Raw genomic sequence first — 72,089 nt, 5'->3', positions numbered from 1 at the left:
GAGTATCTCATGAGGGTAATTTACAATTCCTCAGAGAAAACTGAGGTGAAATAGCCCCTGCCTGTGTTTCCTCTCAGAAAGCGTATAATGCAACGTCCCAAGAATATTAGCAGCTGTAATATTTTCCTTCTACCAATTGCAGCCAGCTGGAATAAACATGAACATTCACGCTCACACAGCTGAGGGTTTTACCTCGTCTGCAGTGTCAGCAGGGCATGTGTCTGACTAACAGAAGTACCACACAGTGAAGTCTCCTGGCTGTTAAATCCAGGTCTGTGGGACAATTTGTAGTACGTGGGGTGATAACCATGCAGTCCATATCAATTGATCTGTGTTATTCTGTCTTGACCTAAATCCATCTATGAATTTAACAGAACCAAAGTGTTTCTGTTAAAGTATGTCATGCTGACGTTTGTACTTCATCTTGCATCATACCAGTGCATGTTTAATGTTACTAATCTTACACAACATACCATACATATTTTCTTGAGAGGCAACTCCTGATTTTTTAAATTATTCTGTATTATCTGCCTGACCATTTATACCAGAATATATCATGCTTTTCTGTCTTAACTTTAATGTCTTACCTGTAATACATATTTTGTAACAATCTCAGAAGCTTTCGTGGTCTCCTGGATGTTTCTTATTGTGTTTCTGGAACTTAATACTATACCATTTGTGTAGCAGAAAACAAACTTTAGAAGCAAAGGTAGAAAACCTAATACACTGTTTTGGATAATGTCAAGGCTATTAACTGTACTGTGCCACTGTTTTCAACACCCAAATCCTTGCCTGCATTCAGTGGACCAGATACAATGCATCACTAATTCCATTTCATATGTCTGAGGTGAATTCACTAATTATACTTTATTTTATATTCTATGTGAGAAAGAGATTTGTTGACACCCAGTCAAACTTACATTTTTCCTTTCACTTCCTTACATTTAGGGTATAAAAAAGAACCCTATCCTTACACGTGACTAAATGGAAAATCCCATTCACTAAGCCAATACAGGCGGTATTTTCAATTTCTGTCATTCCCTCTGCAAATGTTCAGAAGTCACCAGAAATAAGGATGAACCCCAGATTCAGATACACCCCCTACAGTCCTTTAAATTTAGATACATCCCTTTTAATCACTTTGAGTTTTGACCTCATGATTTGAAATGAGTAACATCTGTATTGCCATCATATATACATTTTCTCTTAATTTCTCTGATTACCTAACGTGTGCTGTTTAGTGTTCCAGGCCAGCTTTGTTTTGTTAAGCCAGTATTTGCCAATTAGTACAGGACCGTTTCCTTCTCCAACTGTTAATGAGAACAACAGTTAACCCCTGTATTGCCTAGCAGAGTAACTGTGGTCCTGATAGATACAAAACAGCTCATACTCTGCTTTGTATTCCAGTTCAATAAAGGTTTTTATTAATAATAGAGGATTTTTATGAATTAAAGATGAAAAATCATACTCTGACATGATTTATTTATTGATCCCTTAGCACAGTGGTTTTTTCTGAACCATCTACTCATGTTAAAGAACATTTGCAGTGATATATACATAAACCCTGATTAAGCTATTTGAGTTCTAACTGCTAATGATGCAATTAGTTATTAAGCACTCCTTGTACTGCAGTAGGTTGTTTCTTTTCCAGAAGCAGGTTGTTCACCCTGCCTCCTTTCAGAGAGACCATTTTTTCCCTCTGAAAGAAGCCATTTTCAGTTACTTATATAAAAAATTTCCCAAAATGTAACTACTTGAGCTCCTATTCTCTATGGTGGATGTCTGGCTCAAGCTTTTGAGGAAAATACAGTCAGAATGGATATTAAGAAATTAGGCTGGGGAAACTACATTTTTATAATGTTAAATCTCAGACTTGACATTTTGACAAAGCATACTTTCAATGTATCTCTATTTAACCATTTATAAGCAGGGTTGTGAATTTTTGCCCGAGAGCAGCTGTTAAGTAGTCCAGCCTGGTTTCCCTCTGAAAAATCAGTCTGCTTTTTTGACCGAGTTGCAAATTGTTAAAAAGAGAGAGTTTGCACATATTCAGATTTAGGAATCTAATTCTCTGTGTGCACTAAGTATCCTTACACTCCATATCAGTTTGCAGTGCACATACTGTCCTCACTGAAAGCCCAGCCAGGAACAGAAGTGACTCTCAGTGTTAATCTTACAGATTGAACATGCTTGCTGTAGATAAAGACTTGTTCAGAGAAACTACGTCTGAAATTGGAAGCAGGCAGTGGAACTGACAGGGAAAGAGAAGGACAGATATTGAGATACCTGCTGAGATAACTGAGCTACAGGTAAGTTTTGTCAAACGTAAAAAGTATGTTAAACCCTCTGAAAATGAAGACTTTTACTACCAGTGCATTTTCACATAAATACAGGGAAATACATCTTGCAAAAACTATTCCATAGTATAGAATTAAACGGTGCAGAATATAATTTATGCTATCAATAATCTTCCTCAGATACTATTAATTACTGCATAGACATTGTGCAACACGTGTAGCTCCATTTAAGAACTTAATTTGATTTAAGGTGGAAAATAGTTCCTGTAGGAAAGACTTCCTTCCCCAGCAGAGTAACTGAACCGGACCAGCTCCCTCCATCAAATGTTTCCTACGGGGTCCATAGCATTCAAATACGAAGATTGTGTCTTAGAAAAGTGAAAGAGTCTGATAAAAAACTGAAAAGTTACTGAAATAATGGCATAAAGGCTGGCATAAAGCAGAAACTACCAGCTTTGTGCCAAACAGACAAACAGGAGATCTTCACAGGCTTGTAGGTATTTACAGATTTTAGACACTATAACAAACCTCCAGAAAAAAGAAATTGATTTTAAAAGTTGGGAATCCTACTGATTTCTCACTGAAAATGGGTTCTTTCCTGCCAATTTTCAATATACAACTGGTATTGCTCTGCTGTCTCAGAGCTGATTTTCCCAATGTTAAGCTATTCAGATTCATTCAAATCATGAATATTCTCATTTCTAAGCAGCACTCAGTCAGAGTCAGTCCTTTAGTACTATCTTACTTGGGGTTGCACTTTGTTTTCTGAAATGCTGGCTGGATTGGTCCCTACTGGAACTGGTTCCTTTTTTCTGGGTACCATCTAGACGTAGAAATAGTTCAGTTTTAAGAACTCCTAAAATTAAATTATCACAGATAAAGTTGAACAATATTTCATAGCCTTTGCCAACGACAGAAATCAAGTCCCTTTGTTACTCATATAATGGTCTGGTTCATGTTACTGTGCAATGGTCTTAATCAGTAAAATCCAAACTAGGGCCAGAAGATTTATGAATTTTTTATTCTAAAATGGTGAAGTCCCTGCTCATGCCAGTTTCATGTTTGGGTTTTTTTTTTTTTTAATATCTTATGACTTCCAAATATTTTATGCCAATTAAATTTTATGGTTTTTTACTCTAAAGGAATGAAGAGACTGATCTGTGCTGAAAAAGACAACCCAAGCTCTGAAAGTATCTCTAATCTAGGCACACCTGTATGTCTTTATAGTATCAAGCCCCTAGATATGTCCTATTTTATCACAGTCCTATTTTACAGGAACCATACTAACAAAAATAATTTCCAAGGACTGATGAACTGTGTGTGATTCTTATGGAAATGTACACACTTGGGAGGTAACTTGGGCAAATTTTTCTGTTGCAAAACACTTAGGATAAGTTACAAATAAATTTTAATCAACTCTTTAGCCTGAAAAATCTATTAAAACAAACCAACCACAAGAAAAACCAGAGCAAACAAACAAACAAAAACTCCATACAGACAAACACAGAAACAAAACCCAAATAAATTCTTACAGGTTGAGATAATGGATCAATGACAGCAAGAATAATTTCTGTCATATTTTTTTAGGATGATATAGATGCATTTGAAAGTCAACAAATCCAAACAGTTCCACATATAGTTGGAGAAGCCATTATCTCCACTTAATAATATACTTCACTGAGCTTCTAAATGGTTAGAAAATTGTTGAAAATTTGTACACCAGAAAACCTGATGCCATGAAGGAAACTCCTGCTGTCTTATTCCCCACTGAGACCAGAGGCTGAAAGCAAGAGTTCACATGGGAAAGTTTTCATTTGTTTTCTTTCCACTAGATCTCAGATGTCTCCAACTTGTTCTTTGCCAAGAATATGAAACAAACCCAAACTAAGGACAGTTTGTGGTTTGCCCACCACACTCTGAGTATATGAAAAGGGCAGCATTTGCTGAATGGCCTTACAGTGAAAGAGCCTTACAGATTTATTTAGAATTTTGAAACACATCTGTCTCCTTCAGATGCAAAGATTTAAAACAAGAAGCAAGACTTACATATGCAAACATAATTTATGAATCAGTCATAAAGCTTAAAACAATAGCTGTGCTAAATTAATTCCCACTTGATCCCAGTGATGTTCACCCAGGCATCAATAAGGATACTTTAAATATAAGCTTTGTTAAATATTTTGGTATCCATCAAAACACATGATGGAAACCTATGCAGCAAGGGATGAAAGAAAGGGAAAGGCAAAACTCTCAAGTTTATAAAACTTCCGGCAAACAGCCACAGAATCATATCACCCACACAAGAGGAGAGAGCACTTCCAGTAGTGGTTCACAGGTCAGAAAGGTTCTCCACAGACTCCATGGTTTTCAGGGCTGACTTGAGCAGTTCTTTGTGTATTCAGGTGATTTCTTCCTGCCATTATTTTGGATTACCAGAATAGATTTGATTACCATGGCACGGCTGTGGACTACATAGTACATCTCCAGCACAAGGACTCTGCTTGAGTGAGACTCTGCTTTTAAGAGTCAACCAAAACCTTCCTATGCAACACCTGAGAGAATTACCGAGATCTCAATAGAAAAAAGAGTCATAGTCAGTGATGAATTTTTCTACTGTGAACTTTAAAAGCAATTTTTATACATTTCCATAAATTTCCCAAATTCTTGCAAATTTAAAATGTCAATGTGATATAAAAAGTCAAAAAACTTTTTAATCACTTAACATTAAAAAAACCCCCAAACAAAAGCCAAACCCCAAACAAAACCTGTCAGGACAACTTTTCACGTCATTATTAGCCTCTACAGCTTTTCAGTGCATCCTCTCTGGGAAAAAACTTTCTAGATTTAAACCCCTCTAAAGGTTAAGAGCACACATGATCTCAGGGCTACAGTATGAACTGTAATAATATAGCACACAGCATAATGAATTAAAGAATCTCCTGGACAGTGATCTCATAACTAAGACTGCAGAAAAAACCTACAGAAGAGCTGCATTCTGCTAGATGACTCCATGTACTTTTACAAGGGGCAATAATTAGATCAAAATATTTCATGTTTTTCTTAAATTGCCTATGTACTCCTCTAACAGTAGGACAAAATCTGTCCTCAGTTATACCACTGGAAAATCACTCATTTCATGGACTTTGATGTATTGGAAATTCCACTGGCAGAGTTGAGGGCAGCACTTGGCCAGTATATCTTAATTCAGAGGCAGCATCTAAGACCTATAATAGCTTTTCCTAGAGAATGGCTGGGAACCTCTGTTGATACTATATAGTGGCACAAGTGTTTTCCCAAGTTGTTTCATAAGAAAAGTGATTTGAAAAAAAAACATTCAAATCAAATCATCTTTTCAACTTCAACTCTTCCCTTTGAACAGATGCTAGGAAAGAAGTAAACTGGGATTTTTTGAAGGGGTTAAAATTAAATTTTCTTTCCTCTTCACTCAGTCTTCCCATTCCTAGATTTTCTGTAAAGCACTTGAGCTCTAACGCTACCTAACAAGCTAAATGTTACTGTTTTATTAATAGTAATATCATACCACTGCGCTGTGACAGTATATTTGAACCAGTTTCCTAAGCCCAAAGCACAGAATAATGGTAATTAAAAAACAAGTTTATGCACTATTATTAGCTCTCAGTCTGAAGATTTATTACAGTACTGCACCATTAAAATGCCTGCTATCATCCTGAAACACATCATCAAAGTAGGTCAGGCATGTCTAGTTCTGAGATGGACATATTTCAGAATGTAAGTTTCCCTCAGTTAATACAGTTAAGGAACTTGTGGGCCAGGCAAAAAGAAAAGCTTATATACAACAGTGATACTTTGTTCCACCAAAAAAAAAAAAAAAAGAAGTGGAAATAAACCTTTTTTGGGGTTTTTTTCCATAAAAGCAGGGAGAAAATGTTGACATCCATCAAAATCCTTTGAATTTATTCTAGGATTTTAAAATGAACCTGATCTTCTTAAATGCTCATATCCTACTTAGACAGTTTCAAAATCCTTCCCTCATGCACACAGAAGCTGACAGATTGACAATGTAATGACTTGAATCTTTTATTCCCCAAACAAGAACACCACAGGCAAGGGATGAGGCCAAGACTTTTCACTCTTTCTTTTGTGTGCCTCAACCCTCACCTGGAGGGAGCACTCAGTAGTCAAAAGGACATTTTATCTTTCAAACCAGTGTGATTTTCAATCTTTTTATTAGCAAGGGAGTGAACATACAGAATTTTCTACATTTTCTAAAAATATTGGTTTGTAGCAGAAGACCATTGTATATAAAAGAGTTAGGGAGCCACAAAACACTTAACCTGGGTAGGATGAGACCTGTGCTGTGCAGTGTTGCGCTGTGCCACATGTAGATTTTAGCCTCCGGGTCAGTGTGTGCTGGAAAAATCTCTTGCCTGCAGTGTAACCTCAGCCTGCTCATTATAGAGGAGGATTCTGCAGGCAACTCCCCTCTGGTTCCAGCAATTTCACCTCCTGCATCACCTTCCCTTTATCGAAAAGTGCAGCAAAAACTTGTCATGCAAACAACCTCTCATTTGACTTTAAAAATGATGGATAGAACTATTGTCCAGTAAGAAAATCGAATAATAGCTCAAATAATAACTCAAAATAATAGAATCAAATAATAGCTCAAAATAGAGTAACTCTACAGACAGGCCTGCATGATGTGCTGCAGGCTGGTGGGAGGCACGTTTGGTGCTGCACAGCTCAGGGTTCCCAGCATCTGAAGGGACATAAGTTTATAAGAAAGGCAGTAAAGCTGGTGAAAGGACAAGATTTATGAGAAGTGTCTAAAAGGACAGCTACCTGAAAGGAGGTTGTAGTGAGGTGGGGGCTGGACTTCTCTCCCAAGTAACAACTGACAGGATGAGAAATGACCTCAAGTTGCACCAGGGGAGGCTTAGATTGGATATTAGGAAAAAATTCTTCACTGAAAGGGTGGTCAAGCATTAGAACAGGCAGTCCAGGGAAGTGGTGGAATTACCATCCCTGGAAGTGTTCAAAAAAAGTCCAGATGTGCTCCTTAGGAATGTGGTTTAGTGATGAAGTGTTAGGTTAACAGTTGGAATCAATGGTCTCTGAAGTCTTTTCCAACCTGAAGGATACTGTGATTCTATTATTATCTATACTATTCTCTCTTTCATCGTGTTGTCTCTAACAAATAGTATTTTAAATGATACTTGAATGATACAGATTTTATAGAGTCTGATTTCCTTTCTTATTTGACATCATAACTGACTAGCACCTCCTGGTGCAAAACACTATTCTTTTGAGGTGTGAGATTTAAAGACACTTCTCAGCATTTATTTACAATTTCAGGCAGGAGTACTACTTTTCTCACTTAACATATATTGCTGTAGAACAAGTATGAAATTAGTGTGTCGGGGAAAAGATAAATCTTAATAATTAATGGATCTTTAATTAATTAAGCTAATCTAATTAATCTGCAGTTTTGCTTTGATTTTTCTGCAACACCAGATCTTCTAATCTTGTCTTAGATATATAATTCTTACAAGGCAGTGGTGCAAGAAATACAAGAATACAGTGGTGCAAGAAGACAGGTTGATAGAATGAAAATGGAAGAAATAGATAAGAAATGTGCAGCACCAAAATTGGCTACAGGTGAAGTTCTGCCCCGAGGATTTTCACTGGAACCTGTATCTAAATAGACAAAAATGATACATTATCACCTGAGGCAGAATCAAAAGAATATTGCAAGTATTTTTAAGCCACTAGTTTAAAATAGGTGTTCTGAAAGAATACAAGGACAGCTCAATCACCCCTCACTATAAAAAGTCCAAAGAAACTTCTCTTTTTTATTTCAAGAACATTGCACAGAGACAGATGAAAGTTTATAGTATAACACCTAAAAGAGAAACGGGCTATGTATCAACACTTCCAATAGAATCCAAACAAGAAAAATAAAAGATCTCTGCTGAGAAAAACAGAAAACAAACAGGCAAATATATCTGCCAAGGTCTTCTGGGACTATACTAATATTACTCATCTGAGGAGTAATGACTCCTCCTGCCCCAAAGTAGAACTATTCACATAAAAAAAATACTAGGAAAAGGGAATCTTAAAAAGATACCTAAACAGAGTACTTGACCACAAAGCTGTAACTAAGGATAAGACCAGGTCCACAAAAACATCCTGTCCTGAGACACAGACTTAATGGCCAAGTCTCTCTCTTTACTATTTTCCTCAATACTTTGGTTTGGCCAGTTAAATTGTCAGATACATTTAGGGAGAAAAAACACACCCAAAACACTCTGCCATTTCCAAGATTTCCTCCATATTTTACAACTTTATTTTTAGCCAGCTACTATTGTGTTCTTACAGGAATAGTCTCAGCATAAAAAATGAGAAATGTAAAAACAGAAGCAAGTACCAATGACTTTATGAAAAACCAGCATTTTTGAGGAACTTCAAGAAAGGGTGATAGAACACCATTTCAGGGTCTAGGCTGCAATGGGACAATGGTTATTCCCAGATCCTGAGGAACAGAAAGCTCACAGTTTGTGCTTAACAATGCAGTAAAAAAGGCCAAATGTGGGAGAACATGCAACTCAAAATGAAACCGATGTGAATAGGTCAGTTTTGCTGACTCTTAACCAAGACAGACAAGAAGAAACATGACAAAGAATCCAAAATGATATCTGAAAATTTTCTCAAAGTCAGAGCAGAAAGAAAACAGTCTCTGCACTGCAAGAAAGGTAAGAGAAGAAAGAGTATTTGGGGAAAAAGATAAGATTGACAGTGTATATTATTACTTTGTAGTGTTCAGAAACACCCTTCAAGTTTGAAAAATCTGGAAGGAAAATTACTATAGTGGGAAAAATTCTTCATGGGGAATGATGGGCATTATTACCTTGGAGGCAGTATCAGTCTTAAAGAAAAGCAAATATTGAATTGAAGCTGGAAACAAGGATACAAGGCCATAAGTTGCCAGAATAGTGCTACCTAAACTGAAAGAGAAAACTGAACTAAGGTAAAAGAACTATCTTCTCCAACATGAACTGAGCATATGCACATGTGAAAGATGAAAATAGACATCTGTTAAAATTTTACCTAGGAAAAGTGCCTGTCTGAAGGGTATTCAGCACAACCACCAGCTTTCTTTCATTGGAACTGTGCAAAAATTTTATAATCGAGAGAGTCAAAGAAAAATCTTACATGGGAAAGGGAGTACTTAGTTGAGTGGATAATGTCCAGAATGTGTATAGCTACTACATTAGTCACACCTCAGGAAATATCTCACTTGCCCTAGGAATATGGCTAGACAAGCTCAAAACAAGAAATGAAAACTAACAGAAGGTAAACACTCATGATACAGAAATAAAAGGAAAAAAAAAAGACCAGAAATTCTCATGTCTGTATTGACTTAAAGAAGTAGAGTTCTTATCTATGAAGTGAATATTTTCCACTACCTACAAGAGGGGAAAATTCTAGAAGAATTGCTTGACACTAAATATTTTCCTATACCTCTTACATCTGCAGTAGTCTGGCATGTGTCTCTAAAAACACATAGCACACATATACATGGTGCATATTCAACATTCCCTTTCCAGTATGCTCTTTCTCAAACTGCCATTTGGTTTACATCCATCAATAAATCTGTTTTAGCAGAAAGCACACATATTTTTCGAGGGCTAGGGTATATGAACATCTGTATAGGTGACATTTTGACATGAAGTTGGAGTAAAGGGGGAAAAGTATATGACCAGAGGCTTCAGTTTTAGAAAGAACTCAAACTGTCAGGTTACACCTATGTTAAACAAAATACGTCTTTATTCTATGTAAGTAACAGTTCCAAGAACAATTACCACAGCAAGAGGACTGGTAAACAATAAATAAGATTAAGGCTATTACAAGTATCACTTGCTCAAAAGACAATAAGATGAACAAAGATTTCCCAAGTATTGTGAATCATGTACGGAAAACTACATTTCATCTACAAATGTCTATCCACGGAAAGAGCTACTACTATGTCACAATGACATAAAATAAAATTTTTAAATTAACTTTTCGAGAAACTTAGGTAATTAAATTTAAAATTTCCAGTCTTGAAGGACTAAAAGTATTCTGCAAATCAACTTGTTCCCAGTTGCTTCCAAAATCACTGACATAGTTCCCCTACTGTAGTAGGATCCTAGCACTTCACATACACTAACAGAGCTGAACATCAGTGTGCCCAAATCGACAAGAGAGGAGGCCACCAACTTTTATCTGTGCATGTAAGAAATCTAAACTGTATGTAGGAAGAACTTCTAGACATATAAATACTAGTCCTTCTCACTCCCATGCAGGGAAATGATAAAATGAGGATGATAATGATAAAATAAGAGCCTACTAAAAATTTTGAACTCTTGTCTGCAGTTACTAATGTTAAATGATGGAAGGTGCCACCAAGGCATGGGGCGTTACCTGCTGACATTCTGCTCAGGATAAAGCAGGAAATGAGAACAGGAGATGTTTATCAATAACTTATTGATAAAGCTATATTTAAAATTATATATTGCAAAAATGTGGGTCATTAAATGTTCAAATCATTACACTTACATGGAAAAAAAGTAGGTCACACCCAATTTTAGGAGCAAAAACTCAAAAAAGCTCTGTTTTGCTGAGGTTCCCATTACATGACAATGAGATAATTGAGTACATAGCTGATGCAAAAAACCACCACCTCTTGTTTCTTGCCATGGTTTAATGACACTTCTAATCCTAAACATTTGCTGTTAACAACAAAGCATTGAGCTTATATCTAAAATCTGCCATTTTCTTTAATAAATGGCAGTCCGATTGGCAGTCAGGAAAAAAATGAAGACTGCTAAAAAAACTTCTTTTACAATTTTACTTCTCCAATTAATTCAGCTATCAGAAGCTCTCTCTACTTTATAAATATAGTACAAATTGTATTACAAATCAAGTTAAGATTTGCTGTTGCCCTCTAAAATACACTGCATGTGTTCAGTGAAGATGTTATCTTTCTGCGTCTCTTATCAAGAGTTTCAGTGGGAAGTTCCAGGCATAAAAAAATCTGTTTATGATCCAGCCTATGTTAGAACCCGAGCAACAATGAATTCCATTTTAGGAGATTTTAGTTTGAATTCTAGATCCACTCACATTCTTCTTTAAAGCTGATGAAACTAAAGAACCTCCTAAATATTTCATTAATATGACCTTATATCATTTTATTTTACATAACACGTTTTTATATTTGTTTAAGATTCCAGAGGGGCTTTTTTTTTTTCCTTACACAGATACATCATGGCCTTCTTTCTGAGTCTGACTTTTAAAACAAAGCTCTACACAAAGATAAAGGAATATATAGAGTTTCCTATAATTAAGCCACTAAGACTGTTTCCACAGAGGCCTTTCCTTCCCATGGAAATACTCTGATCCAAATAGACAAACATCAGTTTTCCAGACAGAGTAAACTGGATCACCCAGCATTTCATTAAACCACTGAAGGAAAGAGATTATGGGTAGGAACAGCTGGGGACATAGCCACATGTTCGAAGGAGGAGCACAGATGCTTCCAGTAGCAGTCAAAGAAATTCCAAAGTGAGAGGAAAATAGAGAGTTTAAATTTATATATCTTAAATTCACAATGGATCATTATGGTCATAGCATAACCTTGTCTATACTGCAGGTTGCAGAAACTGCTGCAATAACCTTATCTCTGAATTTACAATGTCTGTATTCATGGCAACATCTTATCTACCCTCTCCCTCACACACACACTTAAAAAAAGCACACAACCCCCTTCACAGTTGTCCTCTGCTAAGTTCTTAATTTGGCAGTATAAACTGCAGTTATCCAAACCAAGAGATTTTTTGTGGAATTGCGGCAGTTAAACAATTTTAAAAGCATTTCCTGACTTCCTTTCCTCTCCCTGACTTTCATCTAATTAACTGCTAGAGCTAGTTTTCTATTTAACTTCAGAGGATCTTAACAGATATGAGCAATCAAAAGATGATTAATAGCCATTAGTGTGACTCTTCCAGAGCTATTATAAACATTTATGTCTGGATTTGTAATGATCATTCACTACTAAGACCTGGGGGAAAAAAAGAGTCAATTTTTCTGTTACACTTAAATACTCAGAATCCAGAAATAATTATTTCCAGATTTCTCCAGAAACAATAGTAATGAAGAGCCTACTGTGTTCGATATTGAAGATGTTTATATTTTCCCAGTATACTGAGGGGTAAGGGGTACCATGCAACTAAAGAAAAAAAATAAAAAGCCAGCAAGAACGAGTGAGAGAGAGAGAATGAGACAAAGACCTTCTATCTTAACATTTTAGAAGTGTACATGCTCTTTGGCATGCAAATAACTTCTCTGAGGAGATTAGGTGAGTCACTGGGTTTTTCCCTAGAATACATTCTTTGTAGCAAAGACAAAACACTTCACCATTAACAAAAATGACCCAGAATATCCATGAAAATTTAATGTACTGTTGGCATAAATCTCAAGTAAGCACCCTGCTAGGAACTACTGGTTAGATATAATGTAGGAAAACAAGTATTTTGAGCAGTTTCTGCCAATGCATTTCTTACACAACTTAATGTGCAAACATTGCTGGCCCATTACTGCTAAGAAATGAGGAATTTTAAGGACTATTAAACACTCTGCAAATAGATCAGCTGAAAGTTTTTCAGCACAGGTGTTCTTATAATTAGGTAACACTGGAAAAATGCAATGTTCAATGGTCCTTGTACTTTGCCCTTTTTCCTGTGTAGGGATGAATATTACCATTCATAATTAACCAAAATCTCTGTTCCAATAGAAATAAACATTGAGTGTAAAAGAGTTAAACTTTATTTTTATACAATTTAAAACTAATATTTTTTTATAATCAGCTGTATATTATTTAATTCATACTTAAATTTACCAGCTTTTACTGGAAACAAAAGTGCTAAGATACTGGGAAAAACCTGCTGCGGTTTTTCCCCATTTCATCTAACCAGAATGAGTCCCAGAAGCACAGAAAATGTTACTGTTTCATATTTGCTACTATAACCTTGTTATTACAAAGGACACAAGTTAGTCCCTGTAATATTAAAAGGGTTATTAGAGATCCTTTTAAAAAAAAGAAAATTAATCACATAGTGATTCCTTGCAGAAAAACATAGAATTTGTACTTTTTATGAGCCTTGACAGTAGTCATGAGGTCTAACAAAAATTTCAGGCCTGAAATGTTGGTGAATATTCAGTGAACCTGTTTCCAGCCAGCTAAAGTTTCAGTGGATTTACAAACATATATTTTTTTGTTCAAGTAAAATTATTCATTAGAGTTATTTATTTATTAAACAGCTACAAAACAGAGACAGAACAATTTCTTTCTCAAACAGTTCGTAATGCATGTGTTTACATTCTGGTAGTGGGATCACTAGTACTTTTATTTAATCAAGGGAGTAGCTATGTTTTGGAAATTATTACAGAACTGTGAGGTTAAAGTAGTTAGCCCTGCAAAGGTACAACTATCCTGAAAAAATATACATGCAGAAGATAACATGTTCAAATGAATTCCACGTTTCATGCTTTGTTTTGAAACTTGGTAGGAGAGATTGAGGAGAGGAATTTCAGGGGTGGGGGTGGTGTGTGAATACATATTACACACCTTTGATAGCTGTTAAAGGAGGATATTACCTGTAGCTGATACATGTTAGTAAGGAAAAGCTTTTTTCTCTGCATGTGTTTGATATTCTGCAATTCAAAACTACATTTAAAGATATTGGAAATGGTCAAATAAAATAAGAAAAAGTGAACTTAAGCAGAAAGAAGCCTATTTAGCAATTATAAACTTGTATGTTTCTACATTTAAGATTAAATCAGAAGTCTGGAGATCTTACTTGAACTCCAGTGCACAGGTATTGGACTGTCTCTTCACTTACAACACCTGTTAGTTTAAAGTCACTGAGGACTGGCTTCAGAGTGAGGCTATAAGAATGCATCCTTGGAGGAATATGAGTAAGATATAAACATGTATGCAAGTTAATGTGGAATATAATGTTCATGTATACTGCAGCATATTTAATCACATCTATTCTATTGGGAAAACAGTGTAATGAAAAGGGGTTTTTCAGAGACCTGGTACACAAGAAACACTGCAATACTTTGAGATATGCTTCAAGATATGCTACTTTATACTTCCTCACAAAGTTCTATGCTGCAGGAAATATGATGAATTGTCCTGCTATTCAAGGACATATGAAAGGAGGTGCAACAGTCTCTCCTGCCTTTGAGCTCAGCACTGTGTTGCCAAGGAATCTTTGAGGATATCCCTATCCCAATGTAGACATTTGAGAGAATAAAAAAAAAGAGGAATAAAACCTTGATGTTATAATAATATATATAAATTATATATATATATATATATATATATATAGTTTTACCTACATTTATAATTTAAACACTTAACTTTCCTGAGTGGTTATCCTGTTTGGGGATTATATTTAGGGCTTTTTGTTGGTTTGATTTCGTTTGGTTTGGTTTGGTTTAGTTTGTTTGTTTGTTTGTGGTTTTTTCAGGTTTTTTTGTTGCTTGTTTGTGGCTTTGTTTGGGTTCTTTTTATATATAAAAAAGACCCCAAAGGAACTGGCAGGATGTCTCACACCAATGTGAGATCACTTCAGAACTTTGTATATAGAAAATTAAACTGATTCACACATGTCATTGATTTGGGTTGTGCTTTCATGAAGTGCAATGGATTTCAAGAAAGTAAGTATGCCTGCAGTTATAGTATAAATAATAAACAATCCCCCAGAAACCAGTGCAGTTTCTTCTGTGTGAAGACAGGACGTGAAAGAGGATGCAGACATTAAATTCGCAAATAGATTAATATCCCCACTTGTGAAATTAATGAAATTCTTATTAGAAATCTAAAAACAATATGTAGAAAAAGTAAATATCAAGGGGAGAAAATTATAAAGGATAATATTCTTTTTGGTTAAACACCAAGAGATAAATCATCTTTCTGAAGGATAAACATGATTACAGAACCCATATGTAGTGGGTTTTGTAAATTTCATGGGGTAAAACCATTTGACTTACTGCAATATATTTGTGAAATTTAACTAAGCAGTTAGCTTTCAAGATCAAAACAGCTTGCAAGAAATTGAAGACTTGCATTATTTGCTATTCTCAAGTACTTACCTTCATAAAAGTCTCACAGAGGTACACAAGGAGGTACACTTTTTTTTTTCTTGCACAGAATCTATTCTTAGAGAGTGAAACAATCTATCCTCTTCAAATACAGACATATTGCAAACTTTAGGATGGGGAGGTGTAAAAGGAAAACCCTTAGTAAAATTTTTAAAATAGCAGAAAGTGCTACACCTTAAAAAAATTTTGTATTTATTCATAGTTTTGTACACTTAATGACAATTCAGACACCCTTATATTACCTTTGAATATAATAATGCACTAACCAGCCATGTGATACTGCATCAAAGAACAGTTTTGAAGAAAGTATCCAGTTTCTGTGCAAATGGTACAGCAATAGCACCACACCTGTGTGGTGGTAGGCAGAAATTTAATGGAATTGGAAGGGGATTTTGGTTTTGCCATGCAGACAGTAAATCAGAGCTGTTCACAGGAACAAATTATTTGTTTCTCATCCTAATTACACCAGTTGACTTGCAAGATGGTGGAGTGGGGCAGCTGACTCTTCAGCTTGCTTTCTCTAGAACTTACCTTCGCACCATAAGCAGTTACCTTATGGGATTTTCTGTGTAGTGGAGATCACACAGCTTAAATACCTCTGTCTCTTGATAACCACCTATTCTTAGGTTTGAGAGGGAATTCCCAGTCCTGTCCCATTAAAAAATCCTTGATTTTCTTGCTTGAGTTCATATTACAAGTTTAAACCCTAGTCTTTATGCTTAATTAAATTCTAAGTGATTATTTGATCTTTTCTTTTGTTGTCCAACTTGGGATCCAGACACTTGACAGATTGAAGCAGTTCAAGAAAAAATAAGGTAGAAATGGATCCATTAAGATGAAAAAAGAGAAGTAGGTTTTTAGGTTTCTGGGAGCTGAGACACGCATCATGTATACTCAAAATCATTAGTGGGAAAAGAGATTAGTGCTGCAGAGCTGGATCCTCACTCCTTGTCTGTTCAACAGATGTATGGGCCCACAAACTATCTTCACAATTCTCATAAGCCAAAAATATTTCCACAGTCCTATAACAATACTAGACCTGTAGTTGTGACTTTTCTTATAGGAATGATGATGTGCTGTGAGAGAGCTGAAGAGCATAACAAAAGTCAAACTGATTTAGTGAAATCACAAATGATACTAGACAGCATAGCATGCTCCCTGTGTCATAAAATTGGCAAAATCATAAATAAGCAACACAGGATGCATGTGGAACTGATGGAACAAGCCACAGAAATTACCAGAAGGCTGGAGCACCTCTCCTATGAAGACAGCTTGAGAGACTTGGGGTTGTTCAACCTGGAGAAGAGAAAGCTCCAGGAAGACCTTATAGCACATTTCAGTACTTAAGCAGGGACAGCAAACGCTTCTGACTGTTACTGAAAGTCTTACATGTGATAACTCTTTAAACTCTTTCAATTCAAAATGAGAAGGAGGGCTCTTATCACACAGACTGAATGGCTATGGCAAAAAGTACAGAGAAAGGTTTAGTGCATCTATCTAGAGCTGAATGCTGGTATGCAAAGACTTTGAGATCTTCATTGCATAGCTGCTGAGGACTGAGCTCCAGCTGTCAATTTTAATATGACAAAGATTGGCATCATGAATAATTTTAATTTCTATCCTAATTAATGAACAGAAAGAGAAGATAACACTTTATTATTAACTGCATGTCTTGAATGACGAGAATCTGTGAAGGCAATCTACAGAGTGATGTTAAAAAAATTAGAAAGTAACAGGAATAGCATATACATTCCTAAAATCTGCAGGCAATCACAATGAATTCTGACTATGACTTTATCACTTACTGACTCTGCTTATTAGAGAAGGAAACAGAAGCAACCAGCACCAGATGAGCTGAATGAAATGGAAAAAAATTCACTGTTGGAATTGCAGGTACAACATTTGTAATACCATTACCTTGAAGAAATAGAACCAACAGCCCTCTCATGCCTTGATTTAGCTTCTTTATACTCGATTATTAGTAGCTCTGAAAATATTTTTTTGGTCCACTATTAAGACAGAGTCAGTGCTTTTCCCTCAGTTGCAATGTCCATAGTCGTCCTGCACAAAACATCCAAGGCAAACTGAACAGGCTAGTGTAGTGGGCAGTGCAGACTGCCAGCTTGACCAAATAATTTGGTTTTTCTTTCACAGTAGCCTGCTAATGACAAGGAATGGTTGACTCACTGTTACTTCTAACAGTGAGTCACTATATTTATCTAACTTTGCCCCCTTTCATCTTGTTCTGAAATATGTGAGCTCATACTTGTCATTCCCATTATCTGCCATGTTGTAAGATGTCGTAGGCATATTTTCTTCCCTTGAAATCTGTTTCTTTATTGGCTGAAATGAATGTTTTATCTTTAACATAGAACTAGTCTTGGTTTTTATTTGGGGTGTGATTTGTTTCTTTTTTTCTTTATTTTCCTCTTCCTCTCCTCTGATTCCATTGAGTCTAGAGGTGGTCCAAATAGTATGTTATACTCTACTTGGAATGTGTTAGATTCAGATTTTTTTTTCTTAGACTGAAACTGAAATTTAATGAAAACTTGATCTGAGCATTCTCCAATTTTTTACCATCCAGACAAATCCTGGAAGGAAGATGAAACCCTAAACAAAGAGATTTCTAACAGAGGTTATTCCTCCTTGGAAAGTTATTCCAAAAAGCCTTTGTTCTTGGATTAGTTACCCTGTACAAGATGAAAGCAACTGAAAGAATATTTTAAGACCCTGTTGACTATGTCATTGGGGTAGAGGTTCTCTTCCCTTCAAGAAAGCCACATTTACTGCCTTAGCTAATACATATATTGCATAGTATTCTAAAATAACTCTGTGATAACCTTTGCTAGCAACTCTGCTGAAACCCGAGAGCACCAGATCTCCCAGACTGATGAAATGAATAAAGCTTTTTTTTTCTTTGACCTTGTCTCTCCAAACAGATTTTTACTTAGTAGGAAATCTATGCCCTCAGGCTTCCTTAGGTTGATACTGAAATTTTGTGATCCTTTAGCAATCCTCAGTAAAAAAGTTTGACGGGAGGAGTGGGAACGAGATGCCAAAGCAGGAAGAGATTATTCTGGTAATACCTGAGGGGAGTAAATGTACTTTGTGGTAGAGATACCATGGTAACTACCACATACTGTAGAAAATAATCCATGTCCTTCCTGTGTCTACTGCTTTCACATAGGCTGTCTTCACAGACTTTCAGCCTGCACCCACGTATTTAAAACTTTTGGGAACATAAATCAGTGATTAGCAATAACCATATAATAGATTTTGTTTCTTCTCTGCTGCTGCTTATTGTAAAATTGCTCAGGTGCAAGAACAAAAAAAAATTGTAATTATTTAATTGCCAGTGGTAGCATAATAAAAAATGCAATAAAATCTATCTTTAATTTAAACAGCACACTGCTTTTTTATGAATTCTTTAGACATAAAATTCATCTAAATAAACCAATTGTAATGGTATGCATGCTAATGAATGTTTAGCTTTTCTCCATTGACCAAAAATTAATCATTTGTAAATAAAGAAACAAAAGAAACTGTCCTTTGTGTAGAACAAGTCCTAATACTTTTAGTAAACTTCAAAAGCAGATGTCTGAACATTTCTCTAGTTCTCCTTTCACTACTGTATTTTAATATTAGTTTTGCAACCCCTGAGTTTACTCCTATGTTAGTTTTTAGATTGCTACCCAACTACCACTTGCTATTCATGAAATGGTGCCATTTTGCCTCTGAATAAAGCAAGCATTGGTTATAGTGAGAAAGCAATCATTCCAGACTTCATTTATGAACACAAACCATATTTTAAAAGATTCTTGAATGTAATCTGACTGATAGGCTATTAACCTTAGAAACTCTGATTTTGATGGTATGCAGCACATCAAATTTTAAAAAGTGACTTGTAAAGATAAACAAATTGTACTGCCTTCCTGTTTTTGCTTTTTCTCTCTTATGTAAACAAGTTCTGAAATGGTTTTTGACTTCTTTTCCTTCTTGTTTTTGACCTTTAAAATACAATGAATATCAATGTGGGATTTGGCCTGCAGGATGACTTCTTTGAGGTATAAAGGAACCAGAATGTGAGGTGTCTTAGCTCATCTAACGTGAATTTTTCAACAAAAAGTTTTCTTGCCAAAGTGTTCATCAAATTGGCTAGAGAAGTTAAACAAGGCCCACACAAAACCAAAAAAAGTTGTTTGGATTTTAGGTTTGGAGACTTCCTTCTTTTAAGACAGCAGTGGTGTTTTCCCTGCAATTTCTCTTCCTAACACTATACACAGTAGAAGAATTTTTCACTGAGAAACACGTGGTAAATAAGATTTTAGAAAGCATGGAAAATGTCTTTCACGCTCCATCCACTCAGTGAACCTATCTGATCTTTAGGCAAACTTTTAGCTTTTTTATTTTTAAAATTAAGCTTATCCTTGCTACATCCTGCAATCTGTTTACAGAGAGGAAATGGGAGAGGAGGAAAATTTTCTCTCAAAAATGGTTGAAATTATGATTCCCATGTTAACCACTGGTCAGTGATTAAAAAATTTAGTTTGTGTGTGAACCAGTCAGCCTTCCATATATGATGTTAATTAAAACCCGAACATATGGACTCTACATTTCACTGGCAGATGAATAAATAAATTCCTTCTACCTTTAAGATGTTTTTAAACATATTTTATACAACTAGCTTCAAGTAACAGAGTATTTACGTTTGGAAGAGAAGCTTTCTAAATGTTTGGTTATAAAAGATAAATCCTCCCAGTTCATTAAATGTTTTAAAGAGATGTTGAAACATTATGTTGGCCTTACCGTGGAGGAAGAAACTTTTTCTGTTTCAGGTTTTAAAAACTAATAGTAATGTGAATTCCTTCTGATTGTTTAATGGTAATTTTTTGAATCTCTTAATTCCTGGTTTTTTGACAGACTTCTCACATATGTTGGGAAGAAGACAAAGCTGTACTTCAACATTTAAAAGAAGAAAGGGTTCCATGGGTATTTTAGCTTGAAATAGAAATCCATTAAATATTAGAGGACAGAATGATATATTATTTTGATCTATGAGATGTAGCCATTTATAATATATAACAATATGTAAATATCTACTCTTACAAGCGTGACATAAAAAACTGAAAATTATGTACACAAGTTAATTCATTAAAATATCAAAATACTGTGTGTATTCTTCCAGGTCTTGTCTGCCTTTTCTGTGCAATTGGGTGCTGGGACCCCACAGAAAGCCGGAAGACCTCAAGAGTTTTTATGATGATTGAAAAACCCTCATTCCCAACCAGACCTGAGGCTCAGTCTGCTTCCCAGATTCAGAAGGAGAGGAGGGCTCTCATTTATCACAGGTAAGAGAGGCACATTTAGGTTAAGTTCAGGCTGAGGCTCTTTAAGCAAGGACACAGGAGACACGGAGGAGTCACCATCCTCACTTAGTCAAAACAAAAAAGGTCTTAATTGCAGAACAAACCAATAGGGAATGAGAAGTCAGGGTCCATGTGAATTGAGAGAAGCAATAATGAGAAACGAAAAGCATAACCTAAGCTGAAGGTTTTGTTTATTTTTGTGCCACCTGCCTGAACCAACAAAGTGTTACATGCCTGAACAGATAATCATTGGAGTAAAAAGATCACATACGTATTGGTTTTGTTATCAAAAGTCATAATTACTGATTTCAACCTATTTTGCGGCAATCAGGTTACCCATTGTTTTTCCTATCCCACATTGTTCCCCCTCCCCCCCTTCCCCTTGCTCCTAGCCCTGGCCACACTCCCTTGGGCTCTCCCTATGGGTTCCTGTACCCCAACTCCGCCCATGTACCGCCCCTGAGCCCCTGACAAAACCGCCCTGTGCCCGGATCAGGAGGTCTCTCTGCCTCTGGGGATCGCCACGACAACAAGATGTAACTATTAAAAGTCCTCTGAAACCCTCATGGGGAGACCCTTCTCGCCTGCTTCGCCGTCACTGTGTTGTAGAGCTGAGAGCTGCTGGAGCAAAACTGCGGAGCCGTCCCAAATGGACTGCGGGAGGGTGACCATGGTCACACTGCCCTAAGCAGCTCCACTGAGCTCTCAGGGAAAGCTGCAGCTTGCTAAACTAAACCTAGCATTACAGCACTATTTCTGTGCTCTGCTGCCCACAAAGACTTGGGTGTAGGCTGACGCAAGGGGCCCAACTGTGCAGCAGATACTGCCTGTTAAATTACAATTTAGATGCTGTTCCTCTGTGCAAATTAACAAACGTGAGATTTTTGTAATAAATCCTCTTTCAAACATTTCCATGAATTACTCTACTTAATTCAGTGCAGTTATCTTTAAAAGTCTATTTGAAATACAAACCAGTCCTAATTAGCTTTTTTCACATTATAACAGAGACAGAAGTTTGAAGCAATTGAATAGACTAAAAAGGGGGCTATTTAATTTATAATAGGTGCTATAAGGTAATCTGGATTTGCCTCAGGATTCCTTTCTGGCTTTGTGGTCATGAAGTGACCCTGAGTGGCTGTTACATTCAAGAGCAAGCTGGAGAACTGCTGCAATATCTGTATGTTTCCAGGGGAATTCTTTGTGGGTGGGCAGATCAAATGCTTTACAGTTAAAGTTCAACACCTGCAAATCTTGGCAATTTGGATCCATGTCAGCTTAAAGGGAGGAGGGGGAAAATGCCTCTTGACACAGTCATCAAAAGTGCTGCTAAGAAAATACTTTCTTGTGAAAATATACTGTGACTGAAGTTTACTTAGGAGTGGAGTCATGGAGTTCTCAGGTATGTTTGTGGGAAGACCAAGAAAAAGATAAAGAAGAATTATCTAGATATATTAGGACAATCTTGTAGTGTGAGAATGACATGCTCATATCTAGGAGGTTATTACTGTGTATCTTTTAAAAGTAGTATGACTTTTACAGCTTTTTTATGCTTCACTGAAAAAAAATAGTGTTTGAAGGGTTTTTCTAAATAACTAAAATTCAGTGAAATAATAGACAAAGCAAGTCAGTTTAATTGAATCCAGCTGATTGAATTTTGCTGATTCAGCATCTTGTTCACCACAGAAAAATGGAAATTAATAGTAAATGAAATTTGTTTTCTGAAAAGCAGAATCCCTGAAACTCTTTCCTTTTCATAATCATCTGATATTTTCAGGAGTTGATTGCATACAGGACAAGAAAAATGAGAGGGGGGAAAGATACAAGTGTCTGAAATTTTCTTTTGTTTTAAATAATGATTAAAGAGCAAAGTCTTACATGCACATAATGTGTTTGATGTATTAACAGGGATCCAAAAAGACCTGACATTTCTGATGCTATTTTTGAGAGGGGTGACACTACTGAGATGTGTGGTTTCGTTGTCTGAACATCTTCTTGGAGCAATGTACTCTAAATGTTGTCAGCAAAGATAAATGCCTTAGGCATGCCAGGGATTTCAATTTGTACTTATTATCACTCTTTGTTTCATGGATGATTAGGTGCTACAAAAGTGCCTGTTATCTTTATCCTAATGATTCCAGACAATTTGGAATAACCTTGCTGGTTTTGTAGGTAACATCTGATATTTAGTACAGGCTACTCTGGTGCAATTATTAGTGCAATAAAATTATTATATTATAAAGAAGAATAAAGATAATCAATATGAGCAAACCAGTAATAAATAGAAAGAGCTGATCTCATAAGTGTGACTGAAGCTGGCGGTTTAATCCTTAGCAAATGAAATGCTTTAAAGGAACCAAAATGCTGCCTGCAAAAGTGCAAATGTTTTCTATAACTAATAAAGTCTAGTTAAATTTAAAAGGCCAAATTTTCAGCTTTTTTCTTTTTTTTTCAGTGTCAAGACAAGAAAAATGTAATGACTTTGTCTAAAAGATCATGTTCTCAGCCTGTAATCTCTCCTAGCCCTAGCTCTTTTTTGGGTTGTTTTTTTTTTCCCTATCTTGGTTTGATTTTGGTTTCGGGGTGGCGGGGGGTTATTTGTTTTGCTTTTTTCAATGATACTTTGGAATGGATACATTTTTGTAGTAAATTTTTGTTCAGGAAACAGTTTTTTCCAAAATTTGAGATGAACACCTGAAAAAGGAAAAGATGATATAATTGATTTGAGCCTGGGTTTGGAGTTTTCTTCCTGCTCTAGCAGTTGCTGAATAGAGATTGTGTTTTGTTTTCCCCTGTAATCCAGGCAGGGACAGGAGGCAGAAGGTAGATTCTCAAACCTCCACTGAATGTACAAGGAGTTTTGAACCAAATCTGCCTGTTCCTGTCCTTTAAAACTTTATATTACCACACAATTTTAATGTTTTCCCTGATGGGAAGAGGGAAATATTTTGAAATATCAGTGATACAGAGCAGGGAAAACGTATTTCCTGCTCATCTCTGGCTCTAAATCTACTTGTGGTTGTAAGGTCAGAACAACAGCTTTGTCTCTTTCCATTCTCACAGCCATCAGCTATTATAAGTGCTCTTCTGTGCTGAATTTTATGGGTGTTAAAGATCTACATGTTCCTTTCACTTCATCTGGACTTATGAGCGCTCTCTGACTTTCCAAACATTGGAGCTGAAATGAAAAATTCCACTCTACTCTGTACTGCCTAGTAGTATTCACTGCCAACACAAGGGTTGGTAAAATACCAGAGGGTGTGCATGAAGTCAGTTCTAAGTGTTATGAAGGTTCCCAAATCAAAACAGATTTTCTTGTAACACTGGAATGTGTGGGTTGGATGCTTCTAGACACAGGAAGTTAATTGATATGGATATAATTAAAGGCTAAATTCCAAGCCACTGGAGCTCATTTGTCATTAAAGAAAAGTGTTCCTGACTTTCTAAACATTTTTTTAAAGTTTTTAAATACTCTTAAGCTTTTTCTGCATTTGAGGTTTTTCCAAGTATTAAATTTTAAATTTCAGAAGCTTCCTACTTGAGCCATATATATAAAAATCTGTAAAATTCAGTCAGTTTTAAAAGCCATTTAACAAGGCATTGTTCTCTGCAGGCTTAGCAATATAAATGTTTTGTATGCTGAGGAATGAACCTGGGCAAGAGTCTGCTCAACAAAACTACATTAAGTAGAGACAGAATTTTCAAGCACTGGTGCCTGAGGATCTATCTCACTTTTAGCTAATCTAAAGCTTGCCATAATGAAGGGCAAGTTTTACACTTGCGTGTGCCACAGGGAAACAATGGGATTAAGGTATTAATAGAAGAAAATAGCTAATTTGTCTTGTAAACTGTTCCATCAGGGACCACACACTCAAGTTCTCCAAGAGTCTGCTTATTTAATATTCAGTCATTAATCTTGTTCCCATCCATAAATTCACAGAATGGATAATTTAAAAATCCTACTCCAGCCCAGTGAATTTCTCTGCTACTCTCCAACATATAGTAGCCAGAACATCTACTTTGGTCCTCATTTACAGTTGTACATTATGACTGCAGGACACTGACAAAAGAAATAACAACTGATATCCATGCCACTTTTTTAAAGCATTATCTCAACTATCATGTCAGTACTCTGATAAGTGATGGGAGCAGATGTATTGCTGGCCCTGACCAAAAAAATGGCAACACTCAAGCACTGTTTGTTCTCACCTTTGTGACCTTTAAAAGCACTTGAAGCAGTGAGGTACCTAAGTCCACTTGAAGCTGATATATTCTACTGGCCTTCACCCTTCCATTCTGTGTGTGTCAGCTGTGTGGAGGAATTAATAACTAAGAAATATCTAAAAGGTAGTAAGCATATACAAATATGGGATGGAGAAAAAATACATGTAGACAGGAGAAAAATCAAAGGACCACAAGTTTTTGCTAGGTTAGTGCACAGTCATAATATAGAAAACATACTAAGAATTATGTTATTGTATGGTTATTTCTTTCATTTTGTGATAGTACTAGTTTTACTGTCCTGAAGTTATATTTCTCAAATTCAAATTTAAATACAAGCTGTGTGTTTGGAGAAGAGCAGTATAAACAGCTTGAGGCAGAAAATATTTAATAGTAGATTTTACATTCAGTTTTTTCTTTTTCAGAATTATCATAATTTTCTTTTACTCTGCTGTTTGGATATTTTTTAAAGCTGCCTGTTGATCCTTATTTCCTACCATATTTGTTTTCCAAGATATATCTGGTCTCCAATAAAGCTGCCTAGAAATCTCTGTGTCTAGAAGCGTGCTACCTCAGAAGAAATACTGGTTTTATTTTTCGTGTTTTCATACAAATCCTTTCACATTGCCATTTTATAGTTCTGTGTGCAGAGAGGAGGATTCCCCCTTTGTCTTTTAAAATTTGGTGTAAAATTTAACCCAATCATCATGGAATAACTATGGGTGTTAAAAACCAGAAAAGGTGTAAACACAAACCAGTTTAGCGTGGCATGGGTCAGAATTGCAGCAGGCTTTCACCTCGGGATCACAGCTAAGTACATTACATGTACCATCACAAGCTGTTCAGGCATCCTTGACTTTACAGGATGTTCTTGTGCAGCACTTGCTGAAAACTTGTAAGCTTAGCTTCTCATGTTCTTATCCAAACTCTTCAATACCACAGAGATAGGTGCCACCATTGTATCAAAGAGAAATGTACTTCAGTGTAATGGAGTGGAAATTCACTCCAGCAGGTTTAAGCCCGAGTGTCAGATTGTTTGAAGATGTGTTTCAGGACCCAGCTCCGTTAAGTGTTTATCTAGTGACAATGTTGCTAAGGATACAGCCATCCTCTCTGCTTACTGCCTCAGCCACTGAATACTTGTCTTTTTCTTTCAGAAGGTTTCTACGGAAACTTTTGAGTGCTTAATGAAACCTGAGAGTGGGTGGTCATAATTAAGTTACAGCAATAGTGTATATTATTTCGGTGAAACGTAGCCCTCCTTAGATCAGGGAGTGAGGTACAACTGATTTTCAGCATCTGATTTAAGAGAACTGCTACTTTCTTTTGTTGTTGTTGTCATTACACATGTTAAATCAGTATTTCAAGTTGGTTAGTGTTCTTCCCTGAGATATCTTTGTGATTGTCAAAACTACAGTAATCACCTAACACAGTTAGTAATGTGTTTAAGGTTAGAGTTGTAGCACTCACTGAAAACTGGTTTGCATCCCAAACTTAATGTCATAAAAAATTTCATTTCATACTAAACTGAGTGACACATTAAAAAAAAAAACCTTTTTATTTTCTTTTATGCATTGATGTTGGGTGCAACTTTCTCTTTCAGTCTATTTAGAATGAGATAACATTCCATACACACAGTCCAAAATGATCTTCAGTTTGGACTGTAAATTTATAAATGACAGTTCTGCAAATTAGACTTGAAAGGAGAAGCTGAGCAGAGGGTTTTAGAACTTGCATGCAAAATTCAGGACAATTTGTACAGGAAAGAGCCTGGCTGCTTATGCTATAACTGCATAAATCCCAGAGATGTCTAGGACCAAAATGAATGAAAATAATCCTGCCATCTTCTCACTTTTCAATCTTTTTTTTGTCCCTGATGATTTATTGTTGCCCCACACTGAGTAGAGTATCCATCTAATAATCAGAAATTTCTTAGACAAAAATATTTTTGGAAATTGTTGTAAAAAGCTGCTGGGAAAATACCTCTACAAAACTCAGAGCTAAGTTTGAAATGGATAAGCCTGAAATTATCTGTCCAAATATTTTCTTATTCCACAATTAAATTCCACAATTAAATAAAAGTTATTAATTATTATAGTTACACTGACTATAGCCTTGATCATGTGAAAACATTTGACATTGCTTATCTCGTGTATAAATGCATGTAGGATACATCTGACTCTAGACTTTTTCATTTCAACAGGCTTACCAAAATACACCTGTATTTGTGGTCCTGAGACACCACTATATTTCACAGATTAAATTAAGAGACTGGATTCCATATTAGTTCTTATTGATCTTAGTTCATATTAGATCACACTGATCCTAAATCCTTGTATTTGCTATTTTATATTCTACTCAGTTCAATCTTTCTCTATTGAAGTACTACCTGTTTTCTTACACTTGGCCTTCATCATTATATATTTTATTTTTAAGGCCTTAGTTTTCCTATTCCAGTCTCTTGCTAAAGGCTCAGATGTATTTTGGACAGAAAGTCTTGATGTCCGTAGCCAAATCTCTTCTACTCCAATTTATTGCCCACAACCAGGCTGCTTCTAGCTTGCAACTGCATTTATTCCTTGTTCCAGATATGTCCCTAGTCAGAACTTGTTTCTCACCACACTGTGTCACAGAGTCTTAGCCTTTAGAATCAGATCTTTCTTTGAGGCACTTCTCTCCCATTTCTCAGATTTCCAGGAGCTCTGCCTTTTGCTGTCCTCCTCAAAAATTGCAGCTCTTCTCCTCTGTCCTCTCTATTTCTGTTCATTCTGTTTATAGTTCTGTCCACTACCCTGCTGGAACTCAAGACTTCTTCCATCTTTTCTCTACAGGTTTTTATATGTTAATACTGAATGGTTTCTCACAAAACAAGCAAGAAATTAAGAGTATAAAATAAGAAATTTCTTAAGCTCATACTTGTTCCACTAACAAGTATGTTAGTTAGTCAAAAATCAAATTTTTTTTCATATTTTGGGACTAGAGAGTGCACATTATAGCCAGACACTTTGGTAACTTTATTTGGAGTCAAGTCAGCAATCTAGTGTAGGTGGTTTCTCCAGAGCTCCAATCTGAACAGATCTTTACAATTTAAGGAGAAAAACAAACAAAAAACCAAAATCAAATCCACACACAAAAAATGATAACATAAAGTTCAATATTTCCAAGTAATATTTTCTCTCTGCTCAAAATTCTTGAGGATTTTGGCTTAAACTACAATTTTTCTAGATAGAAAGTTATATGAATTCTTCTGTCTTTAAAAAAAATAAATCACATTTGATTTATTTTACCATAACTCTACACACATAAGATTGAAAGTTTATTGTAGCTAAAATCTGAATTCACAGATGCAAATGATTCTTATAAACACATATGTAGTTTGTAAAAATAATGGTAAAAATAAATTGATTTTGAAAAAACCCTGGTTTTTAGGAGCTGTGACTGATTTGTTATTGAGAAGCATGTCCTCCTATGTCTGCTTCTGAAGCTGAACTAACTAGAGGAACAGTCAAGTTACAGTTAAGATGCTTTTCAAAGATACAGACCTTTCAATAGGATTATGCAGTGTGTCCCCTCTGCCAGCATTTAGACTTTGATTTACAAACATAATACCTTTCGCTCAAGGGGAGCAGGCATAAAAGATCTTCTGTATATACTTAATCTGCTTACTGTTATCAGACATGCAAGCCTATCAGAAGTAAACACATCTATTTTAAATATTGCCTTGAGAAAGATCGTCTGGTGCCATTTCATATAAAAGATTCTTCCAGTTTTTTCTCTGCTGATCTTTTCTTTGAGTCATATCAGTGCTGAGAGTGGGAGCTATGGATTTCACAACAATCCAAGCACAGTACTTTAACTAGAGAAGAATCTATAGCATCCGTCAAAGATCTGTTTCAAAAGGAAAACAGATTTAAACAAACAAAAGTATCATTTCAGAATTTGAAATTATTCTGTTAGTTGTTTGTTATCTTTCCTTTAAAATAAGGATTTCTAAAGGATTCTTATTATGATCAACATGTTTGAAAGTATAAAATCCTCTGTTACCTTCTAAAAATAGTTTGATATACTGAAGCAGCCTCTGTGACAGCTATGAGCTACTCTGTTGTTTGGTTTTTAATGAAAAATATCTTTTGCTAGGGTGAGATCATAGGAGATTTGTGATGCATTGTTTGTTCGACTTTAAGAGTATTGGAAGAAGGCTACACAGTAATTAAATTATCACTGAATATTCTTATGCTATTTAAATAGCCTATCTTAACATCTGAGCACATACCCATTTCTCTCTTGATTGCTTCGTATTTTCAGACACCTTCCTTTACTTGTTCCAATATGCGTAAGAATCATATCCACTACTTAGAAAAGTGAAACCTGTTGTGCTACCTGATGCCACAGAATTGTGGCAATTGGTATGAGAGTAAACATGAGAAACATCAGTATTTAAAATTATCCACACTTTCGTTTCACATAAGCACCAGCAAGAATTTTTCCTTAGTATTAATTTAGCACTAAAGCTTCTGTAATAGAGAAATTTGGGTCAAGAAGGTTGGAGGACATGTTGGAAGAATGGTTCTTTCTAATGACAGCTTGCCTAGTCAAAAAAGCATGTCTCACCATTTAAAATATTTCAAATCTTAAGAGCTATTTTGACAAAACCCAAATTTGACTTTTTCCCAGATCCATTGTTTGTTGAATCAGAAGATATCTTGCCTTTTTTCCAAATAATTGAAATCTCTTAAAATAGATATCCTTCAGAGCAGCAGTTGAGCTTGATCTGTACTTTCACCAAAGACACTTTTTCCTTCCAAGCTGTCGCATTCTATGGCTTTAGTAACCCATGTGTTGATTCAGTTTTTAAGAACAGTATTTCAAACCCAAATTTATCTTTTTTATCTCTACTGACATAGAGATTAAAAACTTTTGTATTGCCCTCTCAAGAAATGCTCAGTCTTTTCTTTCAATTAAAAAAATACCGTTTATTTTATAACAAAATGTTGTTTCAATTGTGCTGCCAGGAAGCTGTTTTGGGAAAAGGAGGGGTGGTCTCAGTGGGTTAAGAACTGAATCAGGAACTCAGACTGTGTATTATTATATAAAACAAACAGGCACACCATGAATTATGTAAAGTTACATTTCTATCTTAGGATTCTAATGACAGTGTAAACCACTCGAGCTTCAGTTGTATGGCTGATGATGTCAGCAGAACACCTCAGTGGAATTCTAATCTCATAATTCCCAACTGCCCACTATACAAAATGCGTCTAGACAGAAGAATCAGAAAAGGAGATGATATTTCATTTTGTAATTTATCTTAGGAGTATGAAATCCACTACATTACAACAGTGAGCCTCTTCTTTCAGAATGTAATCCTAGAACAAGAAAAAACTATGGATTTTTTACTGAGGTAAAGATTAATTTTGCTTTGAACATGCACATTAATATGAAATACATCCACAGGTTTTTGAAATAGCAAAATAAATGTGGCAGTGATGTTTAAAAAAAAAATGTCTTGAGCAGAAAGGTCTAAATATTTAGCAAGACATGATGACTTGAACAGAGTAAGCTTGAATACTAACCATATTACTCAGCTTCCCAATGTCACACATGTCAAAGAGAAGATTTATCTCAAAGGATGGCTGATGCTTCTTGTCATCTGGGGAAGTTGTTCTGCCTAAGAGAATTGGTAGAGGAATTTGCTATAGCAAAAGCAGAATAGTTCTGACACAAGGACCTATTGGACCCTTATTGAGTTCAATACATCTTTTAATTTATTCCCAGAAAAAGCAAGATTGGAAAAGGCCTCAGTGATTTTCTTTTCACAGACAGCATGGTGAATATAAGAGGAAAAATAAGGACTTCCCTTTTTTTTTTAATATTTTTTGTTCCACTGTGAACATATTACTTAAACTCTCCCATTTCGAGGGGATAACTTCTTTTTTTATTACTGTTTGTGAAACTCATAAATAACATCAATTTAATGAAAATCCAGACTGTCACTCATTGATATAACTCCATAAGTTAAATAATTATTTATCAGTTTTATGAAGAGGTTTTTTTCTACTGTAAAATGTCACTGAATGCGAAGGAAGCTCAAAGCAAGGCAAAGGTACACAGTTCTGCACTCTCCTTCATAAGAAACATGTTCTATTGCCTACTGTTCTTTGCTTAACTGGGGACTATTAAATACCTTTTGGGGTCATTTGCTAGACTCTGATTTCAGACCTGCCTAATGGGGTTTTGGTCTCTCTTCATTATTCATCTCTAATCAGCTTTTTCCCATCCCACAGATATCTGTTGCTAATCTCCAGACAGGAACGACCAGCTGGCGAATCGCGGACAGTCTTTGAATTCAAGCAGATTTAGTAGGGTTTCAGTGAATGTTTATAAGGATTAAGCTAATTGAATATAAGATTTACAGTGCTTCTTTTAACCAGTGTCGTTCTATAATAGAAAGAGAATTACTGGTATATCTTAAAACAGTAATCTAATTTACTCATGGGTATAACTTCCTTGAGTACAGACACAGCCACTGCCAATTTAAGACAACACAGCAGATTTAATTTTAACTTCTACATTGTTTGAAGAATTGAAAGGTCATCATCTGCAGTTACACACGATATAGACAAATAGGAAAGTCACACTTGACACATCAGGTGCAATTAGAATCAAATGTTAGTTCTTTCAAAACTCTACAGGCTTCAAACAAAAAGTACTGATTCTTAGAGTTGGTCATTTCTAAGGAAACTCAGTGCTTTAAATGCCTCAAAATAAGGCTTACTTATGTTCATTGCAAGTAGTTGGCAAGAATAAAAAATATTGTTTATGTTAATTTGACAAGGACAGAGAAAGAAAAAAAACGTTCCTAGAAAATTAATTCCCAAGTCTCCAGTCATTTATTTTATGTCCTGTCTTAAGGACTTTTCCACAAACCTCTGCATCGTTTAGTAGGCTGGAGAGAACAGTTGTCTGTTTAAGTATAAAGCCCTTCCTTCCTGGGAACAGAAATGGATTTTCATCCTGCTTATTAATTTAGTTCATTAATAATTTAAAACAGATCTCAATTTCTTCATGTGCAGGCCTAAACAGGTGCATAATGTCACTGTTGTATTCCAGCTGTCTTTTTGAGTTGTTTTTTTTTTTAAAAAGTGAGATATTTGAATATTTCTTATGTATCCCTTACTCTTCTCACATATCCCTCACTAGGCTATATGTGACTTATTGTGTTAAACAATTTCTTTACAGTATTTTGAACTTTTTTTCAGTGGAAGATAAATAAATAAGGCTGGGTCTGTTTACTGCATGAAAGTCACTTAGGAGCACAGCTGAAAATGCTTTATTTAGGTTAAAGCTGACAGGTGAGTTTTTTAAGGTTCTGCCAAAATCACCAACCAGAATGAAAATAGGTTAAAACTTATTTTGATTATGATAATTTTACCAATGTAATTTCTGTTTTAAATGGCTGCTAATATTAGAATTAGGCACGAATTTACTGCAGAAAATAAATAATAATAATAATAATTTAAATAAGAGATGTCACCTGCAAACAGCTGCGACCAATTAGCCTTGCAGTCGTATTCAGGTTGATACAAATCTGCCTGTGTCAGTTATGACACCGTTATTGCTTAAGATCCTCAACCATTTTAACTTAAATTTAATCCTGAGTCAAATTGTGGGCTGAGCAGAAAGAGAAGAAAACATTCCTTCCCCCCAGCTTCAAGTAATCCAAAAAACATTTAGAAGACACCCTTCTTACTTTAACATAACCTAGGCCTTTCTGCCATCATTTTATCATTTTTTAGTCCAGCTGCTTAGGATTCATCTTAACCAGGTTAACATCCTTTAGGGTTATATGCCTTACACCATTCTCACGAGTCTGAAACGCAGGAGGCAGCCAAAAGCAAATCCCCAAGCAGCCTGGGATTCATACACATATAACAGGTCTCAGAGCAGCTAATGAGACTGTGTACTGTGCTGATTTGCTCCAGTGGTGAGGTTCTGCATATGGATAAGCAACAGGCTGCTGCATTTCCTGTTACGATTTTTTTCTTTTACCTTTTAAATGTATTTGTCTCCTCCCTGTTCTTGAAAGAAGTGTTTCAGTCTTTAAAGGAACATCAGCTTCAGACCAGTTTAAATAACATTTTCCCTAGAACAATATATAATAGCATTTAAAAGATTGGAAAACAGCTTTTAATCGGCTTTAGGAAATCAGTTAAGAAAGGAAAATAAAGGATATGGTTAAAATGGCAGCATTATTTCATACTTGAACTCTAAGAGCCTTTGTCATGCATCATTTTAAAAAGGTAAAGTGTTGAATTAATTTTTAAAGTACAAGACTGTTGTGGTTGGTTATGAGGAAATCAATTACCCCACTGAATGCTGTAGTAATGGGTAAGAATTATTTCTTACTACTTCATTATTACTAGGTGGTAGACAAACCTTTTAAAAAGAGCAACAGATGTATTTAGGTGACCTGATTTCAAAACTGTGAAAGGCCTGGAGATTTCCCCAATATATATTCTTGTTATACTCACATACACTCTTGCTGGCATTAGTAATATACAGAAATCATGCTTACTGATAGCTACGTACTATCCTTCATTATACCCTTTTTTTATTCTTTCATTTCCTTCTCCTATTTTTACATTTGAAACTGAGAATAGCTTGCCCCAACGCTGGTGAATTGGATTGGGTACTGGGGAGCAGAAATGAAAAAATTTGTGTGGGCTTGACTGAAGAGGAAATATGGGACTACACAGTTACGCCCGCTCCTTGTTCTAACACAGGACAGTCTTTATTTTGATGGCTGAAGGACATCAGTTGTAAAGATAGGAGATGATATCATGGGCCTGACTAAGTGATAATTATGATATTGCAACTGCAATTTGGCATGTTTAAGATTACAGCATAGTAATTACTTATGTCTTGAAAAATCTAAAATGGTCCCTTGAGAAAGCATACAAAACTTTCTTTGTAGAAAGAAAAAATCTTTTTTCTTATAAACAAGATAACAGTAATCCATTTTCTTCTATGGATAGGAGAAGAAATAGACATGCTTCTGTTTTCTCAGATGATACTTGATTGTCATTTTATGGTGTATACTAATATTTGATTCTGCCAGTTGAAAGATAGATTGCTAGCATGCCCTCCTGAATAAATAAAAGAGGTTTTCCTCAAACAAGACAGAGCTTATCACATGAACAATACAGAAGAGAAACAGGATAAAATATCAAAATTGGAAATTCAGTATAAAATAATACTTATGCTGTTCCAATCAAGACATACAACAGATGTGTCATTGTGACCAGATAAAAAATAATATTGTTTTGCTAGAGACACAAACCACCTTTCCCATTAGAAATAATGTCTTGTTATGACTGGCTTGGCAGTACAGTACATTTGGCACAAGTGAGAACACCCATGGTGTACTACCAAGCTTATGATGATTATCCATCTCGTGATGGATAATGTTCAGAAAAAAATTTCATCATAATGGTATAACGAACAGGTACTTAAGCAGATGTTTTATCTGAACATAGTTCAGAAACCTAAAAGAAGGCAGACATGTTTGCTTCTGCTCATCAGTTCTTCTTTAGTATTTAATTTCTTTTGGGATATATTCTTTAGATATATTCTTTAAGGAAGATAAGATACATTCTTAAGATATATTCTTTGAGGAATCTATGTAAGATTATTCATAAAATAAAAAGTGGCTAAAAGTCTTGTTACTCTGACATAGAAAGTGGGTCTCCAGCCTGCTGATATGCTCAGCTCCTTTTGCAGCTGACATACTACCAGACACAGATCTGTCCCAGTTTGAACAGTTGTGCAGGGAGAAGAGCTCCTCTTGGCAAGGCGAGCTCCTTGTTGCTGGAGGAAGTAATGTGGGTCATGCTCATAATGGCCATTTCAGCTTAACTCAGCCGAGTGTCATTGCAGGAGGAAAAGCACGGGAAAGCCTGAGCTGTGAGCTGGCACAGGGCTACTCCATTACACCACTTTCCTTTCAGAGCCAGAGCCGTACAGAGCTGCCCCCATTAGGACAGTGACAGATAATCTGCAAACAAGGAAACTCAAACAGACCTTTGAACTTTCCATGCTGTACCTTACAGAGTTTGTCAAGCACCTTGCAAGGGTTGTAGATGTGGACTCATTGCAATCAAATTATTATTCCAATAGTTGTTGTCTGCCTTCCATCAACCGTGTAAAATCGAAATAGAATTCCTTAGCCCCAGTCCTAATTTCCTAGTGGATTGTAATACACTCTGAAAGACTATAGTTTCCTCTATTTTACTGATTAATGCTACATGTATATTAAATAAATTTTAAAATTTTTCATGGTGAAAGCATGTAAGCTGTTGAATATTGGAGCAGCTGAGTCTGTAGCATAACTAGGTCCTTGCTCAGTTCCAATTATCCTGATAACTATGACTCAGACCCTGTGAAGAAATTTTCAGTTCTGCTCTATGGCTTCATTGGTAAGCAGATTTAATCAAGTTCTCATCCTGAAATTTGTCATTGGGGTGGGTGTAGTTGTAACTGGCTCCATTCAGTAAGTGACCACACAGAGGAGCAGCCAGCTGCTTCCCTTCTAGCCGGCATATTCACTGGGAGTGGGGAATGCATTCTTGCAGTTTGGATGCTCCAGCATGATTCTGGCATTAGGACCACTCATGAGGTCACAAACCATCCTCTCGCACATTTCTGCTTACAATAAAAGTAAGAATTTTCATATTTTAAGTGCTGGACAACAACTATGAATAAAGGACTCAATTTGTCTGTCAATGTCCCAAACAAGGTAATTTGAGCTTAATAAAACTCTTTTTTTTGTGTGTGCGAAAAATAGACGTCTATTAATTTCATGATGGCAGTAATAATCTCAGAGACCTAAATTGTTTTGTTTGAATTTGACTCTTCAAAATCTATGCAGTCTGCTATAATACCTGATTTCAGCTGCCCATTTACAACTACCAAATCAAAAATTCATACTTTATGAATAAAAAGTAAGGCATTAGTCCAGAAGTTTATGAGTAGGCTAAGGAACTTTCAATCTTAAAATCCTGAGCCTTTATTACACTGAAATAATGTTTTTCCTTCCCCCCACACCTCCCCTTGCTAACATCGTCTTCATGTAATTATTGAAACTCACACCACATGAGGGAAGGAAAAAAAATAGTAACCCTCTGGAAAAGGAGATTGGAAACTAAGGCAATTCAGATTGTCTTGTAGTTAAAGCATTGGCTAAGAGTCAGATAATGCAGGGTTAGGATTTGATGCAAACTTCCTGTGTGAGTTTTCTGAAAGCTGTTTCAAGCCAAACTATCATAGTCTGTTTAATCATAGTGAGCTAGAGCATGCTCCCCTATGATTCATTTGGAACTACTTGTGGAGCAAAGCATCATGCCTCCTTGTGAAAGTGGGAAAAATCTTACCTTCATTTTCCTCCTCCCTAGTCCCTGAATCAATGGGATGGTAATACAAATGGGAACTTTCCTCCACAAAATGTTCTATTTATTGCCTCACTTGTGTTGTTCAGATATTTCAATGATGGTGTTAATGGTCTTGGTCCAAAAAAGTATATAAGCGTGCTTCTAGCCTTAAACACAACCACCACCACTAAACTTTATGGCTTACTAAGTATATGACCATTAAATCACGGAGAAGTCTGGGTGAAATCTGATTGCTATACTTAGCACCTCTGAACTGTGGAGTTCTGGAAATACCTACAGCAGTGCTGAAAGAGCAGTTGTCTTGGGCTCACTTCTACCTCCAATACAAGGAGATCATTTAGACTTCCTGATTGATGAAGATTCATTTAGACTTCCTGATTGATGAAGATTCCCCCTCAAATATTATACGTGATAAAGAAAATCTTACCTGAGCAAGTCTCTATGTACGGCAAAAAACCACTTGTATACTACTTTAAAGAGTTCTATCCTGTGTTGTCTAATGATGTTGTTTTGTTTTACAACTATGTCTATACACATTGCATGTAGGAACAGTTTTATACCCCAGTTCAGAATAGAACACATATTTCATTGATCATTGTTTCCCCACTGTTCAAAGATACTGCATATTATTCAAGAATTGCAGTGAACATTTTCTATAATCAAGCTTTTAAAATATTCCTTAGTCTGGGACAAGGATTAAATTTCTATCCCATTCCTACTGAAAGTTTAAATCCACATTTGAAGCTTGATATTTAAACGGATTATTAGACTTTTCCCATTTCTTTGGCCAGCTTCTTATTTAGTAGCTCTTGTTTTTAAATGGCACTTCAATTAGATTAAACTAAAATGTGATATGTTGCCCCAAACAATCTCAAAAGCAATATCTTCAATTTCATTATCCGTAAAATTTTGTTTTACATGAAAGATAATAAGTATTCTGTATAAGAAATGTGTCAGCTTTTCTGGGGTTATATTATCAGCAGCACATGTGAATTTGTAGTGTTGTGGTCTACTCTAGAGTATTCTGGCAGTCAAAATACACTGCAGTACATAACTTATACAGTATCATCTGACATAGCCACAGGCGGCGTCACGTGAGAGTTCAAAAACAATTTGCTTAGTAAATTAGCTATTTAATATGGCAGCAATATTTGATTAATTAGTCTTCCAATTTATTAGTGATACATGGAAATTCAGAATTAGAGACTCCTGTTCATTATACACAAAAATTACACATTTAAATTAGCTTCAGGTTAATAATGTAGATACTTTATATATCTACTAGTACTCAGTATCACCACATATCCACATTGTTGATAATTCAGAACTCATCACTGCAGTTTTTCCATCATCAGATTTGTATTGACTTAGTCACATACGAAATCTTTCTGCTATGCAAGAGCATTCTTTACCGAATGGTCAATTGCATTTGAAAGTTATTTGATGCATGGATTCAGACTGTGTTCTCCTAAATTTCTTTTGTAAATCAGAGATGACCTATTGCTTACAATTCTGACATTTGATTTCTCATCTACCACCACAAAAACTTCTGCTGGTAGATGCTTGTTGTAGGTCAGTGACCCTCTGTAAGAGAGACATGCAAAATACTTTATCTGATGGAGCTGGACAGCAACAACATAATTGCAAATTGCTGCCCTGACTCCACATTGTTGTGTTGCCTCACACTTTTATCACAATACTCGGGCAGGAGTGCAAGCAAGCACTGAAGTTGCACCAGAAGGCAAATATAATGCAATATCAAGATGTCACTTCAGTTATTTCTCAGCCCTCTGTGATTTTGTTCAGTGGGAGTACTTCCCTTTCTCTTCCACTGAAGCTCAACAGCTGCCTAGAGACCTGTTTTGGTCTCCTTCCTATACCTCTAGCTTGCAATCCTAGCCATGACATCCCCATGAAAAGTAATCAGAGGTTTGCTATAATACTTGCAGAACTCCCAAGCTTTCTGTGTTCTAACTATGTGTATCTGAAATAATACAGATACTAAACTCCTATTAATAATACAGTAGCACTCCATAATACCTCACATCTGTTTCTCATTGTAAACAAGTTTAGATGACTCTTCCCCATTTTTGTTCCCTAGATTTTGTGAAAATGGGGGGAAAAAACAATCTTTTTTTTTTTTTCCCTAATACCACAGTTAAAAAATGGTCTACAGTGTTTCAGGCTAGTATGTTTGCATTCTAATCAAATTTTTATTAGAGTTTCATACTTTATCAAGTGACTTATCTTTGTTAAGGATAATCAGTTTGGGAAAGGAGTCTGATCCTACCCACCAGACATATATTTAAAGGCTATTACCCTAGCAAAAAAAGGGGGTTATAACTGCAAAATTGAATGTCCTTTTTGTCCTAAATTGGGGAAAAATGACATCTGTAAAATAGTGACCTGTGCTTTTTACTAGATGTAACCTCTCTGTATCACTACTGTAGGTTTAGCATGTAAATCAGAACTCAGCTGCTTAAAAGCAGTAGCTGACCAGCACAGTGTAGCTGTTACATATTTATAGAAATATAAGTGTATTTTTTTGCTGAAACATGCCAAAAATAGCAACCACTTACAAACTTTCAGTGCTCCACATATCACGTATTGGATTAATCTTCATTCTGCATCAAGGGACCATTGTCTAATTAACTGGAACAACCGAGTGCATTTGCCGGCCTGCATGGATTTACAGGAAGTAGATATAGAGTGAACAGTGTTCCCAGTAGGGAAAATCATCCAGCTATCCTGATTGCAACCCAAAAATATTTTGGGAGTTTGCTGAACAAGAGTTACATTTACTGCTGTGCTGATTTCACATTGTTCATGTTTGGGTTACAAATGCTACTTCATGTTAAAATGGGAGAAGAAATATTTTATTATTAGAATTAAATGGCTGTAGTGATTGGTTTAAAATTCCCTAAGTTCCTCTTGGTAGTTTCTGTTTTAATTTTATATTTTGGATTTCAACATGCCTCCATCCTTTCAGCATGCAAATTTCCTCTCTTTCCTATTTAATTTAATTTAAATTTATTTTATTTTATTTCATTTCATTCCATTTCTTTCCTTTTTTTTATTACATTTATAGGAGTTAAAGTAAGTGAAAAGAACCTGTCTCACCAGTACCTCACTTCAAGCAGCTCCAAGATCTTTCCACACAAAACTGACTATTAATAAGAGAAAGATATACGAGTCTTTGAAAAGCACTGAGTCATACATTTTGGCAGGGTTTTTTTAGAATTTCCCTTTACTTGGTAAAAAGATATCCAGTTCAAATACTAGCTTGCATTATAAGGTAAGGGGAAAAAAGTGTGGCTATAGCTTCACAGACTTCACTGGTTTTACTTTGGCCATAGTAGCTAGTACCATTTTTCAGATGGTGGTTTCTTTAATGAAATATAAAATTTTAAAACCCATGTATTATATATTTTCAAAAGCCTCCTTTGAACTTATAATACTCTCAGTACTGTCTAATATACAGCAATCCCTACAGCTGTCACCTTGGAAAAATCAATTGGGGACCCAGAACAAATCTTAATCTAGTTTTAATTATGAATAATGAAAGATTAAGGCCCTGGTATAGTAATGAACCACACTGATGGCACAAATTTCTTTTAAAATATCTTTGATATTATCTTTGAAAAATATGACTCCTATAATATTGCTGATGGGTTTCTTAATGAATGTGGATTTAAATATGGTATATGCTTTAATATATGATTTTATAGCATGTCCTTGTCTTAGTTCATGAACAAATTAGTTTCCAATTTCCTAATATTCTTTCTTCTGTCCATATAAATCCTTTAAAAAAAAAAATAATTGGGCTCAAAGTATAAAATTCAGAGACAGGATGATGATTTTACCTTGCCTCAGATTTTACAGCACTACAAAAATCCCATTTGTAGATGAAAGTGTAGCTCAAAAAAGGCAATAGCTATTCTGCCTACCTAACAATTGAAGTGCACATGGACATGGAGAATAAGAAAGATAACTCCCTAGAAACCCAGATGGATTGAATGACGTGCCATTGATTAGCTAGTGTGGCAGTGGAAGAGCCAGGAAATGAAAACTAGTTGCATCTGAATTTGAGAATACAAAACATAGGTCTGTTGTGAAGATACCAAGCTGATATGTTTATACTCTGTTACTTGATCTACTACAGTAAAAAGAGGGGAAGAAAGGGCATAAAAATCACCCCCATCCCACTCAATCTATCTGCAGTATGTTGGCAGTGATGTTTCTACAATAAACCTGCAGCGGTGTTGTTTCTCACTGTCTACTCACTTCTAATATGTTTCTCCTTGCGCTGTCTTGGAAAGTTACTGACTGATTTGGATGATTTGCATGAATTTTAGTATTATTTTTTATAATGCTTGAAATGTTATATTTGTCTTCAAGCACATTATTTTTGCAGTTAACTGGAAAAAAATTAGCATTTAAATGAAGATGTTGTTAAATTCTGTCGCAGAGAAAATAATGGAACTATTAGTAGAAAATTTTTACTCTGTGGAGACATGATATAGCTGTAAATTAGGCTATGTAAACTAGAGCTGAAAAAGCTAAAACACAAACTCAGGGAAACAGAGTATCCTCTTATTGCTATTCAAGGTGTAACCATCATCCAGAAGCCAATTACCTTGGTATTTGAAGTTTGCATATATGTGAAATAAACAGGAGAATCTGCATTCCCCATCCTCTAAGGAAAAAAGTATCTATCCTCTTGATAATACTAAACTTTAAATTTTACTTTTAAAAATAGGACTGCATCTTTCCATTCCACTAGTGGGAGATTTAAATTGTGCCTTAAATGACCTCTATTGGACTGTGCTACCAGACATTCTTAAGATGGATACGAAAATTATTTTCTTGTAAGGATCTAACAGAGGAACTGGGAAAAAATGGGGAAAAAATCCATAGCAATCATAACGTTGAGTCATAAGTAAAAATAAAAGTAACTTCTCATAAGTGGATATCTCTTTTAGAGCCTATTCTGCTCTAAATTGCACTGAATCCACTGTTTCTGAGTATTAAATTACTGGGGAAATCACCATTAGCAAAGTAAAAACAACATTTTTTCAGCTTTTTAAAATACATATTATTATATCTTTTGTTAATTGGTTACATATCAAATCAAAATTGTCTGTATGTAGTTGGATTTACAGATAAAGGGGAAATATGTATTGCAGAACAATCTTTCATCTTACTTGTTCATGTATAACAACCAAATTTGAATGCCAGTTAGAAACATTATATCTAGCACACAACCCATGTTTAAATTTCCAAAATCCAAGACTGCCTTTATTTAGTATTAAAATGTTGTTCTCACTAAACAGAAGTATTTGCTTGTGGTTTTCAGGTTCACTTATATTAGAAATAAAACTCCTCAATAGAGCTTGCAGGAAGGTGGGAAGACCTTGAAGAAAGCGTCTATGAAGGGAACCCAAGATGTGAATGAAATACACGTTTCTTTTAAAAAAGATAAATAGATCAGTGTCCCTCTAGGCAGTGTTAGTACTATTCAAGTGATTAGTTACAAATTATTGATTCTGTAAGGCAGTTAGCCTATTTGAAACTAGATTTTAGAAGCCATCAGTGCGATTCCCATTAATTTGCTTAGAAGAGAATCAGAGCTTGAATCTCTCTTTTAATTTTCAGTCACTTTGGTGGCACCACTGCTGAAAACTGCTATCACTCCACACAAACAAAATACTCGCTCCCTAGAAACAAGTGCTTGGCCTCAAATTTAAGAGATTTCCTCTTAAGGATTCCTCTAAAAATATTTTCTCTGAAGAGGCTCATTTCCTATGTTTGCATAGACTTGGAAATATCTTAAAAAAAATTTCTGGTCAAGGATTAAAATAGCAATCTGTGGTAAAACACATTTCTGACAAGGAAATAAAACAGATTGCCAGACATCTAAGTGGATTTACTAGAACCTAACTCTACTTGAATACATGAGTAACCATGATTGGATATGATGGTCTATATCAGTCTCTGATTTGGGATTTACAATGAAGATATAAACCAAATATCTCAACAGAAAATTATTACTTTGCGAAACAAAAATATGTGATGCAAATTGTTTATCTGAAAGTATTTCATGCAGACCTTAAATAAAAGTTTGTCTGTTTGTAATGTTGAACTTCTGTTTTTCCTAAGGTGCATGAGTAGAACATACTGAACATTACTGAAACAATTTGTGGAACCATATCTACAGCTTTCAGGTTTTATTCATACACACACACAATTTTAAGGAAGCCAAAACATTACAGAGGCAATTACTGCTTGATAAAATTGCCAGGCCTAGTTAGGGAAATTTGGAAAATAAAAGGCATCTATATTCTTCTAAGAAATACCATGAGAGTTTATTGAAAGCAGAACCGTCTGCATTGGAGGAATAGCATATGATTGAAACAAATAACAAACGTAAAAAAGATATGTGGGTACCTGAATGTTAATTCTACTTCTGTGTATCTGGGTGGGTTAGGCTGGCTGTCTGAGGGAAAAATGAATTAGAAAACTTGCCTGTTGCAATTTGAACTAGGACAGTCTGTCAAAAAAACAGTGTATATTTTATGTCTATATAACAGTGAACTGTGCCCTCATGGAATACTCCCAGTGAATGCTGGAAAACAAAAATTTATCTGCAAAAAAATGTAGATTTTGTGATATTACAAATTTGTTGGAGTGAGAAATTTAAACCTAGTAGAAAATATTGAAGCACACAAAGTAAATGTTCATTTAGAAATATTCTGTGACTTCATTAAACTCTGTAACACACTTAAGATCCAATTATTTAAATTCTTAGAAATGCCTCTGCCCAAATTAAGGTGCAAATGAGACCATATGCTGAAGTCAATAGTATGGGTTTTATTTAACAGAAAATGTAAGGTAGAGAGAGAGACAGGGAAGTGAGAGGGAGGGAGAGAAAAATTAGGACAAAGAAACAGATTAAGTAGAATGAATATCACTGCTCCATAGATTACAACTACATCCCATGGGTCCTCTTCTCAGGGGTTGCATACTGTATCCATCAAGTGGTGGGAGGAAAGAATCCACAAAACATCAGACCCATGGGGTTTATATTATGCTGAGGCTAGGTGGAAATGCCCCTGTAGCTCCCCTGGATGATATAATACTGGATTACAAGACATTTTGTGAGTCTTTGATACCTTCTAAGATGTTGCAGGTGTCTCTTATGTCAGGGGTAGTTGAATGATCATGGCCTATCAGCCAAAATGAATATCTTATCCCATATGTGAATGTCCTGCTGCTTTAGAGGGGAGTTTTCACAGCTGAATCATTATGTAAGGGAGTACACTGGCATGATAAGAAGAACTGACCTCACACGATTTTCCTCGTATCAGCCTCTTCCTTTATCTGGGAACCCACTTTGTAGGGTCAGGTGTACCTGCCCTCCTGCACCTGGGAAGCCACTCTGTGCACAGGGGCAAAGCAGCCAGCCCATTGTTTGAGCCACTGGCACCAATAGTCCTGTCTCCTACAGCTCCTGGGTGGTTACTGCAAGTGGTTGAATGTTTGAGCCACTAACAGTCCAGTTTCTCACAAACACACAACACTGCTCCAGCCTAAAATGAATTAACTTAACTTTGGTCAGGATAATTAAACTTTAAAAAATTTTACATAACAGTTTCTTCATCTATTAAAGAAGCAGTAGAAATTAGGAAACATACAGTGGAACATATTTTCTGTTTTCATATTGGGGGTAGGCTGCCTCTGGATGTGAGGTGTGGGAGGACCTGGGCTGCATGATATACTCTGGACAGGTGAGAGAGGAGTGCATGGTGGTACTAAGTGATTCAGGAGAGAATTCCCAAAAGCCAGCTGTGGATTACTGCAGAAAATTCTTCTAACAAAATGTCATACAAAATAAAATATAGATAAACAAAAAGAAATGCACATAAGTTAAGACAATCCCAGCTTTAAATATACAGTCTTGTGATATGACCTGCTGGGAAATTAAAAATTTTGGCTATAATAAGGGATTCTAATAAAAACACTAGGCAACTGTTCAGGAGCATCTGATAACAGAAATAGGACACCAGGTGTTATTAGAAGAGGGATAGAAAATGAACTGAAGTCTGCCATTGTGTATTCGCACCTTGTATTGTTCAAGAAAATGGGGAAAAAAATGGAGAAAAGCAAGGCTGATTCAAAGTAGAGAAAGAACTCTATGCAAAGAGCAACTGAAATTTAGGGCTTTTCAGTACTGGAACAACCAAAGTGTGAATATGTGAATAGCACTGGTATGGTGAATAGGTAAAGTTTGTTCACTGTCTCTTACAGCAAAATCATGAATCAGCAGACTCAAAAAAAAACCCAAAATAGGAGGGGTTTTTTTAAGTCATATACATAAGTTCTGGAATTCCTCATTGACACACATCTGTAGACACTAAATGTCAGACTTTTCTTTCATTAACTAGCCTGGGAAGTACTACTATATGTATGCAAAGACACTGCCTCTGCCTTGGTGATCTTCTGAAACATGATTAGAGACTCAGGGAGAGCATTTTGAGAAGCTTTGGCTCCTCAGTGCCTCAAATCACTCCTCTGATTCTATGCACTTGCTTTCAGTAAAGATTCACATTCAGTATTTACCACTGCTGTTGGCAATGTATTGGACTAAACAGGCAGTTTTGATCTGCTTTGATTTATTAGCTTCATGTTAATTTGAAATGATGCATGCCATTTTCACTGAAGTAAGAAATTTTAAAGTTATCCTGTTAAACTTGGTCTTGTGCATAATATTGTCAAATGGAATTCAACATAAACATGTAAATTTATATTTATATAAGCTGTAATATCATTAGCTGTCTAATTACATCTGTTACAGGAGTTTCAAAGTTTTTAGTATAAACTTGTAGAATATGAAAATAAAATTTGTGGCCCCATTTAACTATGTACTTAAGATGTCTCTGACAAGATAAAGCTTTTTTAAAGCCAGGTAAGTTAGAAAATATCATTAGGGGTGCTGTTTTACTTTAACTGGTCCATTTCCCTGATGACACATCATTAGAGTGTCTGTAAAATGAGGAATGCAGAATGAGACAAAGCTTCAGAAAAAGAAACAGTATAAGCTACAAGCACTGAGTTTTCTTACTGTGAAAGGCAAAGTGTCTTAAAATAGTCATAACAATCTTGATTTTTGAACTTGTTCCTAGGCATTATACTGACACTATAAAGATGCAGTAGAGTTTATAGGTTTATTCTCTCTGCACAGAGAATACATACATCGTCACAACCTTTACATTCCAAAGAATGTGGATATACTAAGGAATGAAAGGACAATGTAAGGTTATAACATAGTCTTTGATGGCTGACTTTGGTCCATCTTAAGTAATCTTTCCATTTGGTGTCTCTATTTTAAGCAAATGCAGGATACGCAAGAGAAATATCGGCTATAAGCCTAGATATGACAAAATAGTTTAAGTCATTCCAATTTCTCACTTCAGATGCTGAGTTGGACACACTGTATTCTTTATTTCTATATAACAGATAGAATCCTGGTACTCAGTCTGGAAAATATCAGTGCCCATCTGGGACCACTTTGTCCCAGGCAGCCTTTCACCTTTCTCAAAGGCCATGAGGGGAGAGTTCAACTGCTGAGCTGCTACTTCTCTATTTCCTTTCACGTACTCTTAGTATAGTGTTAACCTTTGTGCTGTTCCTCTTCTGTTTGTTCAGCTTCCAAATTCTAAGAGGATGCTGCATATGAAATATCCTTAGACCTTTGATAAATCCTTCCAGGCTGACACTACAAATACAGATAAAGGGGGTTTTCACAATTCTGTATATCTAGCTACAAAATACAAGCTTGCCCTTCAACAACTCAGCCAGCTGGAATTCTACTTAGTACATGACTGAGCACATAGAGTCCTGGTTGAGGTTAGCCACCACTGAACACATGTGCAATAATATTGTAGGAGGCATAGGATCTCAGTCTGACCTACGAGCCATGCTTGAAAAAGATCCTCTTCTCTACCATTGTGGGAAGATGGCTCGGGGTAAAATGAGAGAAAACTGTTAAGCTACATATTCTAATAGAAGTTAGGACGAAATTATAAGGTGAAATGCAGTTGCTACTTCCTGGATGGAATCTGGTTGGCATGCATGAAATCTATTTCATGAAAATTCCTCACATACATTTCCCACAGCTTGCAACCTTCAGCACACGCTGAGGGATGAAACAAAGGGTGCAGCAGAGCGGAAACACTGGAGCCAGGCTCTGTTGTAGTCCTTGCAGGGATGGGACCGTGATGGTGCCATGTATCTGATAGACCACACAGCAGCTGTCAGCCAAGGGGATGTCTTGCTGCTGAACCAGCGACTGTGGGGGTATCACTCTCTTCAGATGAACTCAGCTCATTATTATCTAATTGTAATACTAACTCACACCTCCATCCCAAAGTTACCTGCCCCCACGGTATGACCTCCTCTCACCAAGCATGCACTCTATATTGGCTATACCTTTAAAAGTGAAGTGAGAGAATTTTACACCAATCAGTAACAAATGTATGACAGGAGACAATCAGTTCCACCTAAATATAAAGAAATAGTATAAAAGTGAATTAGAAATGGAGTGAAGCTACAGAAGTAATTTCTGGGATCAGTCAACTGGCTAAACCTGTCTTCTCTTCCATAGGGACATCTATTGGGTAAGAACCCTACTCTATGAGCACTAAATTATTAACTCAAGCTGGCTTTCACAGGTGATTAGAAATTGCCTGTATATTGCTTCAAATTTACTTTTGAAGTCAGTTACTAACAACAGCAATCTTCAAACCTTAACCCATCACAATTTTCTATTATCATTGTTTTTATTAATAAAGTCTGTTACTCTTTGAACAGTTTAGCATGAGTCCCTCAAAGGCAGTATCAGTCAATTGCAGCAGATAACATACTCAATGAAACTGAGGAGATCTGAGAGGGGGTACCACTTTCCGGTTTGTAATAAGAGATTTGACTCCAATATGCTGTTTTAGCATGTCCCTGAACAATATTTGAACTGCCCTCTGACACAAAACCCTTTTCAGTGGAGTCCCCATAACAGGACACCAACAGACCGGTTGAGCACAAGGGGCTTGGCTTTCCTAAGGCATTGACAGACCAATTAAGCACAAAGAGTACAAGGAAACCCCCTTTCACATGATAATCATGAAGCCCTTCACGATTTTTTCCAAAAAGACAGAATTGTAAAATCCTCCTAAATGCAGAAATAATTCTACTTCCTTGCAGGAAAAATAATCAGCAAAACACAGATAAAATCTAGACCTTAGCCAAATCATAATTTTCAGTGTTTCAGAAATACAAAATCATGTGTCTGCTAGCCAAACCTGTGCACACTTGGGTGAACACCTAAAATTGGAATTCTAACACAGATAGAGAAAGTCTGTTGTTCTGCTGTTCTTCACCTATGGAGTTTGGACAATTAGCTCACACTAGGCACCCATTCTCTGATGGCCACGTGATCTTCATTAATGCCATATTAAAAGTCTCTATCACAGGCTTTATGACTTGCATGTGTGAGTTGAGCTATCCTTACAATACAGAATTCAGCTTTCAAAGGTAGTGAGAATAAAGGATTTCTACTTGATTGTGAGCATGAAGACTTTGTAAAATGATAAACTGAACATCATCTCACCTATTACTTATAGCTTCAAAGAAAAAAACCATGTGGTACTGTTCACAGATCATAGGCAGTGAAGTATAAAACTACAGTACATCAATAAACCTACCATGTAAACATTTCATGAGCCAAGACATCCAGTTCAATTGCTTTTCAGATGTGTGAGTGACATACAAAATCATATCCATATTATGACAGATTTTGATGTTGTTTTAATATGGATAGATCCTCCTATAATATTACCAATTTTTAAAAGGAAGTTATGGTTAACTGTGAGAAAGGACATTATTAACTTCTTCAGGAGTGTATGCATTTTGCATGGCCTCACATCTTCACTGTTCTCTGAGCTGCACTACGTCCAGCAAATTCATCACCACAGAAGCTGTTAGCTGCTATTTCACACACTTTTTACTACATTCTTTCTACATTTTTATTATGTCATGCAATCTTCTATGAAATATAAACTCAAAAGTTAGGTACTCATGAAAGAAACTAAAGAGTTTTTAAATAGAAATTATGTTTCTTCATTAAATAAAAATATTTAGTGACATTTCAGTTTTCTATCATCCACATGCTTTCCCAAGAAATTAATCCTCACAACATTAATATCAATATAGATTCATTCTGCAATGTATGCATTATATTACATGGCTGTATTATATTATTAACATTTTATACTAACTTTTTGACCATTGAAAATATTGATTTTTATTGGTTGCTGTGCTCTCTGTGCCAGAACTCTTGCAAGTCCTTGTGAGCATTTCAAAACCTATGACTTGCTCTGCCATGTGCTTCATTACTTTCAGGAGTTATTTGCAGAAAGTCTTCAAGAGTGTTACACATCAAAAGTCAGACAGTGAACTCTGACTGAGTTCTTTGTGAGCTTTCAACCCAGGAAAGCAACAGCATAATGGAAAATTATAAAACACACACAAGACTCCAGAGCCTGTTTGCTCTGTCTGTACTAGGACCTTTCCAGTACTCAGAAACAGCTGTGTAAAGCAAAAAACATGCTGCTGCATCTAAAGGGGTTCTCAGGTCTGCTTTGGTTAAAAGTTGGTTGGTAAGAACACGTAGTCATTATTCCCAGTTTGAAAGCACTGAAAGAATTATGATGTTGTCAAAAATATGGTATGACCATCACAGGACAGCACAACTCTTGTATGGCAGCTTTGGTTATCACCCTTTAATGTGAACCATTTGGAATAGCTTCTGTCTCAGACAAAGCAAGACACCTTGAGCATGCAAAACCAGTCTTACATACCTGCAATGTGTATATGCCTACAGTCCAGGGAAAACTACCAAAAATAACTTCTATTGGAGTCCAATGTACAATACTGTGTTAGAACAGAAAATCCTTGTTCAGACATATATGTGTATTCTTTGTATACATAAGATGTTTTATCCTTGCCTTTGAGCAAGATATCTCAATGCTCTATTCTCCCCTGTACTTCTAGAAACCATTTATATCATGACTATTGAAATCCACCCTGTTTGATCCTCATTTTCAACATTACAGAGAGAGGACAATGACATGCAGTAAAAGATTGTGTACTGAGCTCTTCAGGGTCAGATGGAGAAGGATAAACAACCAGTTGCAGGAAAAGAACAGTACTATTAACAGGAAATAGAAGATTTGTTAGAGTAATGCCTTAGAGGTCACTGTCTGAATGACTTTATAATATGTACTATGGAATAAGCAATATGATGAACTATCAGACACGTATCCTTATGCCAGGTTTTCAGATATCTCATACTGATTTACTCTCACAGCTTTGCATGCAATGTAAAATTAACTCTACTAGTGTTTTGGTGGGCAAACTGTAAGGTATCCTTGACAAATAAACCTATCAGGTAGATACCTGGAAGGTGTAAATGTGTCAAGAAATTCCAAAAAGCCTTTGTTGCTTCCACTTACATAAATGAACTGAAGGAAACATCCCTCTCTGCAGTACTACACTTAGTTTTTCCAGTTCAACACAATGGTGTAATCAGACCATTACTTCACATATCTAGAATATTTTATAAAAGCATACCATGTATAAGATAGAATATCCTTCCTTTCTACCATAAGATTTATTTTATAGTTCACCCTATAGAGGTAACCTGATAAGTGTTTACCTGCAGATCACCTGGTCTTTACCTGGTATGCTTTCATGAGGTGATAATACAGATGAAAACTGGCTGTTGTTTTAGGGAAAATCTGTGTAGAAAGTGGCCAAGGATTTAATTGAGTAGCATATATTTTGCATTATCTCGGGATGACTAAAGCCAGACTGGTGGAATTAAAAAAAACTCTTCCACCACCCCAAAAAAAGACTCCAAGAATGCCCCCAAAACAACAAATTCAGAAGCAGCACAAATTTGGCACAAAATGCATCAGTTGAGGCAGCAATTCGTGTGACTAAGACCCAGCTCAGCTGTCTGAGTTTTCAATAGGGATATTTTGACATTGCACTGTACTGGGGGCTAAACCAAGGTCTTTTCAGTCTCTAAAGATTCAGGAGCAGGAAAAAAATATATGCATATCTATATGCTACTTAGGAAACTGAAAAAATTTCTACCCTCTTATATTATGATGTGTTCCCACAGATATGTTGAGGACAGGGCTCTATTTAGCAACTCAGAGCTGCTGTCGTGTTAACAAAATATCAGATGAGCTCATTACAGAAGCTAAACTAAGCCATTCAATTTTAATACAGAAGAGCGAATATAGCTATGGAAACGTGTTCTTTTAAAACAACTTGGTTCTGAGTTGAGACTTAAGGTGTCAGTTTCAGTCTAAAGCCCATTTTTACAGTCTGATTATAAACCCTTAGAAATGGAAACGTTGACATACCCTTGGCTATAACGACTCTAACAAGAGATTCTGCAATATCCTGTAAAACCAACTATTCTAACTAAACCCTCCATTTATTTCTTTATGTTACAAAGTACAACTTCTGTTTATGACTGCAATAGATGAAACTTCTGAACTATACAATACTGATAAAGTAAAGCAGGTGATCTTCAAAGTGTTATTCACAGCACAGTATTTATACTATTTATACTCAGCATACTAAGTACTCTTAATATTTCAGTCTATTTAAGACTGTCTTTAAACATAGATATGTCTGTTTCTCCTCTTAATAAAACTCTCTCATGAAGCCTATTGTATTTTATGTTATTATTTTATCAGACAGCTTTGAGTCTGTAAGATTATAAGAGCATATTGTAAAGATTGGGAAGATCCAGTCCTGACCATGCACAAACACACTCATGATCCTAACATTGTCATCTTTGCGGTACTTTCATTATTCATAAGGTTTTCATCATTCAAATGCACTTGAGTGCTTTGCTTGACTGTATCTGGAGAGGATGGTAAAAAGTAAGGTGGAAAAGGGCAAAGAAGGACAGGCATTGAATGGATATTATCTATTTCATGTGAGGGTCCGTCAAGCAATATTTTTGCTAAGATTTTATTTTTAACTGTAAAAATACAGTAGATAAGGCTTATTATAGGAATAGTTCTGTCTGACTGAAATGCTAAAAAAATCTGTAGCTACAAAACTGTCAATCTTTTCATTAACAGTATCAAATTAAGGACAAATGAGAATATGCAAGAAAATTGCCACTCATCTGATTATGCACTGGGATCTATAGTTAAACACAAAATGATAACTAGGTAACTGTTTTTATCTCAGTATCTCTAGATGAACACCTGAAAAAAATTCCATGGAATGTTTGTCCCTATGAATTCTGTCATGAATCAAGGACAGAAATAAAATGTTATAAAATTAATTTAAGCAAATATATTCATATACAGAGAGAAAGAGATAATTTTTACCAAATGTACATGTAGTGGTCATACAGATTGGTACATGCACTTTACAATTTTAGTGTGTTCATTCTATATTTGACTTGAAACCCATTCCCATGAGGTCATAGACATTTTTCCATTATTATTTTCAAGTCAGAAAATTATTTTGGTTAATTCTTTTGATTTCAATGCTAATATAAGATCTTCCTATTTAAAGTGGAAAAACTCAGAATCTATTCTTTTATCTTCATTTGTCTCAAGTAGACAGGGATGGAATGGAGTCCAGTATAGGAACTGATAAATCGGTAAGTCAGCTGTGATTCAACCATACAATCTATAAATATTTCAATTAAAGCTTTCTCTAAGAAAGAATTGAACCTACATGAAGAATTAGATATATTTTCTATACAGTGCACTCAGAGTGTGTTAAAAGAGCACACATTTGTGTCCCAAGTTGACACTCAGGCCAGTTTTTGAAGAAGGTAACTTGTGTATTGGGACTTGTACATATGCATTAGCAAGGCAACCTGCTTTGGTCTTTCAGCAAGACAAGCAGGGTCATGCAGCCTGCAAAACTGGCATTGCTGAACCACTTGTTGCTGGAACCAGCATCATCTCATTCAGAATACAAATTTAGGTCACACAGCAGAGAACACTGCTGTACCATGTACCAGCCCCTGTCCTTGAGCAGGCCTCACTGTTTCAAATGCACTTGTTCTCCATACTGCAAAAAATCTGCTGTTTTCATTTGTTTGTCTTCTGTACCTTGATTTTTAAGTAGTTTTAGATGGCAAAGAGGAATGCTTCATGAAAAGAAAAAAAATAAGAAATTATTAAAGGCAAAATTCAGTTGTTTACTATTTTTAACTATAACTATCTTTCCAAGTTATTAATGAATATCAAAAATAAAGCATACACACATAACCGTACAATCTTATTTTAAAATGCAAATTTTGAAAAAGCAAAATAAATTTTAGGTCCTTTCTGATGGTAATTCTCTATGTAATGTTAAGTAAGAATGGCTCAGAATGCAGTTCAAATGGATTGTCTATGTTTTCGATAACTTTCTAGCAGTTGCAAGCTTATGTATTTTTTTATTACATCCCAGTGTACACAGGTTGTATCCTTTCCACATTGATATTTTATACAGTCCAAACTTTGAACAATGAGTACTTGTATTACTTTTGCTTCACATTCTGAAAAATGTCAAATGTTATTTAAAGTGTAAAAGCCAGATCAAGGTGTAATTAATAAAGTAACATAATTCATTTTAACAGAGTGAGAATTTCACTTCATGATTTTTTAAAAGCTACAGGTTAGCATTCTCAAAATCACTGGTAGGCTTTGAAATGCTAACAAATGCATTATCAGTATCTTTGAAGAATCTGCAATATGTTAACACACACTGTAAGAACAAAATTATTCATCTAACAGTGTTTGTGTTAATCTTTTTAACTAACAGTCCACAGTTCTACATGCACACATACCAGAACTCCAATATTTAACAGTTTTCAAAACTTCAGTAGCTCACCAAAATAAATAGAAACTCATTTCTCTTTTGGGAATATCAAACAAAGTTTTGCACCAAATTATATTTAAGGTTTCAGTCACTTCCTCAAATGTATGTTTATCAGGGCTGTGCTGAAAGATGATGAGAAATACCTCACAAAGTCAACTAGTGAAAAATACAGTTCAAAAACATCTATGCATGGTAGTCTCTGCATTTACTTCATAAAAGTGAAATGCATATCATAACTGAGTAGTGCAAATGTATTTAATAGTCTGAAAATCAGGGACAAGATAGTCGGCTTCTATAAATCTATCTAGTTCCACTGCTATCACAGGACTAATGCTGATTAACACTGCCTAATATTCTTGCATGAAATATTTTGTAGCTATGGAAATTTACAGTGATTTTTTAGAAATGTTAGAAAAATTCCTTGTATCTTCCCCAGCTAAGATTTCATATGATAGACAAAACCAATACTCTCAAGTTTAGTAAAATTATCACAGAATCACAAAATGAGTGAAGTTGGAAGAGACCACTGGAGGTGATCTGGTCCCACCTCCCTGCTCAAACAGGGTCCCCTAGAGCACATTACTCAGGATTATATCCAGATGGTTCTTGAATATCTCCAGAGAAGGAGACTCCACAACCTCTCTGGACAATCTGTTCCAGTGCTCAGTCACTCTCACAGTATTTTTCCTTGTTTTCAGGTAGAACTTCCTGTGCATCAGTTCCTGCCCATTGCCTCTTGTTGTATTGATGGGCACCACCAAAAAGAGCCTGGATCCACCTTCTTGCCACCTTCCCTTCGGATACTGACAGACATTGATGAGGTCCCCACTCAGTTGTCTCTTCTCGAGGCTGAACAGGCCCAGCTCCATCAGCCTTTCCTCTGAGTGAGGTCCCTTTATCATCTTTGTTGCCTTCTGGACTTGATCCAGAATCTCCATGTCCCTGTTGTACTGAGGAGCCCAGAACTGGACACAGCACTCCACGTGTGGCCTCACTAGGCCTTAGTGGAAGGACAGGATCACCTCCCTCGACCTGCTAGCAATGGTCTTCCTAAAGCACCCCAGGATCTCATTGGCCTTCTTGGCCACGGGGACACTGCTGACTCATGGACAGCTTGTTGTCCACCAGGATTCCAGGTCCTTCTCCACAGAGGTCCTTTACAGCAGATCAGTCCCCAGCCTGTGCTGGTGCAGGGGGCTATTCCTCCCCAGGTGCAGGACCCTGCACTTGCCTTTGTTGAATTTTAGAAGGCTTCTGTTTTCCGACCCCTCCACCCTGTTTTTATCCCTCTAAATGGCTGTGCAGTAGACAGAGGGATCAGCCAATCTTCCCAGAATTGTAGAGTCAATCGCAATTATCATAACTATGCTTTTACAAGACAGAAACCCTCTCATTTAAACCTCATGAAACAGTACATATGTACCTACTTTTGGCAAATTCTGTTCAGATCTCAAATGAAAATACATTTATAGCTTTATGCATAATTGTATTTAAACATGTATCTTTTTCTCTCTTGTTTGTAATCTCATTTTTTGTGTATATGCAAAATATGAAAATTTTTTCTTGGTGTACATTTTTAGCAATGAACAAAAGAGATCATTATAGCAAAAATAAAGCTTATCTGCTTCCAGCACCTGCTGAATCAATCTTGCCTGTGCTGTCAAGTTCTCCAGAAGGCATGTATTAGAAAAAGGATAGTAAAGATTTAACTGTGATACTTATTTAAAATAAAAATAATGAGGGACAACAAAAAGTTTCTTTTAAAACATTAATGGCAAACAGCAGTGCAGAAATTATATCAGTCTGTTACAGGATAAGGATGGGCACCTCACAAACAGGGGCATAGACAACCAGAGGTGTTTAATGCTTTCTTTACTTCTGTCTTCAACACCGATGATAGACCAAGGGGATTTCAGCGCCCTGAGCTGAACGTCCATGGCTGTGAGAATGATCAACTCCCAGTTGAACCTGAAATTGTGCAGGATGTGCTGTTCCAGCTGGATCTCTATAAATCTATGGGGACTGATGGGATTCATCCACCAAGAATACTTAAAGAGCTGGCTGATGTCATCACATGTCCTCTCTTGATGATTTTCGAGAAGTCTTGGGAATCTACAGAGGTCCAGTTCACTGGAAACTGGCAAACATTGTCTCAGTTTTCAAAAAGCTTAGGAAAGAGGACCCTGGAAACTACAAGCCTGTCAGTCTCACTTCAGTGCCTGGTAAAGTTATGGAGAAGATTATTCTGGGAGGTATTGAAAAGCACCTGAAGAACAACAAAATCATCGGTGACAGCCAGCATGGCTTCATGAGAGAAAAGTTCTGCTTACCAAACCTGGTTTCCTTCTATGACAGGGTAACCTGCCAGTTGATCAAGGGAAGCCAGTATATGTCATCCTCCTGGATTTCAGTAAAGCTTTCCATACTGCCTCTCACAGGAACCTTCTGGACAGAATGTCCAGCACACAGCTTGATAAACACATCATGGGATGGGCGAGCAACTGGCTCACGAGTCAGGCACAAAGGGTTACAGTGAATGGGGTGACATCAGATGGGGGACCTGTCACTCATGGGGTTCCAGAGGGCTCCATCCTCAGCCCTATGCTCTACAACATCTTCATAAATGACTTGGCAGCAGGACTTGAAGGGATACCTTTGCCAATGATACTTAATTGGAAGGAGCTGTTGACTCATTGAGGGCAGAGAGGCCCTGCAGAGAGACCTCAATAAATTAGAGGCATAGGCAATCACCAATCATATGAAGTTTAACAAGGGCAAGCACAAGATTCTGTACCTGGGATGGGACAGCCGTGGATGTATGGACAGACTGGGGAACACGATGCTGGAGAGCAGTGCCATGGAAATGGATCTGGAGTCCTGGTTGATGGCAAGTTGGACATGAGTCAGCAGTGCCCTGGCAGCAAGGAGGGCAAACCGTGTCCTTGTGGCTCCTTTCCAACTCAGAATATTCTGTGATTTTGTGGTTAACTGTGATTCTGTGAAAACATATTAACTTATATTTAAAACAAGAAGTTGATGCTAAAATTATTTTCCCTAGAGCTAGAATAAAGAGTGTTTCCTGCCTTACAAAAAACCCCAGAAGTTCTTGACATGGCATAAAAAAGCCAGATTTAGCAAATACAGCTTTAAAAAACATATTTGTGACCTAAGGGGGCTGCCATAATTCAACCCCAGCTTGGTCCCACACAGTCTCTCGCTCACTCCACATCCCCAGTAGAATGGAGCAGAGAAACAGAAGAGTAAATGTGAGAGAACTTACAGCTTGAGATAAAAACAATTTGATAGGTAAATAAAATCTGCACACACAAAGAAAGCACAACAAGGAATTAATTGACCATTTTCCATGGGCAGGCAGGAGTTCAGCCATTCCCAGGAGAACAGGGCTCCATCACGTGTGATGATGACTTGGGAAGGCAAATACCATTACTCCAAACACCGCCCCTTCCTTCTTCTTCCCCAGATTTTACTCCTGAGCATGATGCCACAGAGTGCGGTACTTCCCTTTTGTTAGTGAGGATCAGCTGTCCCAGCTGTGTCCCCTCCCTACTCCTTGTGCACCCTCAGCCTCCTCACTGGCAAGATTCCAAAGGCTACTGAAATCTTCACTTTGGCTAACATTTGTGGCTACAGAAGAAACCCAAGGATATCCCTTGGATAATAAGACAGATGAAGAAATTTGTTATTTGGCTGATGCACCCTTTCAGTTCACTTAGAAGTAGAAACCAAATACTTTTTCTACTTTAATATTCTTGCCATATTTTGAAGCTAATTTTGATGAAAGTGTAGTTGTTGTTCAATTGCTTTGAATTCATTTTCTTCAGCCAATTAATTTTCTTAAAATTCTTTTGTAGTGTTAACTCACGTTTTCATAGTGCAAAGTGTTTCAGCTGTAGATTACAACAAATGTGTAACTCCTAAGTCAAAGTTGGTTGATGGTGGGTTTTTGGACTGGAGTTATAAAGTAACAGTTCTGTATTTTGTATGCCACAGATCAGTGTTTGTCACATCGACAGAACTGTGCTTTTTCATTTAACATGTGGTATGCTGGTAAGAAGTTGAGTTCTGGCTCTAGCAGAATTGTCTTACAGTCAACAAAGTAAAACTCATTTAATATAAATTTACTTTACTTTTGAATTATTAGACAACCTGTTTTATTCTATGTGGTATCCTCATAATGTTGATACACCTCCCCATCAAAAGCTGTCACAAGCACATTCCAACAAAATGCAAATATAACTACAACAAGATGATAAAAAATAGACTTAAAATATACATATCCACTAATCAACATTTCTCCTACAAAGAAGAAATTGGCTCTATGGGCTATTTTGAGTAGTTTTGAATAGTTGCTATTCATATTCCATATCTGTATAATTATACAACACGAAAATGAGACCTCACGACAAACACTGTCTGTGCAGTAATTAATTTCACCTTGCAGCAGAGTTTGAGTATCTGAACACTGATTCAAGAGAGACTGGAAGAATTTGTGCTTACCTTTTACGTCAGTGTAATCATTCCACGATGAAGGTGGCCAAAGAAAATTATTGTCTTGTTTAGTCAGCTCCAGAAATAGAAGAGTTCAGCAGCTGTGTGCATGTACACTCAGCACCACTTTTCAGGGTAGTAATAAAGGCATTGTAGATAACACTGACATCATAAATCTTTCTGATCTGAAATTTGCAACACAAATGGATGCTGTCAAATATTAAATCTACTTGCAGACATAATCCCTCTCACTAGTCCCTTAGACTTTGTTAGTTTTTACAAGAATTTTAGAAGGTGAAAACATTCTGTAATGTAATTCCACCACACAATATTAAGGAAGAAAAGTAATTTTTAAATTTTCTTTATAGACAGGAATAAAGGAACAATAGAGAATAGAAGCTGAGGTATTTGTATGGTAGATAGACTTTTTTTTCAATCAGATATCTATATATCACGCCTCTCATCTTTTGAAGTGGATTTCTTGAGGACTACTATCCTGACTCAATGTTCTTATGAGACACAGAGGGCAAATTCTCTGTTACTGAAAGGGTATCCCTGTTAAGTCCAAATTAATCATGCTATTGCAACTTAGGAACTTATTAACCCAGTTTCAGGTGATATGACATTGAAATTTCATGACACTTTTTTTTCCAGCAACTTAGCCATTGAACAAAAGTGATTGAGAGCTGCCTCAATGTATATGCTAAACTGGCTGCAGAGGCACGGCTCTGTCACTCCTTCTGGTACAAAAGCCATCATCACTACTGCAGTACTACAAAGCTGTCACTACTATCACTACTACAAAAACTGTCACTACTACAAGAGCTCTGTCACTCCTGCTGGGGAAAGATGGAAGTTGATGGTACTAACCCCACTGGAACTCTTGGATGACCAGGCAGGAGTGGTTTCCCATTCTCCAGCCATTTTCCTTTCTCCCAGTAGTCAGACTTTTTTTTTTAAGATAGCTATTTAAAATGTGACTCTGATCACAAAGAAATTTTACCATCTCCATTTAGATTTCTAAATAAATATATGACTTTGAGGAGCTCTTGCTAACTATATTTCCCATTCTAATTCAATAACCCTTCCCAATTTGGAAATGTCAGTGTATGTGCAATGCTATATAAAAATAGTATCAAAATTACTAAGAAGCTTTTCTGCTTTCTTTTCACAAGTAACCTCAGATTTCTCTTTCACTTGACTGATCTTTATCCAAAAGTAGGGAGATTTCAAACACATAAACAAACCAAAAAAACCAAGAGCAAAGCAAGTGTCCTTACTATCCTAAATTTAGCCAAATATGAGGTACATATTTGCAACTGTATCTGGCTGATAAAATGTGGTGATTTATAATCTAAGAGCCAGGGAAAAAAATCAAGCTAATAATTACAGTCATCAAAACCTTCCTCTCATGTGGTTTACTACTGAACACCTACTTCTATATTCTGCCGTGTATCAATTTCTAGTTCATGTTCTAATTGCAATCAGGGGACATCATTGCTCTGTTTCTGCTGGTCTTCACTAATGTTCACAGCCATTTTTGAGCCATAAGACTCAGATTCCAGCAGAGAAGACACAATGCCTAAATTTGTTTTATAGCTGAAATTAGGGAAACCCTCCTAATGAATGAAAACCAAATCATCACATCCCACTGCTATAGCTTTATATTTTAGCCAGGATCTTTTAATACTAATCCTAACAAACCTATGAGGATTAAAGGAAAAAAAAATAGCTTCTCTTTTCCTCTATCTAAATCTTTTGCTTTCCCTAATTAACTGTCTAGGTTGGAAGATTCACTGATTATTTGCTTTATCAGTGATATATATATACTGCATAAACAGACTTTGAAATGATACTTTAGATTTCCAACTTTCCCTGTTAAATAAAAGACATGATATGCTTTTAGGCTTTCAACAAGGCCTTGGTCATTCTAAAACTGCTGGGTTATGGTTTTTCTAATAGCCCTATCTTCCCCCTTCTAACTTCAATTCTAAATACAGTTTTATCATTATCTGATTTAGGTAAATGAAATAAAGCAAATTAATGTACTCCAGGATTTAGTGGTTTGTTGCAACCTGTTTACTAAGAGCCAGCACTGAGTCACATATATTCTGGTTTAAGTAACTAAAGAGATTGGTCGAGACAAGATTTATGTATTAATAGTAAATAAATATATCCTTAGTAAGTATTTATTGCTATGCAATGTCGTTAATACTGAATGTCTCCGGTGGAATATTTTATATTTTATTCAAAGAGACAAAAAGCCTGCTTCTGACTTTGTGTATAATCAGGTTAAAATCAGTCCACAGGTGATAAGAATCAACATTTTTCTCCACTTACAGTAATGACTCCCATAAGCAGCTTGCATAAAATGAATAAATACATCTCTATAGGGCAGAGGACAGCCATGCTTCCTCAGGGGCTCAAGTGGAGGCTGCAAACTACAAAAATGTAATCCCTAGTGAAGACCTCCAGAATCCATACATTTGTTGAAAAATATCTATCCTTTCCCCACATGAACCCCACTCCCCCAAAAATCCAATCAGTGAAGCAACCCTGAGAATGCCTACTTCAGACAATGTATGTAACTAGTCTTTATAGCAATATTTTCCTCTGTCTTTCAGACATCAGATGCCTGTCTTGGATTTTACTCCCTGAAAAGCATCAGGCCATTTTAACATGTTGAAGTAATTTTGGAGGTAATAAATATAGCTTTATGCAGAATAATTTTAATGTCATTGTGCTGAGAATAATTTTTCTGTCTTCACTGTTGGTTGAGATCAAATATTGACTTGTATGGAATACATATCTCTACAAACAATAGTTTTAGAGATATATATTCCATATTCCATTCTACAGATGACAAAAGCTTAAAGCTTCAGTAATGAAATACCGTCTTCAAAATTTTAGGAATAAGTTTGCTAATGATTTTACAGAGCTCTCTCAAGCAACTATTTCTCTAGGTCTAATGACTTTAAAGGTAAGTTACAGCTTTGTTACAATACTTGATTTCCTGCCTTTGAAAGAAACATTTTTTATCTATTTTTTTATTATATTTTTGATTCTTTTCCCATGTACATATGTGTATTATAGGTGTTCATAACTATGCAGCATGTAATGGAAATAACAAATCAAGACAGAAATCACAGAGCTACACGTCATTACTTTTTTCTCTGATAATGAACTGTCTTAATTTCAGTTACTAACATGTAGACTGGTACTCACCATTGTCACATAAGTCACACATCATTTGTACTTTTCCAAATACTATGGATATTGAAATAATAAATTTTTATGGTTGGTTGAAACTATTGTTCTACCACTGTATGAGGTAAGCCATGTGAACACACAGGAGCCAAAGCTTCTGCTAAACATCACCCTATTATGTTGAAAGTACCATAAATTAGAAACTAAAGGCAGGAAAAGAATCATTGCAAATATGAGTTTCTGTGCCTAACTGGAGACAGCAAAGTGGGATCACTTCAGGTTACTGAAACTAGCACTGCTCACTGATCAGATTAAAAGGAAGACATGGTGAACGGTTGTAGCACTGTCTTTAAAGGAACATAGGTAAGAAGCTTGAAGTCAGATTTGGTTTCACTGAGCCTTGGTCAGACTCACTAGAAACCAGAGATGTAGCGCAGCTATGAGGTATTGCTCTGGAATGAGGGGAATTCAGTTTGTTCAGACCATGACCAGCAAAGTTATTTTGTACCTCTGAGATCTGACTATGCAGGTGCTTCTGCTGTTTGGTGTTTAAACCACATTTTACAAACCAGAAGGTTCTGTGAAGTTGCTCTGAGACTGCTTTCCTGCCAATATGGATTGCTCCAATACTAATTTTAAAATCTTAAATAATTTAGAAATTAGACACTTGTGTTCAATCTGTTTGAAAGGAACAGGAAAGGTCAGAAGTTAGGAAGAGGAAGAAGAGCAAGGAAACAAATAAGAATGGGAAGCATTGCTATTGATAGTAATATTATAGGGAAGTTATCAAAACCAGAGATCACAGGAAAAGTAATACCTTAAATCAACAAGGGTGTAAACAGGTTAAGTGGGTACCACAGGTAGAACACAGAAGGAAACAAAAGCTATCTGAAAATCCTAGGCACTAGCTGATAGTAATTGAGGTTTAAGGACACTAATTAACAAACTTACTGAGTTCTGCCAGCGTATTTTAAAGACTAATGGATAGCTGGACTCTTCAGGTAGGAATATGAAGATAGGGAAGCAACAAATTGGAGTTGATATACTGCAACCTAAATAATCTGGTTTTCTTTGTATCCTTCTTAAAAAACACAGCCAGCACTGGGAGTTAAAAATAGGTAGACATCTGGAGAATAACTAAATCTTAAAACTCAGAAAATAAAACTTTAAAAACAAATAATAGTGACAAAGAAACAAAACTACTTTTTGATGTTACAAGTAAAAGTGGAATAGGTGAGGGGAAACAGTAGCCAAACTATGTCAAGATCTTAAATAGGCTTACAAAAAGGTCTCTGAGCAAGATCTTACATTAGCTCAGTAAGCACTGCCAAGATTCCAAGTGGAAAGCAAACAAAAGATGCTGATAAACAGCAATGTGTATAAACTCAGGGATAAGTAAGCAAGATGTCCCAGAGGAAGTGTCTAGGTATTATCTTTTTTCACAACATAAAAGTATGAAAAGCACTCAGAGCACTTTGATTACATTACCACAATACTGACTGTTTTGGAAACACATAAACATATTAATGTCTAAGGAATAATCATTCCAAGAAAAGTGGATATTCTCTTGTTCGAGCAGAAGTGAATCAGAGTGCAGTGCAAAAGAGGGACATAGCCAGGATCAGAGAAGGTTGTAGCCATGCTTCCATCTGGACACAAAACGGAACCACTGTAACTCTGAGCCAAGCTATTCATGCGGTGCAAATGACACTGTTAGGTATGGAACATAAAACTTATGTTCATTTAAACTACTCTGTGAGGGCTCAACCCTAACCCTAAACATAACCCTAACCCTAAGTGAAGCAGTAAAAGCAGACTTTTCCTGAAGCTGGTGCCAATCAGAAAGGTGTGGAGGGAGCAATGCTGGGGCAGTGCTGTGCTCCCCTTGGCACGGTTTTTGTAGTTGCAGCGTCCTTGGAGCTCTGGACTTTGTGGTTTTTTAAGCCTAACTCCAAAAGGCATGCTAGACTACACCTGATAATTTTGTTCACAGTCACTGAGCCATACTGACAGGCACGAGAGAGAGAGCAGACTGCACTACATCCTTTGGGAGATGGTGATGGCTCTCACAGATCTCTGTGGTTTTTAACTCCTTCTCATGACTTGTAACTCATAGAACTTCAAAATGCCTGTCTTTAAAAGGGAACCAAATACCGTCTTATGAGAGCTTATTCAGCACAAGTAGAATAGTTAACAAAGGAATAGCAAGGAATGAATAAACAGGACAAAGAAGCAGAATTTTATTTCAAGAGGAAAATGAAGCAAAGACTTAGGTTCTCCATTTTACAGTGTCAGTGGAAATGTATCATTTCAAATGCAAGTTCAAAGTTTGACACAGTTGATCGTGGTATTTAAAATACTTACATAAGCATGTTCATTGGGTTGTGTCCGTGCCTGTCTCTAGGAGAAAAATACAACATACCGCTCAAGGAAAGCTACTAATATGGAGATTTTAATGATTAAATAGAGACATATATAAAGGTAACAAGTAAAACCACAACCTATCCACAGCTTACCTGTAAAAATAAAAGACTCTCTCTACCAGCTTTGCTTTCCTAATTAGCTGAATACTTGTCAAGAATGATTAATGAGCAATTCATTATACCTTGCTGTTAACCTGGGGTTAAATCCTGAGTTAAATCTTTGTGCCAGAGAGGCACCAAGATTCTGCAACAGTGACTGTGCACAAGGACATACAAGATACCAGAGGAATTATAATGAGGAGGAGACAGCAACACGATTTGGGGTGGGGCACCATTTTCTGTATGTGGTCAGTTTAGGCTTAAGGCTTCACAACCTTTGCTTCACAAAAGGCTGAAAACTGCTGGAAAGTTGGCAAAGTTTCTCTTACTGTTCTGCTCAAATACCCCATTGTTCAAAAGACCTACAACTAGTTTTGTCTGAATGAGAAAAAAAGTACTTGTCAGTATTTCAGAAACGCAGAAAGACAGAGAAAAAAATGCCAAGGGATGTGAATGGTTCTCTCTATAAATGTACTTTGTACCAGGAAGGAATCATACTGCCAATAATCCATAATTTCTTCTCTGGCATGATTTTCAAGTCTCAGAAGCAACTGACATGTGAAACAAAGTACAGTGTCCAGTACAGCTGGACAAAGATTTAGAAACTATACCATGATGACAATATCTATATTGGAATAGAGATAAGGTTGAAAATGCAACCTTTTTCCTTTTTGCTAATTTCAATGTTTTTGATAGAGATACTTGGAGATTCCCTAGGCAATTATTCTGTATGGTGCTAGGAAATTAAGCAACAATCTCCACTCAAGAGCAGGTTCCACTGCTGAATTAATCAGACAGATCTCATCCAAATTAGTGAAGTATTTTTATTTCCATCAACAGGGTATCCAGCTCTGTTTCTTGACTCTTCCACGTCCTGCACAATTTTTTGTTCTGTTTACACTGTGTTCATTCAATATTGGTAAAGAAATTATTTTCTTTTCTTCCACCTGTCACGTATAATTTTGAATCGGCTCAGTTTGCCAAAACAATACAGTCACAATTTTCTGGTGATGTGGAAATGCATCTTGAAATTAAATACATCCTGCAGCAGCAAAATGTTTCTCTGCCAAATTATATATACAGCTCAAATTTTAGAGATAAGTGTCTCCTCTCTAATTGGGCTATCAAGGCCATGATTTTGGCCTTACTAAAACATAGTTTTGGTACTTTTAATCATATTTTATTCTACTACAGAACACCAGGACTTTCACAAAGATGTTTTTCTGCACCAGACAGAAGCTGCACAAAGTCAGACATTGACAATTGAGAGAATATGATCTGATGACATTATTCAGTGAGTGAGTCAGTGCATCTACTCAGGCATGAAAAAGAAAGGAACTGTGTTTTAATGTGGTATGTACTGTCACAGGATTATCAAAGGAAATACAAGTGGGAGAAAATGTGCAGCTACATTAAATCCCTTAGCATTTGAGTTCCTCAGTGCTGTGTCTTGTAAGCAGAACACAAGAAACCTTTGGAGCACCAGCAGCATGTGGCACAGCCTGCATAAACTGAAGCAAAAGCCTTTGCAAATGCAAATCTCCTGTGGCAAAAGTGCAACTGTTCTGGCCCCGTGAAGTTAGAGTCTAACTGCAAAGTTGGAAGTCCAATTCATTCTAGGATTCAAACCTTTCTGCTGTTGAATGTTTTGTGGTGTTGGGATTTTTGCTCAAGGACCCTCTTAATGAGTAGGATTTTTTACGGCAGTAAGAAATATCAGCCTTTGGTCCCCACGTCTTATAATCTGTAATTAATCAAATGCCATAAAAATTTATAGTACATTAAAGGTTATATTTTTCCAAATGTACTGAGAGGAACACACTGAGAAATGAATTTTATGCAATATGGCAGATTTTCAAACACCCAACAAAATAAGTCACTATATTTTAGAAGCAGGATGTGTGCTCAGGCACAGATGATTACCTTTTTCCTTTAAAAGAAATCTTCTCTTGAAGATCCACAAAAATAAACAAAAACAGTTCTCTAGACTATCAGAGAACATTTTATAAGAAACTACTGCTCTTCTTGCCCACTATGCGCTGCTTCTGTCGTTTAATTTAAGTAGATTGATGAATATAACTCTTGTAAGTGTCTGCTGCATCCTCTGTTATTTTGGAAAAAAAGATGTTGACTCCGTCAAAAGCAAAAGGGGGAAGGGGAAGAGAGAAAGAAAGAGAGAGAAGGAGGGAGGGGCCTGAACGCCACTATTCTTCTGCCTTGTTTTTCTCTTTTCCCTGCATTTGTAAGGTCATTCTATAAAATCAGGTTTTATCAGGCACAATTAAGTAGCATTTCCCTGTATAATTCTACCTGACCTGGTTTGGTATTTTAGGTAAACCAAATAGAGCAAAGCAATTAAAAAGTGTTTAGACATAGCATTCTAGTAAATAGAAGTTGTAATTTCAAGTGTCACTTTCTCTTTGTGGTTTTAACCTGAGTCTCACATTATGGAGACAGCCTGAATGCTACAGAGAAAGGATTATGAAACAGTCACTTTTCTGCCCAAGTTTCCAACTTTCAGAGTTGTTGAGATACACTTGAAAATGTGGCCAAAGATCCTAGAAAGGGTAAAGTAAGAAAATAATAATAACTGCAAAAAAAGTCATGGAAATTTAGAATCCTTTAATCTGAGACAGAGGTTGACTGATTGACTGGGATTAGAAATTCTGGAGGATAGGTTCTACATTTAAGAACTGCATAATTCCCACATGATTTAAGGCTCTGAAAACACATGGTGATGTCTTCCAGGCCACTGTTTTACCCTAATGGTAACAAAGAAAGAAAATTGCAGTTTCCAAAAATGACCTTGAGCTCACTAAAAGGAGGTAGGCTCTGAGGATCGTACAGAGGCACTGCAGAAAGGAGATCACAAAATGAAACACTGCAGCTGCTATAGACCAGTCAACATGTCTGCCAGCATAAAAGACTCAAGATACTATGCCCTGGATATTTTTGGGTATATCTAAACAGACCAATATAGTTGGGATGCTTTTTCTGATGCCTCTAAACTCAGACCTGAAAGAAGTTACACATTTATAGTGACACTGAAGTAAAAAAGAAATCTTAAAGTGCAGAAAAGAAAAAAAAATTAGGCTCCTGAAGTGTTTCAGACTCAACACTCATGTGTTGACAAAGAGTTAGCTATTTATAATTTAGATATAATACTGTATCATTGTGTATTATGTAACTGCAACAAAGGGAAATTACAAAGAGATTTCTTTTTTTCCTGGCAAATTCTGGAGGAGGAGGGCAAAGCTGTTATGTACTTGAATTGTATAATATTTACTGAATTTAAATTACATTTGCACACACTTTAAAGATTTTTGTACTCAAACTGTACAGTTGCCAACCAGTAACTGCACAGGACATAACAATTTACTGATATTAACATATTTTGTACATTGTTCAGCAAGTGAATTAATTGTAAGCTGTGTACTTTTTCTTAATCATTGAATGCTTAGTCTCTAAGTGTTTAATTTGAAACATTACTGATTTGCAATATGTGTTTCAAGTTTAGTGTTTGCCTACATTCACTTTCCTTTCTGTCATTATCTGCTGATTAGTTTATCTATAATTGCAGTCAATAAACTCTCCTTAATATACTGTACTGCTGTGTATCATTAAATATTGGTTGTGATCATAGAACTACTTCAGTGCTTTGGAATTGCAAGAACATGTAAAGGATGGTCTGATATTCTCTTTCTTATTGCATAAACATTTAAACATCCAAAACATGAATTAGTAGCAATTCTATTTTAAATTGTAATCACTAGTTGTAATGGCACCTCATTACCTTAAATCCTGGTTTAGTTGCAAAATCAGTATGTAGTCAGCAACTGGAATAAACAAGTCATCTTTAAGCAACAATAACACATATTATAAGGAGATTCCTATTCAAATAAAATAGAGCAAAGTGCTATGTGGCAAAGCCTCACCCTCCAGAGAATCTGACTCATGCATTTCTTTCTGTCCTAGAAGTCTGCATGGCAGCATAATGTCAGAGACATCTCCAAAACACCAAGCATCTCAAAAACTGTTCAATAAACCAAAAAGTAAACCATGTGCTAAAGTGTTTTGCTCAATCAAGGTCTTAATTTGTCCACATCAGTACAGCATAATCCTAGAAATATTGTGAATTAAGGTCTCCACATCACACACCTGAGCTTACTTTATCCAGCCTTGGAAGGGGTCGGGTACCAGGAACCTGATTTAAAATGGCAAGCTGATCAGAGGGACTGTTCAACTAGCCAGCTACAAGAAATGGAGCAGTCAAGAGAAGGGATAGTCACCTTCTGCTCTGCACTCAACTAGACCACATCTAGAATATTGCATCTAGATTTGGATAACTACAATAAAGGCAGGAGTTCAGGGGAAGGCTACCAGAATGATCAAGATTGCGTTGTTCACCCTGCAAAGAGAGGCTGAAGGACCAGGTCTTGTTGAGTCTGGAGGAAAGATGGCTTCAGGGAACCCTAAAAGCCAGTAAAGAACCATACTGAGATGGAGCCATGCCCTTGAAAGCACCAAGTGGGAAGAAGACAAGACAACAGTGATAAGATGGAAAAAGATCAGACTGGACATAGGGGAAACTTTTTCCAGTACAAGTACAGGGGAGTCATTTGCCCTGGGAGATTGTGCACTCCATCCTTGAATGTTTTTAAATACCCATCTGGATAGGGCCCTGGGAATCCTGGCCTGATTCTGCAGCTGACGGTGCCTGAATGGGAGGTTGTGGGAGAAGCCTCCTCGTTTCCTTACAACATGGATTATTGTCTGATTCAGTGACACATTTTAATACCGTGACCTTTTAAAAAGAGACAGTATCAACTACAAACAATCAGTTCAAATTTGAGAATGCTCACAGAGACAGGTAGAAAAAAAAATATGTGCTTACATTTCCATTGCTGTGAGCTGTCCTACCAGCAGACAAGACTTTGAAAAACACTATTGCCACTACTGGACTAAAGCAGGTTTATGTTTGCCTAGCAGGGATTGCTGACAAACGATATTTCATTCTTCTACCCTCTTCCATGTCATAGAATCGTAGGATGGTTTGGGTAGGAGACCTTCACATATTTAGTCAGACTTTCTTTAAAACTGCTACAGTACCAAAAATGATCAGTACAAAAACTTGCATTTAAGCACTCTGTAAGTTATGAGAGTAGCTAATGCATTTTAAATCTTGAACTATGAAAATGTTCAATTGGTGTACCTGTATAAATATATTGCCACAGGCTATACATTAAATATAAGACCAATGAAGTGGAAAACCAATTTGTCAGTATGATGTGATTTACTGACAGGGTATTTTTCCTTCTCAGTGAAAAATAAAAATGGAGGAGATATTCCGCATTAGGGTCTGGTTTTGGTATTTGAGCAATTACTGATGAACTTAACGCTTTCTGAGGGCTGCTGACATGTAAACTCTGAAAATAAAAAATTATTTTATTATCCACAAAAATGCTATATTGGTAGATTTGAAAAAACCACTCATCTTTTAAATGTTTATAATTGCTCAGATTAATTCACCTAGAAAATTTCTTCTTTTTTTCAGCCTTTTCTTTGGTTTCAGTAGGTCTTCAACTAGCAGAGTAAACATTTTCGTCTGGCTTCATCACAGCTATTTTTGCACAAAAATATTGCTTATAAATATGCTATACTATCCAATAAATGAGAACTTCTGTTCTGCTTCCATTCATCAGACAGAAAGCATAAAAACTGGAAATCATATTCTCAGTTATTAGCCAGTTACCTTGTCAACTAGTTTGTAGTTTCCTGAATCTTATTTTTTGCCTTTTATGTAGCAGGTAATGATACATTCCAGTCACTCTTCCTCTCATCTAGAATTTTTCTTGACCTCCATAACCTTCAAAAAATGATGGAGTGGCTTTGCAACAACAACATTCAACTCCATTATCAGCCTTGGATGCATCCTATAAATTGCCAGCAACATTGTCTACAGACATCATTGTAACCATTCTACTAGTGGTTAATTGTATGCTTCGTCTTTTCTTCTTGGCATAGATCTAGGCTTACCTTACCTGTGAAAACTGCAAAAAGAGCAATGTTCAGTATTCTGTCCTTTTCTTTTGACTTTTTTCTTCTGTCCTTTTCTTAGTCATTTTTGACTAATTTGTCAACCTCATTCTGCAGCAGTTGCTCAAAAGCTCAAAGCTTCTTCCTTATTTGCAAACAATCAGCTCAGCAGACCACTGCTCCTAGTGAGCAGCACAGTAGTTGCATTAGGACCTACAACACACTACAAAAATCTCTCAAACTGCTGGTGCACCATTGTGTGGCTTTCTGAAGTCCCCCAAAAGAATCAGGATCTGCAGAGCTAAGGATTTTCCAAATTGTTACTTAGCTATGAAGAGTTAGTTAGACTGTTCATCCTGACCAAAATAAATATTATAAAGCAGGAAGATCTATCAATGTCTACAAGTTCTGAGCTGTGCACAATATAAAATCTGTAAAATGTAAAGTCACTCTCAAAAGCGGAGGAAGATAAACAAGGCACATCCTCTCTTCCTTTCTCCCAGCCTCGAAAGTGGGACAGATACACACAGAGGAGTTGCCTACACCATTTTGAATGCTTTCACTGTACAAGTACTGAGACTATTTAAAGACTGCACCTCCTTGAGCACTAATCTTTTTAAATCTCTCTCCAATAGTGTAAAAACCTAATACTTTGTAAATATTCTGAACTTTGTGTTTAATGTAGAAAGAAACATGAGAGCAACAATTCAAATAATGTGTCCTTCTTTAAGCAATATTCTGGTATCACCTGATGCTATATGACTGAAAGAGTAAGCAAATTTGGAACAGGTTTCCAGGGAGACTTATATTTGGATTTTTAAGTGATGATTCTCATTTTAATTGAAGCAATAGAAACACGCCCACTGTAAATATCTATGCTACCAACAATGACATTTACAATTTCCTATTCTTTAGAGTAAGAATACCAGTTTTAACTTCTAATGACTGGAATCACTTCTACTTTGGAAAAGCCAGAGATTATTCTTGGAAAAAACATAATAAGTCTGGGTATTGTCCCAGAAAGTTTAAATTAAGATTTATCGGTTTGAGTCTTTTGTTCAATTTTTCTCAAACAGATTATACTCCAGCTGCATTTTATCTTCTTTTCTTTTTATTTCACCCCCTTCTTTGTATATTTGCATTTCTATCTGGCAATACTCCCTCATAATTTTCTCCAGTCAAATAATATCCCTTTCTAAGTCATCTAGTTTCTACTTCCAAATCTCCTGACTAATGCATAATAGGAGATTACACCACCTCTCAAAGCCAATTTATAGGCTTACCAAAACATTGCTGGAACAACTTAGCATTCTTATTTTTACATCTATCCCAACAGAAGGCCAATTAGTTTTGGAAGCCTTCAGGATCTCATAATATGGCTAGGAGAATTTGATGATTTATTTTTAGATGCAGAAGGTTTCAATTAGATGGTAAGGGTGAAAGAGTCACAGTTGAGGATGTGGGGGTTTCTTTTCTAGCTGCAGGCCTAAAATTATATGATGAATCACCAAAGCAGAAAAATCACTGTTTTACCTTCTTATCAGACATGTATTCTTTGAAGATGGAAAATGTTATATTAAAAGATGCCAATATCCCTGCTTAATTTCCATGTGTAAAACAAGAAAGCCATGTCCTATTCATTTGACTGACATAAAAACTTCTAGAAAATATTTCAATGCTATAAAGAGTTAGGATTCCACTTTTTTTTCTGCTACTTTTTACGCCTCTAGACACTTCAAGCCAGAATTCTAAGTATTGTACAACATAGCAGTGGCTCTTGCTCCATCTCTAGGGGGTTAATGTTTGTTGCAGCACAAGACAACCATTACAGAATACAAAGCAGTGATTTGAATTCTTTCTCCTATTGCCAGCATAACCAATTTCTGGAATATGCTGATACTTCTGCTCCATGTCTTTTTCCAGTTTCTCTTCATGTCTAAGAATTATTGCAAAAAAAAATTTCAAAATGCTACAATACTTCTTGAGAAACTGAGTTTGCAATGTAGAAGCCACAGCAAAACACAAAGCAGCACTGAGAAAATAGGTGGCATTTGATCTCTGAGTAGGAAGCTAATATCATAAGGCAAATCTTTCACAACTCACTCAGAACAGATGTGATTCATCAGGCTGAACAAATACACCAGTCCATGTGTCAGGAGGCTCCTATGCTTTATTGTATAATCACCTGAACTCCAGGGACCAGCTCACTATTTAGTCTCAAAAGTGTTGGCTAACAAGCCCTTAACTTTTACAACACACCTCTCAAGCTCCCAGCTCCTTCAACGAACTTCAGTACGAAGTAGGGGATAGAATATGATAACCACACTCTGCCAG

This window comes from Corvus hawaiiensis, chromosome 5 (assembly GCF_020740725.1).
Source record: "Corvus hawaiiensis isolate bCorHaw1 chromosome 5, bCorHaw1.pri.cur, whole genome shotgun sequence".
Lineage (NCBI taxonomy): Eukaryota > Metazoa > Chordata > Aves > Passeriformes > Corvidae > Corvus > Corvus hawaiiensis.
The sequence above is the reverse complement of the archived record's forward strand: the minus strand, read 5'-3'. Positions refer to the sequence as shown.